Here is a 72,089-nt window from a genome sequence, read left to right as displayed (position 1 = left end):
ACTTTAATAATAGTTTTAAACTGTCATGCACCATGAGGGATGAAGTAGTGAAGGCAGCAGAGGATCAAGTAGGTAAAAAGACGAGGGCTAGTAGAAATCCTTGGGTAACAGAAGAAATATTGAATTTAATTGATGAAAGGAGAAAATATAAAAATGCAGTAAATGAAGCAGGCAAAAAGGAATACAAACGTCTGAAAAATGAGATCGACAGGAAGTGCAAAATGGCTAAGCAGGGATGGCTAGAGGACAAATGTAAGGATGTAGAGGCATATCTCACTAGGGGTAAGATAGATACTGCCTACAGGAAAATTAAAGAGACCTTTGGAGAGAAGAGAACCACTTGTATGAACATCAAGAGCTCAGATGGAAACCCAGTTCTAAGCAAAGAAGGGAAAGCAGAAAGGTGGAAGGAGTATATAGAGGGTCTATACAAGGGCGATGTACTTGAGGACAATATTATGGAAATGGAAGAAGATGTAGATGAAGATGAAATGGGAGATACGATACTGCGTGAAGAGTTTGACAGAGCACTGAAAGACCTGAGTCGAAACAAGGCCCCCGGAGTAGACAACATTCCATTGGAACTACTGACTGCCTTGGGAGAGCCAGTCCTGACAAAACTCTACCATCTGGTGAGCAAGATGTATGAAACAGGCGAAATACCCTCAGACTTCAAGAAGAATATAATAATTCCAATCCCAAAAAAAGCAGGTGTTGACAGATGTGAAAATTACCGAACAATCAGTTTAATAAGCCACAGCTGCAAAATACTAACACGAATTCTTTACAGACGAATGGAAAAACTAGTAGAAGCCGACCTCGGGGAGATCAGTTTGGATTCCGTAGAAATACTGGAACACGTGAGGCAATACTGACCTTACGACTTATCTTAGAAGAAAGATTAAGGAAAGGCAAACCTACGTTTCTAGCATTTGTAGACTTAGAGAAAGCTTTTGACAATGTTGACTGGAATACTCTCTTTCAAATTCTAAAGGTGGCAGGGGTAAAATACAGGGAGCGAAAGGCTATTTACAATTTGTACAGAAACCAGATGGCAGTTATAAGAGTCGAGGGGCATGAGAGGGAAGCAGCGGTTGGGAAGGGAGTGAGACAGGGTTGTAGCCTCTCCCCAATGTTATTCAATCTGTATATTGAGCAAGCAGTAAAGGAAACAAAAGAAAAATTTGGAGTAGGTATTAAAATCCATGGAGAAGAATAAAAACGTTGAGGTTCGCCGATGACATTGTAATTCTTTCAGAGACAGCAAAGGACTTGGAAGAGCAGTTGAACGGAATGGATGGTTTCTTGAAGGGAGGATATAAGATGAACATCAACAAAAACAAAACGAGAATAATGGAATGTAGTCGAATTAAGTCAGGTGATGTTGAGCGTATTAGATTAGGAAATGAGACACTTAAAGTAGTAAAGGAGTTTTGCTATTTGGGGAGCAAAATAACTGATGATGGTCGAAGTAGAGAGGATATAAAATGTAGACTGGCAATGGCAAGGAAAGCGTTTCTGAAGAAGAGAAATTTGTTAACATCGAGTATAGATTTAAGTGTCAGGAAGTCATTTCTGAAAGTATTTGTATGGAGTGTAGCCATGTATGGAAGTGAAACATGGACGGTAAATAGTTTGGACAAGAAGAGAATAGAAGCTTTCGAAATGTGGTGCTACAGAAGAATGCTGAAGATTAGATGGGTGGATCACATAACTAATGAGGAAGTATCGAATAGGATTGGGGAGAAGAGAAGTTTGTGGCACAACTTGACCAGAAGAAGGGATTGGTTGGTAGGACATGTTCTGAGGCTTCAAGGGATCACCAATTTAGTATTGGAGGGCAGCGTGGAGGGTAAAAATCGTAGGGGGAGACCAAGAGATGAATACACTAAGCATATTCAGAAGGATGTAGGTTGCAGTAGGTACTGGGAGATGAAGCTTGCACAGGATAGAGTAGCATGGAGAGCTGCATCAAACCAGTCTCAGGACTGAAGACCACAACAACAACAACAACAACAACAACAACAACAATGCACCATACTTTATGTCTGTTCATTGTAAAGATACATTTTCAACTACATCCTAGTTTTTCCAACAGCAAATAGTTTTCTTCCTCATATGATTACAGCACAGGCAATGTGTCGAGGTCTTGCAAACTAATTTGAACAAAAGTTGGTAGGTATTTTGTTATGTTATGACACAGGCTTTGTTTCTTACACCAAAACAGTTAGAACATAATAAAGATGATAAATAACTTTTGAACAGTATATTCTCAGTTGTACTCCATGGGAAAAAGGAGGCAAAGACTTGGGGAAAAGATTAGTTACTCAGAAGAACTATGAAGGGATACACCTCATCCATAATAACCATCCTAGCTGATAGCCATCTTCCACAGAGGTTAGGCAGACCACTACTCTGTCTCGAAATGGCTCATCACAGCAACACATTGGGAATGTGCTTGTGTGACAGAGGATGGTAGGGAGGTGCTGCAAAGACAATGGGACAAAGGCCTTACAATACAATACAATACAATGCAATGTGACCACACTATGGGAGGTTCAAGCTATTGGGTGGCAGGCAATCCGAGACTGACAGTAACAGCACAGTTCTAGCCAACTGCAATGCTGCTGCTACTGGTCAAGAGGTATCAGGGCAAACAGTTTAAAAATGATTGCGGGAAACACATATTCACCTGTATACATCAATGAAGATGCCTAATTTTACATGTGCACATTGTGTTGCCAGTTTGTATTTGTTAGCACAGTGGGATGTCATTTCCCCACAGTCCGCATTCAGGAGCTAATGTGCAACGATTTGAATGGGCATTAGATTAAACAGGCAAACACCTCTCATCATAGTGACGCCTCCACAATTAAACGGCCAATGCTACTGGGACAAGATAGTGGAGCTGTGCGTCATTCTGGAGGCTGCAGTGTTTCGACCATGCTTAACACTGATGCAGGGCAATGTTCAGGCTCACATCACATGGCCCATCCACGATTGTCTCAATACACCGGATATCTCAGTTGTGGAATGGCCTGCCAACAGCTCTGACTTAAAGCCAACTGAAATGAAAGTGTGTGAGATTTCGTGGGTCGAAATTGAGAAACTGCCCGATTCATTACAAAACCTCTGGAACAACATCACTCAGGCCTACATCAATTTCGTATCTGTAGCTTTAGTCATTGATACCACGATGTCATTAATTTTGGAGCGTGAATCATCTGTTATTAAGAATTCATTTAAATCAATAAGAATATTCTTAAAATTTGAACTTTTTTCCTTTCTTTGTCCTGAAATTGATTTGTGCAACAAAAAGTAGCAGTGTGACGCCAAAACGCTGCTGCAGCAGCATTGCTGAACAGTTGCTTATCCCGGTGGCTCTTATGGAGCAGTGAATGGCCAGTTTCTGTACAAGGAAATGTTTAAGGTGTCCAAAGAAGATGCATGGGTGCCACGGAGGGTTTTGCCGAATGAATATCCCGTGCTCACACCACAGGAGGGCGGAGAAAGGAGGATTGCAAAAGCATTAACACCTTTTTCTGCTTTGGATTTATATTTTGAACAGTCTCCAGCTGGCTGGTTGGTTTGATGTTTAAAGGGACCAAACTATGTAGTCATCGGTCTCTTGTTCCATTGAACTAAATCCATGGGATGAAACGGAAAACAAACAGGACACACCACAGGAGTTCTAGATGGACAAACAAAAAACACAAAGCTGAACACACTAGGGACAACAGAACACAAGAAAAGCACAGATATACAAGAAACAGGCAGAAGAGCTTAAAACTGTAGAGCAGATGTTCTGGGATGGCTGATCACGAGGATAAGAAAGGATGAGCCAGCCTCTCTGCAACACTTTAAATTCTCTAACCTAAAAGTACTAGGGTAGAGAGCACAGGGAGACAAAGGACAGGAACTACAACTTAAACCAAAGAATAAGAACCAGTGTCACGTCGAAAATGTAAACCAAGTTAGCCGCGGAGGCATCGTCTCCTAAAATCGAAGGAAGGGAGTCGGGGAGATTAAAATTTCGTCTTAGAGTGGCTAGATGTGGACAGTCCACCAAAAGGTGGACCACTGTCAAACGGGAGCCGCAGTGACAACATGGTGGGGCCTCATGCCAGAAAAGATAGCCATGCATCAGTCAAGTGCGGCGGATGCAAAGGCAGCAGAGGACCACAGAGTCTCTGCGAGAAGCCTGCAGAGAAGACTTCCACTGAGTTGTGCTCTCCTTGATGGCGTGGTGTTTACTGAGCATAACTAATCGACACCATTCAGCATCCCAAATCCCGCGACCCTTGTGGCGTAACACCGATCGGAGGTCAGGTTTGGGTATTCCAATCATCAGAAGCAGCTTACGTGTGGCCTGTTTGGCCAGCCTGTCAACGAGCTCATTTCCTGGGATTCCGACATGCCCCGGGGTCCATACAAAGACTACTGATTGATCAGATCGTTCAAGGGCATAAACCGACTCCTGGATAGTTGCTACCAGAGGATGGCATGGGTAGCACTGATCAATGGCCTGTAAACCACTGAGCAAATCACTGCAGACCAGGTAGGACACATCAGGGCTCAAGGGCATCAGAGATGGCCACCAGCTCCGCAGTGAAGACACTGCAGCCATCCAGCAAGGAGCACTGTTCGATATGCACCGAGTGAGCACAGGCATAGCCTATGCAACCATCATCAACCAGTGAACAATTGGTGTAGACGACTTCAGACCCCTGGGATGCGTCACGCATCTATAAAAATTGACTGCGGAGTGCCTCAGGAGGAATGGAGTCCTTATGGAATTGCGAAAGGTCCAGCCGTAGTATCGGCCAAGGCATACACCACAGAGGCATGTGTGTATGGACCCGCACGAAATGCTGTAAAGAAAATGACTTGAGTTCAAACAACAGGGAACGGACACGAACAGCGATCATTATCCCTGACTGACGCCGCCATTCCAGGAGATGAACCACTGTGTTTGGGAACAAAAGACAGCAATTCGGATGCCGAGGCAAGCTATGGACATGCGCTGCATAGTGGGCAAGCAGTTGGTGGCGCCTGATATACGAGGTGCATTCAAGTTCTAAGGCATCCGATTTTTTTTTTTTCTAATTAACTACTCACCCGAAATCGATGAAACTGGCTTTACTTCTCCACGTAATCGCCCTGCAGACGTACACATTTTTCACAACGCTGACGCCATGATTCCATGGCAGCGGCGAAGGCTTCTTTAGGAGTCTGTTTTGACCACTGGAAAATCGCGAGGCAACAGCAGCACGGCTGGTGAATGTGCGGCCACGGAGTGTGTCTTTCATTGTTGGAAAAAGCCAAAAGTCACTAGGAGCCAGGTCAGGTGAGTAGGGAGCATGAGGAATCACTTCAAAGTTGTTATCACGAAGAAACTGTTGCGTAACGTTAGCTCGATGTGCGGGTGCGTTGTCTTGGTGAAACAGCACATGCGCAGCCCTTCCCGGAATTTTTGTTGCAGTGCAGGAAGGAATTTGTTCTTCAAAACATTTTCGTAGGATACACCTGTTACCGTAGTGCCCTTTGGAACTCAATGGGTAAGGATTACGCTCTCGCTGTCCCAGAACATGGACACCATCATTTTTCAGCACTGGCGGTTACCCGAAAATTTTTTGGTGGCGGTGAATCTGTGTGCTTCCATTGAGCTGACTGGCGCTTTGTTTCTGGATTGAAAAATGGCATCCACGTCTCATCCATTGTCACAACTGACGAAAAGAAAGTCCCATTCATGCTGTCGTTGTGCATCAACATTGCTTGGCAACATGCCACACGGGCAGCCATGTGGTCGTCCGTCAGCATTCGTGGCACCCACCTGGATGACACTGTTCGCATTTTCAGGTCATCATGCAGGATTGTGTGCACAGAACCCACAGAAATGCCAACTCTGGAGGCGATCTGTTCAACAGTCATTCGGCGATCCCCCAAAACAATTCTCTCCACTTTCCCGATCATGTCGTCAGACCGGCTTGTGTGAGCCCGAGGTTGTTTCGGTTTGTTGTCATACGATGTCCTGCATTCATTAAACTGTCGCACCCACGAACGCACTTTCGACACATCCAATACTCCATCACCACACGTCTCCTTCAACTGTCAATGAATTTCAATTGGTTTCACACCACGCAAATTCAGAAAACGAATGATTGCAAGCTGTTCAAGTAAGGAAAACGTCGCCATTTTAAGTATTTAAAACAGTTCTCATTCTCGCCGCTGGCAGTAAAATTCCATCTGCCGTATGGTGCTGCCATCTCTGGGATGTATTGAAAATGAACACGGCCTCATTTTAAAACAATTCGCATGTTTATATCTCTTTCCAGTCCGGAGAAAAAAAATCGGAGGCCTTAGAACTTGAATGCACCTTGTACAATGGAGGGACTCCAGCCTCCTGGACTCGTTCGAAAAGTGCCCGTCGCTAGGCAGACTCCGCAGTGGTGCACAGGATCAAGCAACTTGAATGCTGAGGGCGCTGACGAACCATACGCTACACTCCCATAGGCAAATTGTGACTGAAGTAGGGCTTTGTAGAGCCGCAGCAATGTAGAGCGATCTGCCCCCAAGGTGGTGAAGCTGGGGCAGCAGAGGGCATTAAGATGCTGCCAGCACTTTCACTTAAACTGACGAATGTGGGGGAGCCATGTTAGCCGGGCGTCAAAAACCAGTCCTAAAAAGCGATACGTTTCGACTACCTGTAGTGGATGGCCATCGAGAAAAAGTGCAGGGTCAGGATGGACTGTCCGTCGCCGATAGAAATACAAAACGCAGGTCTTGTCAGCAGAGAAATGAAACATGTGGGAGAGAGCCCATGACTGCGCATTCCGAATGGCTCCCTGCAGTCGGTATTCAGCAACACCAATGGTGGAGGAACTGAAGCAAATGCAGAAATCTTCAGCATATAAGGAGAGCAACACTGACGGCCCTACAGCTGCTGCTAGGCCACTTATAGCGACTAAAAAAAGTCGAACACTCAATACAGAGCCCTATGGGACCGCACAGACACAGGCAGATGGGAAGACAAAGAGGTTGGGCAGAGATGTCAGTCGAGGTGGAAGAACAGAGGCAAAGATGTTGTTGAATGACAAGTGATGTACGAGGAGCAGCAACTTGAAATTAGCGGAGGTTGAGGCCTCCGCAAATTTCAAGTTGCCACCCCTCGTACATCACTTGTCATTCAACAACATCTTTGCCTCTGTACTTCCACCTCGACTGACACCTCTGCCCAACCTCTTTGTCTTTACGTATGTCTGCCTGTGTCTGTATATGTGCGGATGGATGTGTGTGTGTGTGTGTGTGTGTGTGTGTGTGCACGTGAGTGTATACTTGTCCTTTTTTTCCCCCTAAGGTAAGTCTTTCCACTCCCGGGATTTGAATGACTCCTTACTCTCTCCCTTAAAACCCACATCCTTTCTTCTTTCCCTCTCCTTCCATCTTTCCTGATGAAGCAACCGTGGGTTGCAAAAGTTTGTAATTTGTGTGTGTGTTTTTTGCCTCTATCAACATACCAATACCAACACTTTCGTTTGGTAAGTTACAACATCTTTGTTTTTAGATATATTTTCCCGTCTTGGAATGTTTCCCTCTATTATATTCATAAGTATTATAGTAGTTGTATTACAAATTTACTACCTTAAAAATAAATAAAAAGAATTTTTTTTTTATTTTAAATTCAATGCATTAGTATTTGTAAAATGATTCTTTCATATAGTGTTCATTAAAAAATGATGTTTGAGTTGTAAATATTTGTCATGTATTGTTTTTCCGACACGTTCTACATCCTGGAGGATCTCCTCACTACGAATCAATTGGAATGAAAGTTAATCTAATCTAATCTATAGTGGACAGGCAAAAGACTACTAAACCTGTAAGATTTCAGCCAAAAGGCCTTCTGAATTAGACAAAACACACACACACACACACACACACACACACACACACGATGTAGTGCAGAGGCGAGGTGCATACCATGTCTAAGTGAAGTACTGCCATGTTATTAGATAAATTGCATTCGGGAGGGGGGGAGGGGGCGGACAGACTGGAGGGCAGGGAGCATAGAGGTAAGAGGGAGCCCCCCCCCCCCTCCTTCACCGCACCCACTGCTACACTCTTACCTCCACGGTCAGGATTTTCTGTATGCTGCTCACGGCAGTTTCACCAAAAATTGTTATTGTTTATAAGAATGAATTTTACATAAAACATCACTTAACATCTGCTATTAAGTACTCAAACTAAAAATAACGCCACTATATAAACTCAAATTGAGTCAAATTATTTTGTCTATTCACATAAAAGTACTGGAAACGAGGCAGAGTCAGCCTGTAAACTGAAAAGTGACAGTGCCTTTCCTGGAAAAATGCTTCAATTGCATACAGTATGGCTAAGAATCAGTTTTCCCTCAGGGTGCAAACACACACATCAGTTCCATTCATGTGTGTTTGTTTCCTTAGTATTATTAGCAATTCGTACCTGTATTGCGCATACTGTTAAAGCAGTTTGGCAAAATAAACACAGCATGACTGCGCACTGCATTGCCAGTAACTCACAATGCGTGCTGTGGAAGAGTTGGTACAACTTCATGAAATACCCTATTGCTGCTTCTTGTGACGCAGTGGGGTAGGGTGAGTGAGGAACAACCTGCTCACTCCTCAGTTTGCAGACCTACAACAGAGGGAAGTGGGAAGTGCATGACCACAATCCAGCAACAGACCTACAATCGTACATTTACACTCCATCTCTCCGCCTCCCCCTCCACTATGCAAAAATTGGCGACTACACAGATTTCTTCCCCTACTCTACCTCTCGTGGTCATAACTGAGTAGCTAAAAGGGGAACCTACAGTTTACGATGTACTTGGAACTATAGCAATAAACTATGCCCGGTGCTAATCTACCCCTATGGTAATTATTGGAGTTACTTCCAAAACACTATTTACGGTTATGTATGTAAGAGTAAAATGTATTTTGAGAAGGAGGAGTATCTGCTGCTCCTCTTCTACTGTTCAGCTGCTATTTCTATCAAACATTAGAATCATGAAATTAATAACTAATGCTTTTTGTGATATTTCTAATAGATGATTTAGCAAACTGATGTCTGGTGATATGCATTACCTAAGTGTTATGCACCTGCTTTCAATAGTTTATATTTTAACTTTTGCTTTCAGGTATTATTAGGAAAAATTAAATGAATTCAATTATTTGAATGTAATGTTACCTAGTTTATTCTGTCCATGGTTAAAAATACTCCAAATTACGAAACTTTCTGGCAGATTAAAACTGTGTGCCCGACCGAGACTCGAACTCGGGACCTTTGCATTTCGCGGGCAAGTGCTCTACCATCTGAGCTACCGAAGCACGACTCACACCCGGTACTCACAGCTTTACTTCTGCCAGTATCTCGTCTCCTACCTTCCAAACTTTATAGAAGCTCTCCTGCGAAACTTGCAGAACTAGCGCTCCTGAAAGAAAGGTAGCTGTGAGTACCAGGCGTGAGTTGTGCTTTGGTAGCTCAGATGGTAGAGCACTTGCCCGCAAAAGGCAAAGGTCCCGAATTCGAGTCTTGGTCAGGCACACAGTTTTAATCTGTGAGGAAGTTTCATATCAGCGCACACTCCGCTGCAGAGTGAAAATCTCATTCTACTCCAAATTACCTTTAAACAAAATATTCCAAACTTCAAAAACATAGTTGATAAATCATTTTGGCCATTCAGATAAAAATGGAAAGATTTTTGCAACAGCACTTTTAGTTGCAAAAGAATGAAACTGCTGTTTATTGTGTGTTCTTGATAAGCTTCTTCCCATTTCATTCTGTAAATTCTTTGAATAATGTAACCGAGTCAGTCTTTACAATTCTCTCCCACTCTGTGTCTTCCTTTGTAGTAAAACGCAATTGACGGCAACACTTTATTGCTGTCATATGACAGTCACAGTCAGATAAACCATTTATTACGAAACTTGCATGTATTTCATGAAAGGGGGCTTGATTTAGAAATGAATTACGTTCTAGTTGGGAACATAAGTGTGGGATCAAATGAAACTTGAACATCAGCAACACTAAGTGCCCTTTATCAAAGCTATGTGAGATGAAATCAATATGGACATCTCCACATATAGTTATTTTCCAATTATTTCTACTAGGTCTTATTATTACCCTCTGTAACTGGCTGAAGAGTTTTAAATATTTCCTGTTAGGGCCCTGCAAACTGTCAGAACTGCTATATTTTATGTTTCCACGTCTACTAATAAAGAAGATGACTAAGAACTGTTCACTGTAAAGTGCATTGGGGTGTATGGCCTGGGACTTTATTCCTCTTTTCTCATACTACATCCACAGTATTGTGATAGTAAGATTTAACTACATACTTGCATCTGTTCAATTTATGTGACTCTATAATGACTACTACTATCTGTGCTACCCAAGCTATTGTTTCTCCATGGATTGTTGCAACTGTGTTTGTAGTTAATTTGCACCTTTTCAGTTTACCTTATTTTCAATATTTGTCTGTAGCACCACATCTCAAATGCTTCCATTCTCTTCTGATCCGGTATTGTCACAGACCATGTTTCACTACCCTACAATGCTGTTCTCCAAATGTATATTATCAGAAATTTTCCCATGTGGGGCAAGTGTAACCCCCCTGTATTCTGAATGTGGCTCTCCAGCAGGGATATGACTTCCTCAAATGCTGCCCTGAAATGAGATCCATCCTTCATGAAATCCTCCCCACTCCACCAAGAGTGTCTTTACGCCGGCCATCTAACCTTCGTAACCTGTCGGTTCATCCCTATGAAATCCCCAAACCAACTTCCCTACCCTCTGGCTCCTACCCTTGTAACTGCCCCCGGTGTAAAACCTGTCCCGTGCACCCTACCACCAACACTTACTCCAGTCCTGTAACCCGGAAGGTGTACACGATCAAAGGCAGAGCCACGTGTGAAAGCACCCACGTGATTTACCAACTGACATGCCTACACTGTGAAGCCTTTTATGTGGGAATGACCAGCAACAAACTGTCCATTCACATGAACGGACACAGGCAGACAGTGTTTGTTGGTAATGAGGATCACCCTGTGGCTAAACATGCTTTGGTGCACAGCCTGCACATCTTGGCACAGTGTTACACTGTCCGGGTTATTTGGATACTTCCCACTGACACCAACCTATCAGAACTCCAGAGATGGGAACTTGCCCTTTAATATATTCTCTCTTCCTGTTACCCACCAGGCCTCAAACTCCGCTAATTTCAAGTTGCCACCCCTTGTACATCACTTGTCATTCAACAACATCTTTGCCTCCGTACTTCCGCCTCGACTGACATCTCTGCCCAACCTCTTTGCCTTTACATATGTCTGCCTGTGTCTGTATATGTCTGCCTGGATATGTGTGTGTGTGTGTGTGTGTGTGTGTGTGTGTGTGTGTGTGTGTGTGTCCTTTTTTCCACCTAAGGTAAGTCTTTCCGCCCCTGGGATTGGAATGACTCCTTACCCTCTCCCTTAAAACCCACATCCTTTCATCTTTCCCTCCCCTTCCCTCTTTCCTGATGAAGCAACCTTGGGTTGCGAAAGCTTGAAATTTGTGTGTGTTTGTGTGTTTTTTATTGTGTCTATCTACCAGCGCTTTCTCGTTTGATGTATATATATATATATATATAAAGAAACTGTGCAATGACTGCAGCAGAGCTGATATATGACATGGTTGCTTCTTCAGGTAATTTCACTCTGATGGGATAGGATAAACCTGAGACAGGAATATAGTGGAACAGGAAATGCAGAGTGGGTGAATTGGGCAGGTTTTTCACCTGGATCTTTCACTGGGATATGATTCCTGTGACAAGCAGTTAAGATTGAGAGTGGCACAGGGATGACTAGGATGTTGTGGAGCTTGAGTGGGCAGTGGAACACCACTTTGGGTAGAGTCGGAAGCATCTGGGATGCATATCCCTCATTTCAGAGCATGATGATATTTAATCAATGCTCTGATGAAGAATTTAGTTCAGTTATCCCAGTCCAGGATGGTACTGAGATGAATGGGGTGCTCCTTTGTAGTTGGTTTTCAGAGCAGGTGGGAAGATTAAGGGTGTGTGGGAATATGGCATGGGAAATCTGTTTGTAGACTATGTCTGGCGGATGAAGCCTGTGTGAAGGCCTTTGCGATACTTTCAGCTTACTGGGCAAGGTATTCCTGGTCACTGCAGACACACTGCTGTTCAAATGCCCCCCTCCGCACCCCTCCTCTCCCTCACAGACTTGTCCTACCTCATAATACCCAGCAGCACGGACTCCTCTCCCTCCCACCCGTACCCTGCTATCCCTCCCCTCATTTCCCTGCCCCGCTCCAGATTCATGCTTCTGCTTGATGCTATATTGTTGCACTCTGACCAGATTTATGCCAAAGAAATTGGTGGTGTGTATGAAGTATGTTTGCTTCTGTGTGTGTGTGTGTGTGTGTGTGTGTGTGTGTGTGTGTGTGTGTGTGTGTGTGTGTGTGTGTTTGTTCCTGTTCCTTTCTGAAGAAGGCTTCGGCTAAATGTGTAACAGTCTTTTTGTTGTGCCTGCCTGCAACTCAACATGCCATCTTTACAGTGTTATCTGTCCGAGGTTTGGATCCTACAATTTGATCTCGGTAATTAAATTTATAACATAGGTCGCTGCTCTGTGTGTGTGTGTGTGTGTGTGTGTCGCATGCCCATACTTACTAGGAAGAGCCAGAGCTTACAAGTTAGTGAACACTTTTCTGTTTGTGTCTTTGCTCAAACATCAGTCCACTATAGGTGAGTGGTTGCCTTTCCCTATTTTACATATTACTATATTTTAATGTTAGCAGAGGAGGTGGTCTCATCTTTATCCTGGTTGTCATAAAATTGCTCTCTGAATCTCTTGGAAAAGCTTTGAAATAAATAAATTCACTACTCAATCAATATACAGTATAATACAAAAGTTGCTTTTAGGTTGTTCTTGTCACTATCCCATCTTCTGGTTGTTTTTGGCAATGGGTACCATTCTATGTCATATAGTGGGAGGTAGTACCACTGTCCAATATACTTGAGCTTCTGTTACAAAGAAAACTGGTAACTTTACACCACTGCATCGAAGCTGTAGTGACCCTTATCTAGAGGCATCATTTGTGATACCAATATTTAGTATGTGATCTGGAAACTTTAATTTCTGCAGTAATGGAACCAGGAATTTGCATTTTACCAAGTATTTGATCTTTGGGAATTGATATGGAGGCCATGCTGTTGGAGTCTACCGCAAAACTTTTCAGTTTGTTGCAGATTTTTCTGTAGCGGTGGTACCAAGCATATTATGTTCATAGTATACCAGAGCCCATGGGAATTCTTTCCTAAAATCCTCTGTGATGGTGTCTATGATAAGTATTTACAAAAGAACTAGCAAAGTAGATCACTGATACTCTTGATGATAACAGCTTTATGACAGTCCTGCTGTAGATTTCACTAGGCTGCTAATGCCTTCACCCAGCTAAGAAGTATCTCTGGAATATCACAACCCCATCAACTGCTGGGACACACAATCAAAGGGTTTTCTCAAATCAATGAAAGGCAGGTAGAGGGGCTTATTTTCTCTGTGTTTTTTGTGTAAGCTGGTAAACTGAAGAAAATGGCATCAGATGCAATATGTATCATTTTATTATTCTTAAAATAATAATAACCAAATTTGTATACTATCTATATTGTTGTTGCCGTTGTCTTCAGTCCTGAGACTGGTTTAATGCAGCTCTCCATGCTACTCTGTCCTGTGCAAGCTTCTTCATCTCCCAGTACCTTCTGCAACCTACATCCTTCTGAATCTGCTTAGTGTATTCATCTCTTGGTCTCCCTCTAAGATTATTACCCTCCACACTGCCCTCCAATACTAAATTGGTGATCACTTGATGCCTCAGAACATGTCCTACCAACCGATCCCTTCTTCTAGTCAAGTTGTGCCACAAACTCCTCTTCTCTCCAATCCTATTCAATACCTCCTCATTAGTTATGTGATCTACCCATCTAATCTTCAGCATTCTTTTGTAGCACCACATTCGAAAGCTTCTATTCTCCTCTTGTCCAAACTATTTATCATCCACAATTCACTTCCACGCATGGCTACACTCCATACAAATACTTTCAGAAACGAATTCCTGACACTTAAATCTATATTCAATCTTAACAAATTCCTCTTCTTCAGAAACGCTTTCCTTTCCATTGCCAGTCTACATTTTATATCCTCTCTACTTCGACCACCATCAGTTATTTTGCTCCCCAAATAGCAAAACTCCTTTACTACTTTAAGTGTCTCATTTCCTAATCTAATTCCCTCAGCATCACCTGATGTAATTCGACTGCATTCCATTATCCTCGTTTTGCTTTTGTTGATGTTCATCTTATATCCTCCTTTCAAGACACTGTCCATTCCATTCAACTGCTCTTCCAAGTCCTTTGCTGTCTCTGACAGAATTACAATGTCATCAGTGAACCTCAAAGTTTTTATTTCTTCTCCATGGATTTTAATACCTACTCCGAACTTTTCTTTTGTGTCCTTTACTGCTTGCTCAATATAAAGATTGAATAACATCGGGCAGAGGATACAATCCTGTCTCACTCCCTTCCCAACCACTGCTTCCCTTTCATGCCCCTCGACTCTTGTAACTTTTCTTTTCAGCTGCCGATCATAATTACCAGAGTAAAACTGAATTTTTCAACTTTGGACTTTACTTTCAATTTTATACATCGTAAAAATGACACTGCATCTGATTTCACCACAGCTGTCCTCATCCTCATTTTAACAATGCCTCTGTCACTTAACATTGTGAGATTGTAGGTGAATAATTTTGGTGGCCAAAATAAAACTAGATGAGAAAGTAACAGATCACACAACAACATTAACATTGAGAGACATCTGTTCAATGTGACAATGAAGTTTTTCTGATGTACAATTGCATGTGTTTTGTGAATTTACTGGGATAGGCTAAATAAATTATAATCTGAGGAAATGATCAAAATCTAGGACCCAACTGTTCGGTATCACTTCATTCAGAGACCAGTGAGACCTGAATACATGCTGGTTTCCCCGGAATCTTTAACTCAAACACAACAGAATTTTCTGAGAATAAAGATGCAGGTTCTTTTTGATAATGTGCTTCCAGCTGTAATGCTCACAAGCACAACTAACCAGTCTTAGAATTTGTTGGACTTTTCTGGAGACCATCTTTCAAATGAAAACTATTACTGGTGTTTGGACTTATTTTTGAAAGTTTCTAATGATCTCTGTTGTTTGGATTCCACAGTCATAACATGCTGATAACCTGCTTTATTTTGACCATTCTTTAATGATAAACAAATATAATGCTACTTAGTCTGGGAAAGTTGGTTTACTGGCCATAGGAACAAATAAATTCCCATGCGTCAGAATCTGTCTGTCTGTGTCAGTTAGTCAGTCATTTACTGATAACTAGCTTAGCACCTGCTCCTTTGCTCATGTAGACTGTATGACCTGCACAGATGTTTTTCTCCCTTTAATTTGTATGTTGTTCACAAATTCCAACACCTAAATTTTTCACACTATAAAGCATAGTACCCTCCAAATGTACGTCTGATCAATAAACGATTCTTGTAGTGGGACAGCAAGATTTTTGTTAATCATGCATTTTGCTACCTTGTGGTGATATTTCCATAGCAACACTCATCCCTAGCACATATTTCTTTGTGAATAATTGAGAAGTGAAATACAAATTTTCATAGATTTAACTTTAAACAGTTTTTAACATAATAAAATATCACCTTAAAAATTTTCATCCCCTATTTCACCCTTTTAGGGACTGAATATCGAAAATCACTGAAACACATAATTTTTTTTATTTCTAACAGAGAAGAATAATGCAAAATTTCATGGATTTAGGTTTGAAAATGCTTTCATAATAAAATAGTTTCATAAATCTTTTATCCCCTATTACACTCCCTTATGGGAGTCATATTTTTTAATTTGTAACTGGAAAGGCAAATACCAATTTTCATAGATGTAGCTTTAAAAACCCTTTAGTAGTTCTTTAATAATGATTTTATTTTCAAAAATGTTGAAAAACACACTTTTTTATTTCTGACGGAAACCAAATACAAGTTTTGTTGTTATAGTTTCAAAATTGTCTTAATAGTGACATATTTTCAAAAAGCCTTTCATCACCTATTTCACCTCCTTATGAGTGGAATTTCGAACAATCCCTTCTTAAACGATGCCTAAAATATGAGATCCACAACCTCTCCAAATTTCAATTTTATATCCTCTGCAGTTTGCACTGGACAATGAATCAGTCACTCTGTCAGGACATTGCCATATTACTTACATTCCTGCACTTTTTCTTTAATCTGATTTTCCATAGACTGCTTAATTTGCTCTGGTCTTGTTTAGGTACACAGAAAATCTGTTGAACTCTTCACAAAGTTTCAGCAACTCTCATCTTGCCTATTGTCTTCCTTCTGGCTTGCAATTACTGGTGGACCTCTTGTACATCTGAACTATTTTCTGTTGTCCTCTGACGTGTCCATGACTTATGAGAACCTTTAATAATAAGACAATATTCTTTGGATAGAGTTTATGACAATTTGTGGATGTTATCTATTGCAGCGGCACCACCATTTAGGATAGGGAAAGTTAGTTTTGTGCAATATTCTGAGTACAAGTTACAGCCAGGTGTGGGCCAGATTGCAGTGAGTTACTCATACCAACAGTTGCGAATTAGAATAGAGGCCACAGGGCCGTCAAATTGCTGAAAGAGTATATGTAACGGTTTTGCGTGTCGCAAATCACAGGCAGAAGGGGCTCACTGGCCAACCTAGCGTGTTACGACTATGTGACGCGAAGCAGCGCGTATGGCAAAACAGAGGCGCAGAGCCGCGTATAAACAGGTGCGGGTTTCTAACGAGAGTCATTCCAGTGTTTTTTTTTTTGTTGGGTTTAAGGGCGCTCAACTGCTGAGGTCATTAGCGCCCAGTCACTGTTGTTAGAGTACATGGAATCTGGTAAAACTCAAGGGGATGGGGGGGACACCAGAAGGACCTGACAAAGATGCAGATAAAATAAGTAAAAAGGTTAAATGTCTTTGGACAAGCCAGTCAAAGTTATAAAACGCAGAACACGAGCAGCTGCTCGAGCGTCATCAGCTAAAACATCCGGTAAAGTAGAAGGCAGGGACAGGACAACACGAAATTGACTAAAACGGGGACACGATAATAAAACGTGGTGCACTGTTAATGCCTGACCACAAGGGCACTGCGGGGCTGGGTCACCGGAGAGCAGGTAGCGGTGGCTAAACCGGCAATGCCCAATCCGCAACCTGGTCAGAAGGACCTCCTCGCGCCGAGATGGTCGGGAGGATGTTGTCCAAGCAGTTGGGAGCGGTTTTACTGCCCGGAGCTTGTTTCCTTGGAGGGATGACCAAGCATCCCACCACAACGACACAAGCCTCTTACATACATCCCCACGAACGTCGGAGGACGGGACACAATGGGAGGCTGGCCGAGGCAGGAGGACTGCAGCCTTGGCTGCAGCATCCGCAGCCTCATTCCCAGGCACTCCTACATGTCCGGGAACCCACAGAAAGCTGACAGAACCACCATTATCAGCAAAAGAATGGAGGGACTGCTGTATCCGTTGAATCAAGGGATGGACCGGATAGGGAGCTCCAAGGCTCTGAAAAGCACTGAGTGAGTCAGAGCAGAGTACATATGATGAATGGCGGTGGCGGCGGGCATACTGAACGGCCTGATGAAGAGCAAAAAGCTCGGCCGTAAAGCTGGAACATTGGTCGAGGAGCCGGTATTTAAAGGTAGCGGCCCCGACGACAAAGGCACAGCCGACACCATCGTCAGTTTTGGAGCCATCGGTGTAAATAAAGGCGTGACCGGCAAGTCGAGCACGAAGTTCGACAAACCATGAGCAATACACTGCAGCCGGAGTACCCTCCTTCGGGAGTGAGCTGAGGTCGAGATAAATATGAACCGGAGCCTGGAGCCAAGGTGGTGTCGGGCTCTCACCCTCTCTGAAGATGGTAGGGAGGGCAAAATCCAATTGTCGAAGCAGGCGACGGAAGCGGACTCCGGGGGGCAGCAGGGCAGACACATACAACCCGTACTGACGGTCGAGAGAATTAGTAAGTAGCCGTCGAGATTCAAGAATCCAGACTAACTGAGCATTAACCATGCGCTCCATCACCTTACAGACACAGCTTGTAAGAGAAATGGGGCGGTAACTAGAAGGAAGGTGTCTATCCTTCCCGGGTTTGGTATAGGAACAACAACGGCATCACGCCAACGCATGGGGACTCGACCTTCGGTCCAGAAGCGATTGTAGGTACGAAGAAGGAAGCTTTTGCCCGCCGGAGAAAGGTGTGCCAGCATCTGAACGTGAATGGCATCTGGCCCCGGAGCAGAGGACTGGGACAGTGCAAGCGCATGTTCGAGTTCCCGCATAGTAAAGGGGGCATTATAGGTTTCCAGATTCAGCGAGTGGAAGGAAGGTCGCCGAGCCTCTTCTGCCTCTTTCCTGGGAAGGAAGGCAGGATGGTAATGGGCGGAGCTTGAAACCTCCGCGAAAAAGCGGCCAAAGGCGTTGGAGACAGCCACAGGATCAACAAGGACCGCATTACCTGAGGTCAGGCCAGGTACCGAGGAGTGGGCCTTAATGCCAGACAGCCGGCGCAGGCTACCCCAAACGACGGAAGAGGTAGTAAAACTGTAAAAGGAGCTAGTGAAAGAGGCCCAACAAGTTTTTTGCTGTCTTTGATGACTCTACGGCATTGCGCTCGGAGTCGTTTGTATTCAATACAATTCGCCAACGTAGGATGGCGGCGAAAGGTGCGTAAAGCACGTCGTCAAGCACGGATAGCGTCCCTACAAGCCTCGTTCCACCAGGGGACGGAAACGCGACGTGAAGAAGAAGTAGTACGAGGAATGGAACGTTCGGCAGCATTGATGATAACAGCCGTGAGGTATTCGACCTGACTGTCACAACTTTGAAAATCGTGGTCCGGAAAGGTCGCCAGGGATGAGTAAAGTCCCCAGTCAGCTTTCAGTATGTTCCAGCTCGAAGGACGTGGGGATGGGGTGTGGTGCAGGAGACGAACGACACAGGGGAAGTGGTCGCTCGAATAGGTGTCAGAAAGGACATACCACTCGAACCGACGGGCAAGAGTGGTAGAACAGATCGAGAGGTCCAAGTGGGAGTAGGTATGAGTAGAGTCCGAGAGGAAAGTCGGGGCGCCGGTATTGAGGCAGACAAGATTGAGATGGTTGAAGACATCTGCCAAGAGTGAGCCTCTTGGACAGGATGCAGGAGAGCCCCAAAGGGGATGATGGGCATTGAAGTCGCCAAACAATAAAAACGGCGGGGGAAGCTGAACGATCAGGTGCATCATGTCAGCCCGACTAACAGCAGACGACGGTGGAGTGTAGATGGTACAAACTGAAAAAGTAAAAGCAGAAAGAGTAATGCGGACAGCTATTGCTTGGAGTGGGGTGGTCAACGGCATGGGATGGTAATAGACATCGTCCCGAACAAGCAACATGACCCCACCATGAGCTGGGATACCGTTCACAGGGGTGAGGTCATACCGCTCCGAGGTATAGTGGGTAAAGGCAATACGGTCAGTGGGCGCAACTTGGTTTCCTGGAGTCCAAGGACAAGCGGACAGTGCAGGTGGAGGAGCAGTTTGTAATTCCTCCCGATGAGATCGAATACCTCTTATGTTCCAATGAAACAACGCCATCGCTAGTCAAAAAGTCGGGGGAACGAGACAGGGGAAGAGCTGGTCACCTCGACAGCCGCGGAGGGCCAGGTTGCGAGGGAACAACGCTACAACCGACGGGAGGCGGATCCGGTTCCATCGACTCGTCACCAGCTGTGGCCGCTGTCCCTGGTTGTGTAGGAGGGGCAGCATCATTTGCCGACGAAAGGCCAGCTGAGCGCCTGGCAGCAGAGCGTCCCGGTGAAACTGAGGACGGCCAAGAGCAGCGACTCACGGATGGAGCGTCAGACGAAACGCGCCGGGGTGGAGAGGGGGATAGAGACTTCTTCTTGGAGGCCTTCTTGGAAGGCCGAGGAGGCACAGGGATGGTGGGCTGGACCCGAAGAAGGTCCTCACGCGCGGGGTCTGTTTTGGAACGCCGGACCTCGGAAGCTGGGGTCCGGAACGTTTCCCCGATGGACACCTGAGAAGAGGATCGCTTCTCAGGTGGCGTGGGGGGAGAAGGAGGAGGAAGGGTGACCCCTGGGGCAGAGGGGGTGGGGGCCACGGGGGAGGAGGATTTGGAAGGGAGGGATTTGGGAGGCGGAGGCAGAGCCCCCTGATGGGTGGAGGAGGCGGAGGGGGGACAGGATAGGGGTGAGGATACCGCGGAAGGAGTGGACACAACTGAGGCAAACGAAGTGGTCAATGGCACGGGATGGAGGCGGTCATACTTCTTCCTGGCCTCAGAATAAGAGAGCCGATCCAAAGTTTTGATTTCTTGTATCTTCTTCTCCTTCTGATATGAGGGGCAGTCTGAGGATCTAGGCGAGTGGACGCCAGGACAATTAACGCACCAAGGTGGTGGGGTGCATGTATGTTCCTTATGAAGAGGACGTCCACAATCGCCACAAAGGGGCTCAGCCTCACACCGTGACGACATGTGCCCAAAGCGCAAACACCTAAAACAGCGCATAGGAGGCAGGACGTAGGGTCGCACGTCACACCGGTAGCACATCACCTTTACCTTCTCTGGGAGAACGTCCCCCTCGAAGGCGAGGATAAAGGCCCCGGTGTCGATGCGACTGTCTTTGGGGCCGCGCTGGACTCGCTGGACGAAATGCACGCCTCGGCGCTCCAGGTTGGCCCTGAGCTCCTCATCAGATTGTAGCAGGAGGTCACGATGAAAAATAACCCCCTGCGTCCTATTTAGTGCCAGATGTGGGACAATGGAGACTGGGATGTCCCCTAGGCGGTCGCACGCCTGGAGCGCCGTCGACTGTGGACTGTGTGGCGGAGGTGGTCTTGATAAGAACGGACCCTGAATGCATCTTGCTGAGAGCCTCGATTTCCCCGAAGATGTCCTCAATGTGCTGAACAAAGAACATGGGCTTGGAGGTGGCGAATGTCCCCCCATCGGTTCGAGAACAGACCAAATAGCGGGGGAAGTACTTCGCCCCAAGCCGGCGGGCCTGTCCCTCCTCCCATGGAGTGGCCAAGGGGGAAAGGCCAGGAGAACCAGAACTAGAAACGGTACCCTTTCTTTAGAAAGACTCGGCCGCAGAGCGACCTGATATGTGGTGACGTTTCATCTGCGAAACGTCCGCTCCGATACCACCCACTCCCACCAGGGGCTCTCCCCCCTGGCGCCACCCAGCCGCAGCAAGGGCCACGTGGCAGGATGACCATTGCCGGGAGTCCTGATGCCCCAAGGAGACGGGCATCTACTCCTTGGCCGACGTGGGGAGGGTGCAGCTCAGGTATCGGCAGTACGATCCCTGTGTTGTCAGGGGCCTACAACCTAGAGGGTACATGACGACCCCACCACAACGGGCTGGCTACCGTGCTGGATTTCTGGTGCCATGGAAAGTCCACCATGATCGCTGGTGCAGATGGAGATGCACTATGGGCGTAACTTGGACAACCCATCAGGCGTTTAGGCCCAATTTGAGGAATAGTGGGTATGGTTACAACGCCGGTGCAATGCTGAGTGCCAAGGTCTTAGTGCACTTAGGACCAGTGGTACACCACACAAGGTGTCCTTCCCCAAAAGGCTCGTACTTCTGTAGACTTTTGAAAAATGGAGGTCAAACCCCAAGGGGGACCATCACATGGAAGGCCGAAACGGTTGAAACTCCTTTTAGTCGCCTCGTACGACAGACAGGAATACCTCGGGCCTATTCTTACCCCGGACCCGCAGGGGGTTCATTCCAGTGTGGCAGCTCTCCTGTACGGTGGGGCATGTCACACCAACAGCTAAAAGCAGCAGCAGATGGGGCGCCAGCGTCCAGTCCACGGCGCGTAGCCCGTTCGACCCTATGAGGCCAATACAGTGTCCATAGCCAGCCAGCGCCAGGCCACTCTATGGCTTGCTACCGCGGGTACTCATCCTGGCTTCCAACACACGGCAGAGGCATCCTGAGGCGAGAGCCACATATTCAGATGCCAGATCGCAGGCGCTTGTTGCTGCCACATCCTAAGCCATGCCGATGAGGGAACACAGCACGGACAATCTTGCAGTTGTCAGCGGGCCACTTGGCGGCTCCTCGGAACGGCGCTTATGCAACGAGGATGGGGACAGCTAAGTCAGCAGCCGCCACATCCTGACACCGTAGGAACTCTGCGGATGGGAGGCCGGCTTGACACAGCATTGCACTGCACGGGCCACTGGGGTGCTTCCTCAGCATTGCGGGGGCCCTGTGACGCAGACCGAGGTGTACGAGGGCACTGCAGTTGGAAACGATAAATCGTTTGGAAAGCTCGGACGAGTCTTAATACAGTGCCTTCTACCTCTTCTTGCTACATTTGGGCATCCTAATACATTCAAAACAAATCTCAATGCCTTATCTTTCCACTCACCCATCTCCCACAACCTCCCAAAGTCTCACCGTCCAGCCACAGAGTAGCATTCCCCTTGTGAATCAGTACCACCCAGGACTGGAGCAATTTAATTACATTCTCCACCAGGGTTTCGACTACCTCTTGTTGTGCCCTGAAATGAGAAATGTCCTGCCCCCTACTCTTCCCACCCCTCCTATAGTAGTATTCCGCCATCCACTGAACCTACACAATATACTCGTCCATCCCTACACAACTCCTGCTCCCAACCCCTTACCTTATGGATTATATACCTGTGATTGACACGGATGAAAGACCTATCCCATACATCCTCCCACCACCACCTACTCCAGTCCGATCACAAACATCACCTATCCCATCAAATGCAGAGCTACCTGTGAAACCAGTCATGTAATCTACAAGTTAGGCTGCAGCCAATGTGCTGCATTCTATGTGGGCATGACAACCAACAAGCTGTCTGTCTGCACGAACGGCCACCAACAAACTGTGACCGAGAAACAAGTGGACTGCCCTGTTGCAGAGCACACTGCCCAAACGACACCCTTCATTTCAATGACTGCTTCTCAGCCTGTGCCATCTGGATCCTTCCCACCACATCAGCTTTTCTGAATTGCTCAGGTAGGTACTGCCCCTGCAAGTGAGTTGCATCCGTGTGTGTGGGAAGGGGGGGGGGCTATTTTTACTAAGACCTTGCTGGCCGAAAGTGTATTTGTGACAGTCAGGGTGAGTGGCAACTTTCCTTTCAATAATATTGTTTCTGGTTCTCTCTCTCTGCATTTCGCACTTGATCTCCAACACTTGTCTATTAATCAATCTGTTGCCTAAACTTTACCTTAATATCTTACATTCTCTCTGGACTAATATGACTAGTCCTCATCTATTTATAGTCAAAGTCTCCAAAGCCTACAATCTTTCTGGTCTGAACCATACTGAAGTGTCTTCACTTGGCATCAATGTTCAGCAACTTCTTATTATAGAAATTTTTGTCAGGTTACACACTAGGTATAATTTGCAGATCGTAAGATTGTCCATTTCCTCTTCTGAAACATTAGGTTGAATTATCCCATCTAGGTATATTAATTTTCCTTCACAAAACAATCATTCCTTGGTTCCATTCTGGTCCATTGCTGTTTGTCATGTATTTTGTCTTCTCAAAGAAGATATGTAATCTAACTTTCTCAGCTATAGATACACATTAATACACCAATCTGTCAGACTGCCGTGTTAATATTGTTGGCAAAAATGGTTAGGTCATCCGCAAAGGCCAAGCAATCAACATACATCCATTTCAGTTTGGGCCCTAGTCTGAGCCATTTTTCTTTCAGAATTTTTCCGGGTTGTATGGCCGTGGTCCATGGGACTCTTCAATCCCGATGTTTCGTCCAAGGCTACATTGGACATCTTCACAGGTGCTCCTGGTTGTGCTGAGTTATGATGATCAGTTATACAGAATGGACTTGTCAAGAGGTTGTATGAAGAACATAAATAAAATGAATATAAAACGTAGAATGCCAACAGCAAAAAAAGCTGAGCTAAACTGTGAAATATGTTAACATCTAACATACATTTAAGTGTATGGAAGTCTTTTCTGAAACTATTTGTCAGCAGTGTTGCTCTGTACAAGGATCACTTTTTAAATTTTTACAACCAACCACTAGATGACACTACTGAGACACGACACTAACATTGTTTTAAAATTTATTATTTTTAAAACAAATGAAGGTCAGACATCACCTGACTAGTTTCTTTACAGGGAATATTTAAAGAAACAGCACTATGTAAAAATGGAAATTTGATATGCAGGTTTCCACAAACAAAATTTTTGAAAATTATTTTAAGAGACCAACTTAACAACCACGTTGAATTGCTTCATTCAACTTTTAGTAAACAGCCACCTCCAGAAAGTTAGCTAGTTTCAAGATCCATGGATAATTTTGTACAAAAATAGTAATGATATGGAACAAGCCAAAGAGAATCTTAACATGGAATAATGTATGTCATTACCATCTGGTACTGTAATTATGTACATCATTATTCCTTTTGAACCTTAGTGTATTATTTATAATAAACTACATGAGGGAATAAATAACTGTGAGGCAGTAGTCAGAGTGCCCGACTCCTTACACAGATGTCTACAAGATGATTATGGGTGAGCTCTATTTATTATTCTTACGGCACACTTTTGAGCAATGAAGACTTTCTTAAAGATGGATTATCGCAGCACATTATTTATATGACACTGAATGAAAATACGCAAAAAATGTCAACTTACTGATCTGTATCTTCCCCAAGATCAGTAATGATTCTAAATGCATTTATTATTTCCTCACCATGTGTTACATGTATCATTGGCACACTACCCCTGGATGTGCAGAACTGAATATATTGTAAGCAAATGAAATTATATGGTTCCGGAGACTTTTTCAAGTTTGAAATATCTTTGCTGTATATATACCGACTGAAGTAATGAATGAAAATTTGTACGGGATTTAAAACTGGGTCTTCTGCTCACTAGGCATATGTGCTAACCACTACACTGCCCTGACACAAAGCCTATGAAATTTAGATTAAAATTAGGTGCCATATGAGTTCCAATAGCTTTCTTTACAATTTTTCACCCTGTGGAATGACAGACAACAAAGAGGAGCCTTCAGGTGCAAGGGTAATATATGGCCTAACCCACACGATTCCAGAATCAGAGTACCTGAATCACATGTTTTTCTTTGACAATTGTTTCACCAGTGTTGACACACACATCATATCGGAAAATAAAAGCTATTGGATTGATAACAGAGATGAGAACTAATGCATACCTCCTTTGTTGATTATTTCAAATTAATAATAATAATAATAATAATAATAATAATAATAATAATAATAATTGGGGGAAGAAGAAAAAGACGAAAAAGAATGGGGAGGAGGATACACTGGATAGGAAAATTGTTAAGTAATAAGCACCACAAGTCCACATAATCATTTTAAATGTCAGACTGAGTTCTACTAGACTCTCACAAAATACTATGTTACATTCTGTACTGAAAGATGGGAAATATGGAAGCGTCTGATCCCGCCCATCTGCTTTGACCCATGACGTCACAAATATGGCAGAAACGACCATAAACCACGATTCCAATATGGCGCATATCAAGTCGGTACGTACACATTATGAGAACAAAAATACATCGAAAAACAAACAAACAAACACAAACACACACACACACACACACACACACACACACACACACACACACACACACACACACACACTTTCCACAAAAAGCCTAATGACACTAATGGGACAAGCGTGGGAAATGGGGTGTTTTTGGGTGGGGGCAAACTAAATATAAACAAATTTATACACCCACCCCCATACAAACCACACAAAACGACAAAAAAACCATCACAAAACTCCACAAATACCACAAAACACAATATCATCTGGAATCAGACACTTCCCTTGACCTATATAGCTCAACAGTAGCTCCCGATCCCATAAGTTAGGATCAAACACTTCCCTTGGCCTATATAGCTCAAAAACATCTCTCGATACCAATATCAACACACACAGCCACACACTGGGATCTAACACTTCCCTTGACCTGCGCACTGTTAATTTTATCCGTCATATCCATTCGTGAACATAAACAACACCACATTAATTTTACTAAAATTACCACACTATGTACAGCGAACAACACTACATTAACCTTCACACAAAATCGTTAACTCACTGAAATTAATTACACTACAAACACAGCCGACACTAACAATTCTGGACAATGAGCAAAAGCAAGCCGAACCCATTACACCACACAAACGAAAACCCTGAACATACCACCAGAGAGCACAACAAACCACAACACGATGACATCTACAAACACGCCACACTCACAAACCTAACTCCGCGCCGTCATGACGTCACACACGACAACACCCTTACGTCACGGGTCAAAGCAGACGCATGGGATCGGACGCTTCTGTCGACCGGAAAGATGTTAGTGGAACAGAACATTTTCTTTTACTAATGCGTAAAAAGAAATGTGTTTGTTGTTAAGTACTTGCAGTCAAAGGAAATGCCTGCTGATAACTACACCACTTGTTAGAGAGCAACACATGTACCTTATGAATAAGGTGAAATTGTCACCAGCTAACGTGGTAATGTTGGTATGTTGGTAAACTGGCTCCTTAGTCTGTTTTTGTCATTGCGCCTGCTTGGTGTGGTCATTGCTCCTCCTTCCTGTATATGCAATGTCATATGTTTCTGTAAATTAACGAATTATGAACATTGTAATTATTTGCATCATAAATCACAGTCTGCTAACAATACCAATACTATCTCATGACTGATTGTGACGATGTAAAACGGGTAGTAACCACCATGAACCAAGGACCTTGAGACTGGTGGAAAGGCTTGCATGCCTCAGTGATACTGATAGCCATACCGTAGTTACAACCACAATGGAGGGGTATCTGTCGAGAGACCAAACTTGTGGTTAATGAACACTGCCAGCAGCCTTTCAATAGTTCCAGGGGCAACAGTCTGAATGATTGAGTGATCTGGCCTTGTAACATCAACAAAAACTGCCTAGCTGTACTGGTACTGTGAATAAGCAAGCGGAAACTACAGCTGTAATATTTAACGAAGACACACAGCTTTACTCTATGGTAAAATGATGATGGCATTCTCTTGGGTGGGCAAAATATTCCAGATGTAAAACAGCAACCTATTCGGATCTCCACGTGGGAACTATTCAGGAGGTCGTCATTGTCAGCAGAAACAAAACTGGCATTCTACGAATCGGAGCGTGGAATATCTGACAGAAAATTTAAAAAGGGAAACAGATAGGTTAAAGTTAGATATAGAGGAAATTCGTGAAATTCAGTGGCAGGAGGAAAAAGACTTCTGGTCAGGTGAATACAGGGTTATAAATACAAAATCAAATAAGAGAATGCAGGAGTTGGTTTAATAATGAATAAAAAAACAGGAATGCAGATAAGCTACTAAAAACAGGATAGAGAATGCATTATTGTAGCCAAGATAGATAAAGCCCACGCCTACCACAGCAATAGAAGTTTGTGTCAACTAGCTCCACAGATGAAGAGATTGAAGAAATGTATGATGCAATAAAAGAAATTATTCAAATAGTTATGGTAGATGAAAATTTAATATTCATGGGGGACTGGAATTCGATAGTAGGAAAAGGAAAAGTAGTAGGTGAACATGGACTAGGGATAAGGAATGAAGAGGAAGTAATCTGGTAAAATTTTGTGCAAAGCATAACTTAATTATAGCTAACACTTGGTTTAAGAATCATGAAAGAAGGCTATATACAAGGAAGAGGCCTGGAGACACTGGAAGGTTTCAGATACATCATATAATGGTACGACAGATGTAGGAACCATGTTTTAAATTGTAATACATTTCTAGGGGCAGATGTGGACTCTGACCACAATCTATTGGTTATGAACTGTAGATTAAAACTAAAGAAACTGCAAAATGGTGGGAATTTAAGAAGATGGGATCTGGATAAACTGAAAGAACCAGAGGTTGTAGAGAGCTTCAGAGAGACCATTACAGAGCGATTGACAAGAATGGAGGAAAGAAATACAGTAGAAGAAGAATGGGTAGCTTTGAGAGATGAAATAGTGAAGGCAGCAGAGGATCAACTAGACTAAATAAAAAAAAATGAAGGCTAGTAGAAATCCTTGGGTAACAGAAGAGATATTGATTTTAATTGATGAATGGAGAAAATATAAAAATGCAGTAAATGAAGCAGGCAAAAAGGAATACAAAAGTCTCAAAAATGAGATTGTCAGGAACAGCAAAATGACTAAGCAGGGATGTCTAGGGGATAAACATAAGGATGTAGAGGCATATACCACTAGGGGGTGAGATAGATACTGCCTACATGAAAATTAGACAGACCTTTGGAGAGAAGAGAATCACTTGTATGAATATAAAGAGCTCAAATGGAAAACCAGTTCTAAGCAAAGAAGGGAAGGTAGAAAGGTGGTAGGAGTGTATACAGGGTCTATACAAGGGTGATGTAGTTGACATTTCTTATGGAAATGGAAGACGACGTAGATGAAGATGAAATGGGAGATATGACATTGCGTGAAGAATTTGACATAGCACTGACAGCCTTGGGGGAGCCAGCCATGACAAAACTATCATTTGGTGAGCAAGATGTATAGAGGGGTGAAATACCCTCAGACTTCAAGAAGAATATAATAGGCTAATTCCAATCCCAAAGAAAGCAAGTGTTGACAGGTGCAAAAATTATCGAACTATCAGTTAAATAAGTCACGGTTGCAAAATACTAACAAATTCTTTACAGACGAATGGAAAAACTGGTAGAAGCTGACCTCGTGGTAGATCAGTTTGGATTCCGTAGAAATGTTGGGACACCGAGACAATACTGACCCTACGACTTAGCTTGGAAGATAGGTTAACGAAAGGCAAAATTCCTGCCTCTCCTTGCAGCAAATCACGTTCGTTAAAATTCCAAGTTCGGACAGTGTCGTCGTAGCAACAGTAATTGTAACAGGATTTTTTACTCAACGAAGAGCGTCATGGAAAATCCGCAAAATCTGAGCTGGACTAAGATGGACTTTTTGGGTCCAGCAGAATTTTCGGTACCACATATCCGCTAACAGTGTACCTAGCTCAACAAACACAATTACGCATTGAATGCGGTTTCTTGTCATTGCGAAAAACATAAACAAATATCATATCTCCAAAGGCATATTACAAAACGATAAAAGTTTAATAAGCAAACTAGTACATCGAAATTACGCTTCGCATTTTCAGACTACGGAAGACATACCATCACACATACCTTGTCAATTCATAAAATATTCCCTGGTACTTCCGGTCTAGTGCAGCAGGTGGTACAAACCGTCGGCTTTGAACAATGACGTCATTCCTTAGTTATAGATCGTAATGTCTTCACTTCGAGGCATAGATAATAGCGATTGCTTGATATTCGGTACATCATTAAACGTGTGATTTAATTAACTTAATTGTTTGTTTTTTATTCGGCCGGTACTTAATATTTTTCGTAATGATATTGAGGTAATGTGGATTGTGTTTTTTGGCTTTAAAAAAAATCTCACGAGATAGAATAAACTGATCCTACTTTATTAAGCAATCAATAAAAAAACTAAACTAAAACATAACAGCTTTTCTGTTATGTTTCAATTTCGTTTTTTTACTGATTGCTTAATAAAGTAGGATCAGTTTATTCTATCTCGTGAGATTTAAAAAAAAAAAAAAAGCCAAAAAACACTTTATCACCTACTGAAGGCAGCTACTACACTACGAAGAATCGTTTCTCGGCTTTTGACAAGATATTGCTTAATAAAGTAGGATCAGTTTATTCTATCTCGTGAGATTTTCTTTAAAAAAGCCAAAAACACACTTATTAGCTACTGAAGGGAGCTACAACACTAAGAAGAATCCTTTCTCGGCTTTTGACAAGATCAATGTTTATCTCTCTCGCATTCCTTTGTTTCTCAACATTCTCCTCAGCTCTTTCATCTTTGTAATACATGCCCTCTGGTGACTTGTGACACAGGCGTCTGTTGCGACTTGTCACGGAAATCGCAGTTGGACTCCATAGCGTACCGCAGAGATGGACGTAGTACGAACTTTGGCCAACAGATGCCACTGTTAACCGCGCTTTTTAGTTGCTACTTGCGACTCTTGGTTGCGAATTGTCACTGAAATCGCAGAAAGCAGTGCTAAATTCGACCGATAGATGGCTCACGTCTTTGAATATGAAATACTACTTGCGACTGCTAACTGTCACTGAAATCGCAGTTAGATTCTGTAAAGTTGCTACTGTGATATCTGTGACTTCTCAGTCACTGTGATTTCTAACAGATACGCGATTTCCTGCCCACCACTACTTTGTATAGTGAAAATATGGCCCTGGCGATAAAGTTACTTCTGCAGCACATGTAGCCATGTACACTCCTGGAAATTGAAATAAGGACACTGTGAATTCATTGTCCCAGGAAGGGGAAACTTTATTGACACATTCCTGGGGTCAGATACATCACATGATCACACTGACAGAACCACAGGCACATAGACACAGGCAACAGAGCATGCACAATGTCGGCACTAGTACAGTGTATATCCACCTTTCGCAGCAATGCAGGCTGCTATTCTCCCATAGAGACGATCATAGAGATGCTGGATGTAGTCCTGTGGAACGGCTTGCCATGCCATTTCCACCTGGCGCCTCAGTTGGACCAGCGTTTGTGCTGGACGTGCAGACCGCGTGAGACGACGCTTCATCCAGTCCCAAACATGATCAATGGGGGACGGATCCGGAGATCTTGCTGGCCAGGGTAGTTGACTTACACCTTCTAGGACACGTTGGGTGGCACGGGATACATGCGGACGTGCATTGTCCTGTTGGAACAGCAAGTTCCCTTGCCAGTCTAGGAATGGTAGAACGATGGGTTCGATGACGGTTTGGATGTACCGTGCACTATTCAGTGTCCCCTCGACGATCACCAGTGGTGTACGACCAGTGTAGGAGATCGCTCCCCACACCATGATGCCGGGTGTTGGCCCTGTGTGCCTCGGTCGTATGCAGTCCTGATTGTGGCGCTCACCTGCACGGCGCCAAATACGCATACGACCATCATTGGCACCAAGGCAGAAGCGACTCTCATCGCTGAAGACGACACGTCTCCATTCGTCCCTCCATTCACGCCTGTCGCGACACCACTGGAGGCGGGCTGCACGATGTTGGGGCGTGAGCGGAAGACGGCCTAACGGTGTGCGGGACCGTAGCCCAGCGTCATGGAGACGGTTGCGAATCGTCCTCGCCGATACCCCAGGAGCAACAGTGTCCCTAATTTGCTGGGAAGTGGCGGTGCGGTCCCCTATGGCACTGCGTAGGATCCTACGGTCTTGGCATGCATCCGTGCGTCGTTGCGGTCCGGTCCCAGGTCGACGGGCACGTGCACCTTCCGCCGACCACTGGCGACAACATCGATGTACTGTGGAGACCTCACGCCCCACGTGTTGAGCAATTCGGCGGTACGTCCACCCGGCCTCCCGCATGCCCACTATACGCCCTCGCTCAAAGTCCGTCAACTGCACATACGGTTCACGTCCACGCTGTCGCGGCATGCTACCAGTGTTAAAGACTGCGATGGAGCTCCGTATGCCACGGCAAACTGGCTGACACTGACGGCGGCGGTGCACAAATGCTGCGTAGCTAGCGCCATTCGACGGCCAACACCGCGGTTCCTGGGGTGTCCGCTGTGCCGTGCGTGTGATCATTGCTTGTACAGCCCTCTCGCAGTGTCCAGAGCAAGTATGGTGGGTCTGACACACCGGTGTCAATGTGTTCTTTTTTCCATTTCCAGGAGTGTATATTAAACAAGTGCACTCAGCCGTCTAATGCACTGCTAAAACTGATTAGTAGCTTCAAATGAAGCATGTCAGATATTTAGCGACAAATTCAAGGTAAATGAGTCGATATGTGTTTGTTGTGGCGAGCATGAAACAGTTTTCCCCCTGCTATCCTTTATTAATATCGAAAGCAGAGTTCTAAGTTCTAGTTGTGGTATCGAGTTTCAACACCTCTTTTCGTAATTAACATTAAATTAGGCCACCGAAAACCGTGACGACGACGACAACACGCCGAATCTATATAGTGACAAGCACCTGAGCAGAAACTTCCGCAACAAACGTGAAGACAAACACAAAGTGAAAATATTCTGATAGCTATGGACCTGAAATTGCAAAAATACGTTACAGTCATTGTATACAAACAACTAGTATTGTCAAAACAGGTGCACCCATCCAAGAACTCAATAGAAAGTGAAAATGATCGTAATATTGACGTTATAGCTGGAGCCAATAGTGTACACTCCTGGAAATGGAAAAAAGAACACATTGACACCGGTGTGTCAGACCCACCATACTTGCTCCGGACACTGCGAGAGGGCTGTACAAGCAATGATCACACGCACGGCACAGCGGACACCCCAGGAACCGCGGTGTTGGCCGTCGAATGGCGCTAGCTGCGCAGCATTTGTGCACCGCCGCCGTCAGTGTCAGCCAGTTTGCCGTGGCATACGGAGCTCCATCGCAGTCTTTAACACTGGTAGCATGCCGCGACAGCGTGGACGTGAACCGTATGTGCAGTTGACGGACTTTGAGCGAGGGCGTATAGTGGGCATGCGGGAGGCCGGGTGGACATACCGCCGAATTGCTCAACACGTGGGGCGTGAGGTCTCCACAGTACATCGATGTTGTCGCCAGTGGTCGGCGGAAGGTGCACGTGCCCGTCGACGTGGGTCCGGACCGCAGCGACGCACGGATGCACGCCAAGACCGTAGGATCCTACGCAGTGCCATAGGGGACCGCACCGCCACTTCCCAGCAAATTAGGGACACTGTTGCTCCTGGGGTATCGGCGAGGACGATTCGCAACCGTCTCCATGAAGCTGGGATACGGTCCCACACACCGTTAGGCCGTCTTCCGCTCACGCCCCAACATCGTGCAGCCCGCCTCCAGTGGTGTCGCGACAGGCGTGAATGGAGGGACGAATGGAGACGTGTCATCTTCAGCGATGAGAGTCGCTTCTGCCTTGGTGCCAATGATGGTCGTATGCGTGTTTGGCGCCGTGCAGGTGAGCGCCACAATCAGGACAGCATACGACCGAGGCACACAGGGCCAACACCCGGCTTCATGGTGTGGGGAGCGATCTCATACACTGGCCGTACACCACTGGTGATCGTCGAGGGGACACTGAACAGTGCACGGAACATCCAAACCGTCATCAAACCCATCGTTCTACCATTCCTAGACCGGCAAGGGAACTTGCTGTTCCAACAGGACAATGCATGTGCGCATGTATCCCGTGCCACCCAACGTGCTCTAGAAGGTGTAAGTCAACTACCCTGGCCAGCAAGATCTCCGGATCTGTCCCCCATTGATCATGTTTGGGACTGGATGAAGCGTCGTCTCACGCGGTCTGCACGTCCAGCACAAACGCTGGTCCAACTGAGGCGCCAGGTGGAAATGGCATGGCAAGCCGTTCCACAGGACTACATCCAGCATCTCTATGATCGTCTCCATGGGAGAATAGCAGCCTGCATTGCTGCGAAAGGTGGATATACACTGTACTAGTGCCGACATTGTGCATGCTCTGTTGCCTGTGTCTATGTGCCTGTGGTTCTGTCAGTGTGATCATGTGATGTATCTGACCCCAGGAATGTGTCAATAAAGTTTCCCCTTCCTGGGACAATGAATTCACGGTGTTCTTATTTCAATTTCCAGGAGTGTATATAAAAACGGTCTCCACAGTGCAACACGAAACCTTAAGGCAATACTAAAATCAACAGAAGAGAAATCAGTTTTTGTAGTCGGAATTCCACATGGGCATGACCTTTCGGAATGGTCATGTGTGATCGTGGAAATCATAAACGCAAACAGGCAATACTCAAAGATTTGCGGGGCCTACCAAAATGCGTATTTTATAAATACGGACTCCTTGCAAAGAGACTGTTACACGAGACGTGGCATGCACCTTATTAACAGAGGCAAGAAGATTCTGTGCCAAAACACCAGAATGATACTGAAAGCTTCTGACAACCAAGAAGTAATTGCTGCTCTTCCAGTTACTTGCGTGACGCAAGCAGAGCCTGAAGATATGGTTACTCCTATAGCAGCAGTAGAGGCAGAAGCAGCAATTGTACCTACACACATAACAAACGCTGCTGCAGCAGTACCTACCACACTTCATCAGCAAAGATTCAACAGCAGCAGCAGAAGAAGAAGCAACAACCTTATCTCCTCAGTCACCAGATGCCACAACAGTTCCTCCACACACCATAACAGCAGTTCCATCCATTCCTATAGTAGCAGCCTCATCTACAATATCACCACAAGGAGGGAAGAGTAGGCATACAACAGTAGATGTGCTACCACTCCAAGTGAAGAAAATTTTTTAGTAAAAGGCAACAAGAGGCAGAAATCCAAAAGATAAGCCTTGTAAAAGGTTTGAAAACCAATCACCATAGTGTTCAGTGTGTAAGCAATAGGAGTGTGGATCTTAAAATAGGTTATCTTAACATTCAAGGACTGAAAGATAAAGAACTTATCATAAATGAGTTTGGTCTTGATAACCAGTTTGATATGTTTTGTCTGAGTGAACACTAGACTAATGAGAACGAACTTGCAGTTACCAAATTTGACAATTTTAGTATAGTAAATAGCTACTGTAGGATAGAGCACATTAGAGGTGGTGTGGCAATTTATTCCAACCAGTCACTCAATTGTACAATAACCAAACTAGACCTAAATTCCTTGTGTGATGAACAGCACTTTGAAGTTACGGGTATAATCATTAATAGTCGTAAGCTAATAGTAGTATCCATGCACAGATCACCAAAGGGAAGCATTAACATATTTTTTAGAAAAAATGGACATGCTACTGAGTGAATTAAGTAATATTAAATGGCTACACTATGATATTGCAATAGGAGGTGATTTGAAAGCTGATTTTGATGTTACTAAATGGAAGGGTAGTGTTGCAGATCTGGAAAACTTACGAAGACAATACAATTTACATCACATCAATAACAGGCCCACAAGAAACAAAGCATGTTTAAACTCCTTTGTAAACTTCAAGATCACTGAAAACACATGCGAAGTTGAAGTGTTCCTATTCTCTGACCATGACTCCGTATATCTAAATTATGCAAGTAAAATTCCCCTCAATAGGAGCAATGCAAACAGACCTGTCCAAACAGCTGTGATTACCAGACCCGTAACTGAGGATAAAATTAACACATTTCGTAATTCCATTGCTGACAGAGACTGGTTTGGCCATTGTAGTGTCGATGGAAATTACACACCAAGTAATGACCCGCCAGCCAAAATAATATTTGATAGATTGTTTAATGCATTCTTGACCCTATTTAACCATAGTATTCCCATAAAGAAAATCAAAATAATGGACGGCAGCCATAAATCCAGATCTCAAAACAGACAAAATATATGTGGTACACTAAACAGCTGACAGATCTAAAGAAACAAGTTTTGTTACTGTGCAACATATACAATAGTATGAAGTCTGGCTATGCCAAATCAGCCTATGTGGAATGTAGGAATGAATACAAAAAAGCCAGTCTGCAAGCCAAAAAAACCTAAAATGCCAACAGCATACATAATTCCACCAATAAATGCAAAACCACTTGGAAAGTAATTAACAGTGCTGCCACATATACTAAAAAAGACAAAATTAATATCCCACCTCAAACACTCAATGAGTTTTTCATTAATTCAGTGAAAGAAATAGGAGACACATTTATCAAACCAGACATTAGTCCATCAGAGGTACTCTCCCAAAATTGGGGTGGACAGTCACTAAGTACAAGCACACTAACCTACTCCGAAGTTTCGCCGAGATTCGTACAAGGGGTCATAAAACAACTGAAATCATCTGATAGCTTAGATATATATGGCATATCATGCAACCTGCTAAAAAAAAGTGTGTGATTGCATTCTGTACCCTTTAACAGATGCGAAAATTACGGAACTATCAGTTTAATAAGTCACAGCTGCAAAATACTAACGCGAATTCTTTACAGACGAATGGAAAAACTGATAGAAACCGACCTTGGGGAAAATCAGTTTGCATTCCATAGAAATGTTGGAACACGTGAGGCAATACTGACCCTACGACTTATCTTAGAAGAAAGATTAAGGTAAGGCAAACCTATGTTTCTAGCATTTGTAGACTTAGAGAAAGCTTTTGACAATATAGATTGGAATACTCTCTTTCAAATTCTGAAAGTGGCAGGGGTAAAATACAGAGAGCGAAAGGCTATTTACAATTTGTACAGAAAGCAGATGGCAGTTATAAGAGTTGAGCGGCATGAAAGGGAAGCAGCGGTTTGGAAGGAAGTGAGACAGGGTTGTAGCCTGTCCCCGATGTTATTCAATCTGTATATTGAGCAAGCAATAAAGGAAACAAAAGAAAAGTTCGGAGTAGGTATTAAAATCCATGGAGAAGAAATAAAAACTTTGAGGTTCACCGATGACATTGTAATTCTGTCAGAGACAGCAAAGGACTTGGAAGAGCAGTTGAATGGAATGGACAGTGTCTTGAAAGGAGGGTATAAAATGAACATCAACAAAAGCAAAATGAGGATAATGGAATGTAGACGAATTAAGTCGGGTGATGCTGAGGGAATTAGATTAGGAAATGAGACGCTTAAAGTAGTAAAGGAGTTTTGCTATTTGGGGAGCAAAATAACTGATGATGGTCGAAGTAGGGAAGATATAAAATGTAGACTGGCAATGGCAAGGAAAGCGTTTCTGAAGAAGAAAAATTTGTTAACATCGAGTATAGATTTAAATGTCAGGAAGTCGTTTCTGAAAGTATTTGTAAGGAGTGTGGCCATGTATGGAAATGAAACATGGACAATAAATAGCTTAGACAAGAAGAGAATAGAAGCTTTCGAAATGTTGTGCTACAGAAAAATGCTGAAGATTAGATGGGTTGATCACATAACTAATGAGGAGGTATTGAATATAATTGGGGAGAAGAGGAGCTTGTGGCACAACTTGACTAGAAGCAGGGGTCGGTTGGTAGGACATGTTCTGAGGCATCAAGGGATCAATTTAGAATTGGAGGGCAGTGTGGAGAGTAAAAATCGTAGGGGGAGACCAAGAGATGAATACACTAAGCAGATTCAGAAGGATGTAGGCTGCAGTAGGTACTGGGAGATGAAGAAGCTTGCACAGGATAGAGTAGCATGGAGAGCTGCATCAAACCAGTCTCAGGACTGAATACCACAACAACAACAACCCTTTAACCCATTGCATAAACAAGTGCTTACTTGAGGGATATTTCCTGATGAGTTAAAACTGTCTAGGATCGTCCCAGTATACAAAAAGGGAGATAAAGTCTCTCCATCTAGTTACAGGCCAATTTCAATAGTACATGCATCATCCTGGGTAACAGAATGCATCACGTACCAACAATTATCATCTCACTTTGAGAATCTGGGAATAATTAATGCCACACAATACGGGTTTAGGAAGAATCTGTCGACCATCCACGCAATCGACACGGTAGTCAGTTACATTCTCAAAGATTTTGAGAACAAAGGCTTTGCTCAGGTCTCATTCTGTGACCTGAGCGATGCCTTCGACTGTGTCGAGCACACGCCCCTACTACAGAAACTAGATTTCTACGGCATCAAAGGAAACTGTCTCAGACTATTAAAAGCTTATCTCAACAACTGTAAACAGGTAGTTTGTGTTGGTAAGGAAATGTCAAACATAGAAAATGTTAAAAGTAGGTGTGCCCTAGGGATCTGTACTGGGCCCCTTCCTTTTTCTGATAATGCTCAATGACTTCCCCTCATTTATTAGATCCACCACTGTATTGTATGCAGATGATACCACTTTTCTTCATATCAGTAACAATCTTAACGATCTTAAAACCTGTGTTGAAAATACACTCACTCACGCAGCATATTGGTTCAGAGCAAATGGTTTCCTGCTAAATGAAAATAAAATGCAGCAGATAATCTTCACTCTAAGAGACGAGACACTATCTGATGACCCTAGTTCTGTTAAATTCCTGGGAGTTTATTTAGATGAAAAGTTATCCTGGGGCCAACATGTAAATTATATTAGTAGTAAGCTATCTAGAGTAATTTATTTATTAAGACAACTCAGAAATTGTGTACCTGAAACATACATCAGATCATCTTATTTTGCATTTTTCCAAAGTATAATATCCTATAGCATTATCTTGTAAGGTAACTGTAGTCATATACATGACATCTTATTATTGCAGAAGAAAGCCATTAGGATAATTATAGATTCTTCACATAGGGCTCACTGCAAACCCTTATTTACTAACCAAAAAATTATGACAGTAATAAACCTATATATATACAACGTCTTAATCTTTACAAAGAACAACCTAAAAGATGTGAAACGTAGAGAAAATGTATATTGTTACAACACAATAAGCATCAAACACATATACACGCCTCACCACAGATTATCAAAATCAATAAATAGCTATGAAGTCACAGGGCACAAACTATTTAATAAGCTGCCACATGTTATACAGGATCTTCCTAAACATACATTCAAAGAAAGACTGCATGAATGGTTTATTGCCCACCCATTCTATGATATCAATGAATTCTTCAACTGTAAAATGCAGTAATCCAACAGATGACCCACTGTACATTTATTGTAATATAAGCTAAAATATTTCAGTAGTCAATACCTTATCACACTGTATTATAAATTGTACCTTCATTGGACATCAATTGCTGTAATGGCCTAAAGACAATAAAATCTTTATTATTATTATTATTATTATTATCATCAAATACTCACAGGGGTCAGAGGAACCAATATTTTGTAAGTGCAAGGAAAAATCTATCGCTAATTTAAAGCTCTGTATCGACTTGTTATTCTTCCTACTTGGTACTACGAAAATACGACCAATGTCTTTTTTTAATACAAAATAAAGCATTGGATTCCAATATATATGCACGCTACCTTAGTAAATAGAAACGATAAACGTGCCTATATGAATACGCATGCCTTTTATTTTTGTCAGATGTATGCTATAAAATTTTGTCTGCAATTGTTCTATGGCATTATAAGAATCATTAAGAAAGCACAAGAGAATACAATATTTTTGAAATGTGATCAAACAAAACTACATCTACGATCAAAATCAGTATGTAGGAAACAGTAACAACTGTAGTTGTCTTAATACAACTCATTTTAGCAACCAGGTTGCAATTGTAATAATAGTCTCCAGGTAACAATGGTTACTAAATAAAAGATCATAGATTCGATACTTGCATAGCATGAAATTTACTTTTTGTACAATATATTGTGTTGTACAAAGTACAATTTATTATCATGAGCCTACTAAATATGAGTTTAAACCCTACTTTACAGTCATAAGGTCAATTTTTTTACCAGTCATGATAACTTTCTATGGTACCACTCACTATTTCTCATTTTATGCCCTTACAGTGTCAGTTTTATCTCCAAAATTTCTATTTTGTAATTAAATTACCATCAAACCATCCTATTAGCTCTTCTGACTTTTTTTTGCTCTTCGAATGGATTGGAAACTAAGTAACAGAAATGTAGAAAGACAAAAGGCCATAAATGAATAAATTTAACTGAATCATTAAGTCAAGTTCCTGCAACCTTTCCCATTGAGACCAAGATAAACAAGAAAATGTATAAGGACTTTTGCTGCAGTGGTCAGGCACTGAAATTAAAATAATGAGCCTAGAGATGCTCCTGATGGTAGCCTGAAATTAGCTGAATTAGGTGTAAACAGCAGTTGCGTGGTCACGATCATGGGGAACTTGTGAACATCATTTCTGCACTACCAATAATGAACATGGTTCTAGGTTTGCTGGGGGATTTGGTCACCAAATTTAAATTAGTTTTTGAATATGACTTTCAAATACATGGTTGTCATTACACTACACGAAGGTAAACCATATGCTGGAAAAGTCACTGCAGCAGATATATAAGACAAGTTTTTTAAATAAGTTGCATTTCCAGGTCCAAGAAAGGAAAAAAGAAATAGGTTTTGGACCTGAATGCTAAGATGGAGTTTTGTACTGTAAAGACAGTTTATCAATAGAAAAGATAAATCTCACCCAATACCTGTTAACAGAAAGGGGAATGGTCCATAACAGAAGTGAACATCTGCACTTAGTATCTGAAAATGTTTGAGGGAATGTATTTACTATATAGTATTGCTGAAAGTGTTGTTCTACTTTGAAGACAATCTGTGCACTATTATTTGTAATACATGTTGTTAAAAATATCCTGTAGAAATCTTGTTTTTGCATTTATATCCACTTAAATTAAAACTGTTTTTAACAGGTCTATACAAATATCTTTAAATTTCAAAGTAAAACTGCATTACTGAACTAGAGCAATTTGTTTAAACTACTTATTAACCACTGATTTACTTTTTCGATGGCTAAAAAGTTACCCACGGAATTCCACGTATGTAAAATAAGTGTTGTATAAGACTAACCTAAACTTAGTCAGAATGGCAGTGTAACTTTATCAGTATAAATATTAAAATATTACAGCAATAGGTTAACTTGTCTATATTTTCACTATCAGGAGCATTCAGTAACTTTAACTACAGCATGTACCACAGTTGACTGCATTTCCGCTCACACATTCGTGATTTCAACATAAATTGTCAGATTATGAAGAGAAATAAAAATAGCAATTACAATACAAAATGTGCATGCCATTTACATGAAATAACCTTCAAATTTCACCATGTTTTGAAACAAGTATTCTTCAAAAGGGTGGCCTACCTGTGAACCATCACCAGATTTTGCACGTGCTATTTCATTCTGGGGTAGGAAAGAGTATGGAGTACAAGCTAATTTCTTCCTGGAAGTATTTATACTTTTTCCCTCTCTACATTACTACGTAAAATGTAGATACACCGTATGTATAAAAGATGACTAACTGAAACCCTCAGCTGCCGACAGGTGGTGTTGATATACCTCGATGTGGACAGCTGAAAATGTGTGCCCCGACCGGGACTCGAACCTGGAATCTCCTGCTTACGTGGCAGACACACTATCCATCTGAGCCACCGAGGACACAGATGAATAGCGCGACTGCAGGGACTTATCTCTTGCACGCTTCCCGTGAGACTCACATTCCCAACTGTCCACAATTCTACATATGTAATGTACCTTATTGACATTTGCCCATTCACTCACTACTGGCACATGCTTTGGCGATTCCCGTATGAGTTTGGGCAACCTGTGTGCATTCACACAGACGAAGGTCAATGGGTGGGTAGCCTTTAACTATATATATGAAGACAGTAACTGTGCTGGTTGGGGCACACATTTTCAGCTGTCCACATCGAGGTATATCAACAAGGGTTTCAGTTAGTCATCATTTAATCCAGGGAAAAGCTGCACGGTCATCAACAGTATTCTGTTCTTTCGAGAACAGTTACTGTCTTCATATGTGTGTATAAAAGCCTATTAAAACCAAGAGAAACAAATTAAAGAAAGCAAATGAAGCACAAGGAAGAAACAAAGGTGATGGTAAAGCACAAATGTCAAATATGTACACATGTTGAAGGATGAAGTTTTTATTTATCTATGTATCATTCTTAACCCTTGACAGGGACAGAGTCTGCTTGCAAAATGTAACGAATATTACATGAGATAATAATAACATCCCACATTCAGACAGAAACATGGAACAAAAATTTTATTAAAATCTCTGTAAGTCAAACAAAAATGAGAAACCTAAAGAAGTTTGAATGTCAATTTTCCAAATCATTTACTAAAACTTGATTTTGGAAGTCACAGATTCTGCAATAATTTTCTCATGGCCAAGCTTCTACTGCCCTGTGTCACTACACCCTGGTATCTTTTATTTGCCTCATTTAGAAGCATATGTACTCTTGTTGCCAACAAAGTGAATTATTTTCTTCTGTATAAAGTGGCTGGCTGGGAAAACTACTTTCTCCTCCACTGATGCAAACACAGAAGTGGCTATATCAGAGACCAAAAATTCACTTGTGAGTAACTTCTTCTTGTTGCTTCTCAAATGAAACTTTGCCATTTGCAATACACTGAAAACCTCACTTGGTGGCTGAATAAGTGAGGTATCTTTAAAGGACTTCAGATGTAAAAGCATGTTCACAGACGTACAGGGATTTTCTTTAGATGCGATTAAGCTCTCCTCGCAAAATTTCCAAAGTGCAAGGCGCTTCATAGCTTGCCTAACATTGTGACAACATAAATAGTAGAGAGACTGGTGCTCACCATCACACACCATGATACAAGTGGCTCGTCAACTTCCTCAGCACACTTATCCCCATCTTCACTTACAAATTACCCCACTAATTCTACCAGGAATCTACTATCTTTATTTTCATTATCAGTGGTAGAAGTAAAGAATTAAGAAGGAGTAATAACCATCAGTGCTGTTTTCAGTTCTGATGGTGCTGATACTGGATTTTTGAAGATGACCATTGAAAACAAATTTTCTAAAGCATCTTGTGCAAATCTACTTGTTAGCAGAAATTTAAAATTCTTCTCATTCACGAATGTGTCCTGCAATTCCAAAATACCTACAGTTGACAAAACTACAAAGACTGAACTGGTTTCCAGGCACCCTTCAGGCCAATTTTCAAGTTTTAAAATAAACACACAGTGTCCTCCAGATGACAGAGAGCCTCACTGTATGTTTGTTCATCAGAGCAACTCAGAGCCATAACTGGAACTCTACATGTCATGAGGCGAAACCACTTACGAATGTGCTTTAGAAACCGTGCTGTGGTTAAAGCATTTTTCTGCGGTTTCTCTGTCGTGACACCATACTCAATGGCTGCTGCAGTCTGGCTGTTAATTAGGGCAGTAGCCACGCCAACTTTCATTTTATCATAAAGGTTTGGCATCAAACACCTCTCACGCAGTTGTGGTGCCAGTTTAAGAGTTAAACCATTGTCTATCTCAAGCGACTGTTTTACACGATTTATATGTACCTCATTACAAGGTAAATATCATTCCTCGACAACATTTTGTGAAAGGAAGACTTATTGCCCGGTGGCTAAGTGGTTCCTCATATTTTCAAAATGTGTGGTGTATCTCTGAGGAAAATTAGCTTCCTGTTATCACAAGGATACTGGCAAAAATTGACTAATTTTGAGAACCTGCCAACAACAATTCAAAATTCTCACCATATAGCTCAATTTTGCCCTCCTGTATCTGATGCGATGCAGTGAACATTGATACCGAGTGCCTCAGATTCACTAAATGCTTATAGTGATGCATTTGACATGAGAACTGGAAAAGGATGGCCTGTGTAATGCTAACCTATTGTTTGTTTCCATTTTCAGGTAACACCACCCAACATAACAACTAATGCTCCAATCATATTCCAATGATGGAATGATACGACCCTCATACATGAGGAGAGGAGCACATTTTTCATCTGGCACCATGAGGTCAAACTTAACTTTCAGGAAAACTCATTAGCTCTCTCAGCACACCAGGTCTAAATTGTACATTCTGTAGCAAACATCTCGGGGTTCTGTCTGAAGGAAACGGAAATTTATTTTCTACCACGTACTACCACAAGCTAGTCTAATTCTCAGCCCTTTCCACAGACCATTTGCTACCTTAACATGTCCCCTTTGTTAATACTGCAAACCGATCTGCAGCAAATAAACCATGCTGGCTGGCAAGAAAGTTGTCTTATTCTAAACACACTCTTGTCTCCCCCCTTTCTGAGAGAAGTTGGGTTTTCTCTTCAAAGCTAAAATTTCAGCCCGAAGCTGTTGTACTAGCTTCTTCAGAGTGGTGACTTCATCTCCTGCTGCGTCCAGGTTCTCTGGAGGACTGATGTCACTGGTCACATTCGAAGGCTCTCCATTCTGGAACACAAATTTGCAATATTACAATCCTCAAAAATGAAAAAGTATTTAATACTATAATATGCTTTCAAGCAGCCAGGAATTGTTTCTCAGTAGGATGTGGTATGTGATTTAAGGATTCATAAGATGCCAAAATCTTAGTTTCAAAGGACAGAAGCAAATCTGTGACAATATGAGTGGTAAAATTCCAGGTGGGCTCTTTTTGTTGTTGTTGTTGTTGTTGTTGTTGTTGTTGTTGTCTTCAGTCCTGAGACTGGTTTGATGCAGATCTCCATGCTACTCTATCCTGTGCAAGCTTCTTCATCTCCCAGTACCTACTGCAACCTACATCCTTCTGAATCTGTTTAGTGTATTCATTCTTGGTCTCCGTCTACGATTTTTACTCTCGACACTGCCCTCCAATACTAAATTGGTGATCCCTTCGATTAGATTAGATTAGATTAGATTAATACTAGTTCCACGGATCACGAATACGATATTTCGTAATGATGTGGAACGAGTCAAATTTTCCAATACATGACATAATTAATTTAACAACATAATTAAGTTAATATAACAACTTTTTTGTTTGGTTTTTTTTTTTCTTTTTCTTTTTGTTCTTAATCTATGTCTAAAAATTCCTCTATGGGGTAGAAGGAGTTGTCATTCAGAAATTCTTTTAATTTCTTCTTAAATACTTGTTGGTTATCTGTCAGACTTTTGATATTATTTGGTAAGTGACCAAAGACTTTAGTGGCAGTATAATTCACCCCTTTCTGAGCCAAAGTTAGATTTAATCTTGAATAGTGAAGATCATCCTTTCTCCTAGTATTGTACTTATGCACACTGCTATTACTTTTGAATTGGGTTTGATTGTTAATAACAAATTTTGTAAGAGAGTATATATACTGCGAAGCTACTGTGAATATCCCTAGATCCTTAAATAAATGTCTGCAGGATGATCTTGGGTGGACTCCAGCTATTATTCTGATTACACACTTTTGTGCAATAAATACTTTATTCCTCAGTGATGAATTACCCCAAAATATGATGCCATATGCAAGCAATGAGTGAAAATAGGCATAATAAGCTAATTTACTAAGATGTTTATCACCAAAATTTGCAATGACCCTTATTGCATAAGTAGCTGAACTCAAACGTTTCAGCAGATCATCAATGTGTTTCTTCCAATTTAATCTCTCATCAATGGACACACCTAAAATTTTTGAATATTCTACCTTAGCTATATGCTTCTGATTAAGGTCTATATTTATTAATGGTGTCATACCATTTACTGTACAGAACTGTATGTACTGTGTCTTATCAAAATTCAGTGAGAGTCCGTTTACAAGAAACCACTTAGTAATTTTCTGAAAGACATTATTGACAATTTCATCAGTTAATTCTTGTTTGTCAGGTGTGATTACTATACTTGTATCATCAGCAAAGAGAACTAACTTTGCTTCCAAGTCATTAATATATATTAAGAACAACAAAGGACCCAAGACCGACCCTTGTGGAACCCCATTCTTGATAGTTCCCCAGTTTGAGGAATGTGCTGATCTTTGCATATTATGAGAACTGCTTATTTCAACTTTCTGCACTCATCTGGTTAGGTACGAATTAAACCATTTGTGCACTGTCCCACTCATGCCACAATACTTGAGCTTGTCTAGCAGAATTTCATGATTTACACAATCAAAAGCCTTTGAGAGATCACAAAAAATCCCAATGGGTGGTGTTCGGTTATTCAGGTAATTCAAAATTTGATTGATGAAAGCATATATGGCATTTTCTGTTGAAAAGCCTTTCTGGAAACCAAACTGACATTTTGTTAGTACTTCATTTTTACAGATATGTGAAGCTACTCTTGAATACCTTACTTTCTCAAAAATTTTGGATAAAGCTGTTAGAAGGGAGATTGGATGGTAATTGTTGACATCAGATCTATCCCCTTTTTTATGCAGAGGTATAACAATAGCATATTTCAGTCTAGCAGGGAAAATGCCATGTTCCAGACAGCTATTACACAGGTGGCTGAGAATCTTACTTATCTGTTGAGAACAAGCTTTTAGTATTTTGCTGGAAATGCCATCAATTCCATGTGAGTTTTTGCTTTTAAGCAAGTATATTATTAACCTAATTTCAGAGGGAGAAGTGGGTGAGATTTCAATTGTATCAAATTGCAGAGGTATGGGCTCTTCCATTAACAGCCTAGCATCTTCTAATAAAGATGCCTCAGAACATGTCCTACCAACTGATCCCTTCTTCTACTCAAGTTGTGCCATCACCCAACTTAATTCAACTACATTCCATTATCCTCGTTTTGCTTTTGTCGATGTTCATCTTATATCCTCCTTTCAAGACACTATCCATTTCATTCAACTGCTCTTCCAAGTCCTTTGCTGTCTCTGACAGAATTACAATGTCATCGGCGAACCTCAAAGTATTTATTTCTTCTTCATGTCATTATTTTTCCATTTCATAGTATTAAGAGCCCAAAATATTCCGGAGGTGGGTTCTTAATACTCTGAAATGGAAAAGTAATGCCATATACTAAAGTGAAATTGTAGGCGACCAATTATATTTAATTCCCAATAAACACTACCACAGTATTTACAAAAATAATTAGCTCTTTGCTAAGGCACCAAAGAAATCTGACAGCACTATAATTTAACAGACCTTCACTATACAACAGTTCAATAATAACAGAGCATGTGAGGCCTGAATACTTAAAATTACAAGAGTTGTGAGGCCAGTTATACTTCCTGATGTGGGTTGTAGTGCAGAATACAATTAAGTGCAAGTAACTATTATTTACAATAAAAGATTAAATAATGACCAAACTCAACCACAACATTAGACATCTTAGCACCTGTTGTGCCATGTATTGCCAACAAATGTAAAGCTCTGTATACAGAGTTAAAAAAAAAAAACGGTAAAAACGGTAAAGCCACAGGCTAAAACGTAGGAGAAAAGTCTTATTTCATCAGATACCAATAGAAGTGGACTGTGTATGTAAGAGATGTGGTCGTGCTCGCTAAATTAACTTGTGACAAAGTATTTTGTTCCCACCACCAACAGACCCTGGACGTGCCAGTTTGAAAAATGTACAGCTGTTGTAAATTAAATGTTTGTGTCTGTTTCTGTACACAACTGAGTGTTTAAATGAGAGTATTAAATATAACTTCAAAAGAAGAAACTCTATTATATTATTTTGCGCTTTTCCTCATTACAAAGGCTTACCTCCAACATAATAATTTACTTGGAAATTACAATACAAACAATCACTGTTCTTAAACTATATTCTCAAAATATTCCTCCAGGTGTTTCGATCTTGTGTGTCTTCTTCCTCTGCACCCATTCTCCTCATTGTGTGCTGTACATTTTGGAGCCAGGTGGTCATAGGTCGTCTTCTTCTCCTCCCCTCCGGTTCCCACTCCAGCATCAATTTTGGTATTCTGGTTTTCTCCATTTGTCATACATGCCCGCACCACTGTAATTTCTTTGTGTCCATTACATCACATATTCTTTCTTTTATTTCCATTCTCCTTATTACTTCGGTGTTCCTTATCTTTTCTTTCCTGGAGATTCTTGCTGATCTTCTCCAAAAGTCCATCTCTGGAGCTTGTAATTTTTTAATGTGCTTCATGTTAATTGTCCAGGTCTCCATTCCATACAGAACCACACTCTCCAACATGGATTTGTATATTAATTTTTTAGTTCTGCACATTACATTCCTGCTCCATAAGACTGAGTTAAGCATCCCAATGACCCTCCATCCGCTACTAATTCTTTTATTGATTTCTGACCCTGATTTTCCCTCCATTTCTAAAATGGATCCCAAATAACAGAAAGTGTTCATCTTTTTGCTTTTCTTTCCTTCAATGTATAGCTTATCTGAATCATTAGTCAAGTATTCTGTTTTTTGGTAATTAATCTTCAAACCCCAAGTTTTGTATGCTACTGTTAGTTGATTGCACATATAGTTAGCATCCTCCCCATCTTGTGCTATGACTACTTCATCATTAGCAAATAATAAATGATGTAGATAAACTCCATCTCTTATTTCTAAAGAAGAAACTCTAAGCTATGTATTTAATTTACAACAACTATTAAAAAGTAAATGCTTATTGTACTCAATTGACAAAGTATTTACTACAACAACTTCTACGATACAAGTAAGCCCACTGTTTGCAAGCATAATGCTGTGAAGGGAAATTCTGTGTGTCCTACTGATCAAAACAACAAATGTGAACCGTTAGCAGTTACACAAGATATTCACAGTACTGCAATTCAGCAGCGTGTGACAGCATGACACATATAAAAAGCTACTGAAGTAGTGAATGTTATTTTCCAGTTACCAGTATCCTCAGTTCGTTTCTCTAGTGGGCCAACAGGTTTCTCTCAGAAGGAGCTTTACATCCCACTGGTGGCTTATGATGACAAAAAATGGTTGTCACAGGATTTGGTTTAAGTTTTACCACTCCACAAGCTCTGTTGGTTTCAAACTGGTCTGGAGTGAAATGATTCTGGTAAACAGAAACAGTACTATCAGCCAATTTAATTACCAACTTCATTATTTAAGCGATATAAAAATTTCAAAACTGTACATTATAACTATATTTTATAATATAAAATATATGAATCTGCAATATCAATAGAACTGAGCACACATTACTAAAACTACATGCAGTGCAAGGTGGTCAGAGGCCTATGAATTAGGTACAGCAGCTATACACAAACACTGTCGTTCTTATCAATCTCTCAGCTTCTACCTGCAAAATAATTGAAAAAAGATTTTATTTTACATGAGATAACTAACATCTTTTAGGTAATGTATCTTTGTTCAAGTTTAATTTTCATGAGATTTAGGTTTCCTGTGTAACAACATATATTGTATCTAACACACACACACACACACACACACACACACACACACACACACACACACACACACACACAGTGTATGTTTGTGTTTGTTTGTGTGTCTATCGACGCGCCAGTGCTTTCATTTGGTAAGTCACATCATCTTTGTTTTTAGATATATTTTTCCCACATGGAATGTTTCCCTCTATTATATTCATAACATATATTGTATGATGCACATAGTCTAAGTCTACCTATAGTCTATTCAAAATTACTTTAGTATATACAGCTGCGACGGAAAGGGCAGGGAGGGGGGAGGGAGGGATGATGATGATGATGATGATGATGATGATGGATTTGTCGGGTACTTAACTGCGCGGTTATCAGCACCCGTACAAATTCCCAACTTTTGCTCACTTCAAACTCTCCACTTTCATGAATGATGATGAAATGTTCAGGACAACACAAACACCCAGTCATCTCGAGACAGGTGAAAATCCCTGACCCTGCCAGGAATCGAACCCGGGACCTCACACTCGGGAAGCGAGAACGCGACCGCAAGACCACGAGCTGTGGATAGGGGGAGGGAACAAGGTCAGGTTACAGTTGGAAGGAAGGGTAGATGTCAGGGCGAAGTTCAACATCCGAAAGGGGGCGGTGCCGGAAATTGCCCTGATGAAGGAGATGGAGGGTGTGGAGGTGCAGAGAGGGAGGATTCTTTTTGTGGTTTCAGGGTGCATAACTACAGTGGTCATTAGGGCCCAGACTAAGTTATGAATGCACTGTGAGGCACAAGGTTAAAACAGCAACTAAAAAGGACAACACTATAAAAGGCAAGGTATGAAAAGAAAACAGCACGATCAAATGTCCTCAGACAGGTTTGTCAAGTGGATAAAACGAAGAACGCGAGCAGCTGCTCCTGGGTCATCTGCTACAATTTCACCCAGAGTAAGTGGCAGGCCGAGATCAATGCACAGTGTATTAAAATTCCGACAGGACGTTAAAATGTGGCGCGCCGCCAGAAATTGCCCACATGGGCAGAACAGCACTGACACAGCCGTCAGCAGATGGCGGTGGCTGAACCGGCAGTGTCCAATCCGTAACCGGATCAAAACGACCTCCTCCCACCGAGAAGGGCGTGAAGATGTCGTCCGAGCCGTGGGGAGAGGTTTCGAGGCCCGAAGCTCGTTTCCAGTAAGTGGAGACTAACCAGCATGCCACAGTGATAAAATGTGCTGAGAAATGACCCTGCTACAATCGGATGAAGGCACACGACGAGAAGCTGTCCGAGGCTGGAGGACCGCAGCCTCGACCGCAGCATCTGCAGCTTCGTTCCCAGGGATACCGGCACGGCCAGGAACCCACATGAAGGTTAAACGGAGAACCGTCATCTGCCAGGTGCCGAAGAGAGCGTCGGATCTGGCGCACGAAAGGGTGAACCGGATGGCACTCAGGGAATCGGAGCAGATGACATAATCAGAATGTCGGTGGTGGCGGATGTAAAGAACGGCCTGGTAGAGGGCAAATAGCTCAGCTGTGAAGGCCGAACAATGCCCACGGAGCTGGTATTTGAAACTGTGCGTCCCAACAATAAAAGAACACTCAACACCGTCATTGGGCTTAGAGCCATCTGTATAAATGAAGATCGTATTAATGAACTTCGGACGAAGTTCGACAAACTGCGAGTGGTATTCCGAAGCTAGGGTAACCTGCTTTGGGAGCGAGCCGAGGTCAAGGTGAGCGCGAACCTGAGCCTGGAGCCAAGGTAGCGTTTGTCTCTTGCCCACTCTAAAGGTTGCAGGGAGTGGAAAATCAAGTTGCTGAAGGAGGCAACGAAAGCGAACTCCAGGGGGTAGCAGGGCAGATACATACAACCCGTATTGACGGTCGAGAGAGTCGTCAAAAAAGGAACGATAAGACGGGTGGTCGGGCATTGACAGTAGCCGACAGGGCTACCGACAAAGCAGTATAACGCGCAGCTAGCATGAAGACTCTCGACAGGACTAGTATAGAATGCTCCGATCGCAAGACGTAACCCCTGATGTTGTATAGAGTTGTATAGAGTTGAGGCCGCGTAAGATGGACGGACGTGCAGAGGACTACACAAAGCTCCCATAATCCAGCTTTGAGCGGACGATCGACCAATATAGGTGAAGTAGGACAGTTCGATCCGCTCCCCACGATGTACCACTGAGAACACGGAAGACATTTAGGGAACGGGTACACCGGGCAGCCAAATATGACACATGTGGAGACCAGCTAAGTTTCCTGTCAAATGTAAGACCTAAAAATTTTGTTGTCTCCACGAATGGAGCACAACAGGACCAAGATGTAAGGACGGTGGGAGAAACTCTTTGTAGTGCCAGAAGTTGATACAGACCATCTTCTCGACAGAAAAACAGAAGCCGCTGGCGACACTCCAGGAGTAAAGGCGGTCAAGACAACGCTGAAGACAGCGCTCCAGGAAACATGTACGCTGCGCACTGCAATAGATGGTAAAATCGTCCACGAAAAGGGAGCCTGATACATCAGCTGGGGGGCAATCCATTATTGGATCGATCGCTATGGCGAAGAGAGCGACGCTCGAAACGGAGCCCTGTGGCACCCCATTCTCCTGGCGAAAGCTGTCTGACAGGACAGAACCCACACGTACCCTGAACTGTCGATCCATTAGAAGGCACGAATAAAAAGAGGGAGGCGACCGCAAAATGGCACAGGTTGCAGGGTTTGTTGTTGCTGGAGCAGGTAGGGATGCTGGGAAGCTGCTTCTGGACCCAGATGTAGTGATGGTGATGTGGAAATGGAGCAACAGTGAGGGTGAAGGCACAGCTGACTGGTGCAAGTGTCACAGCTGGCACGACTGGCAGTGTTGGCGGCACTGGCAATGGAGCTGTAGTCCATGCTGGACAGATGTCATATGCAAATGAGCAGACGGTTACATGTGGAAAGGCAGAAAGATAGAGATAGAGCGAACATGCGCATGCGCATTTGCATTTGTGGGAAGACGGATGGAGTCATTTGAGTAGTACGATAGGAGAGAAGATCAGTTCAGGGCCGAAACATGTTTTGGAATAAATAACAACAACAAATTTCACTTTTATCCCAATTGAGTTCCATGGCAGTATTGCAATGGCCTCCCGTCTTGTTCACAGCACTACCGTATGTTACAAAGGTACTTCTCACTGTCTTTCCTTGTTTTGAGTTCAACTCGAAGTCTGTACCATCGTATGTTATGGGACCACTGCTTTTCACAATACATATAAATGACATAGTAGATAATGTCGGAAGTTCCATGCGGCTTTTCGCGGATGATGCTGTAGTATACAGAGAAGCTGCAGCATTAGAAAATTGCAGCGAAATGCAGGAAGATCTGCAGCGGATAGGCACTTGGTGCAGGGAGTGGCAAATGACACTTAACATAGACAAATGTAATGTATTGCAAACACATAGAAAGAAGGATCCTTTACTGTATGATTATATGGTAGCGGGACAAACACTGGTAGCAGTTACTTCTGTAAAATATCTGGGAGTATACGTGCAGAACGATTTGAAGTGGAATGATCATATAAAATTAATTGTTTGTAAGGCGGGTGTCAGGTTGAGATTCATTGGGAGAGTCCTTAAAAAATGTAGTCCATCAACAAAGGAGGTGGCTTACAAAACACTCGTTCGACCTATACTTGAGTATTGCTCATCAGTGTGGGATCCGTACCAGGTCGGGTTGACAGAGGAGATAGTGAAGATCCAAAGAAGAGCGGCGCATTTCATCACAGGGTTATTTGGTAAGCGTGACAGCATTACGGAGATCTTCAGCAAACTCGAGTGGCAGACTCTGCAAGAGAGGCGCTCTGCATCGCGGTGTAGCTCGCTGTCCAGGTTTCGAGAGGATGCGTTTCTGGCTGAGGTATCTAATATATTGCTTCCCCCTACTTATACCTCAAGAGGAGATCATGAATGTAAAATTAGAGAAGATTTGAGTGTGCACGGATTCTTTCCGGCAGTTGTTCTTCCCGCAAACCGTACACGACTGGAACAGAAAAGGGAGGTAATTACAGTGGCACGCAAAGTACCCTCCGCCACACACAGTTGCGTGGCTTGCGGAATATAAATGTAGATGTAGATTACTCATAAGTCTGGTTTCTGTCACTGGAAATCATTCGTAGTGAAATCAAACTAGCCTATTCTATCATCATCATCATCATCATCATCATCATCATTTAAGACTGATTATGCCTTTCAGCGTTCAGTCTGGAGCATAGCCCCCCTTATACAGTTCCTCCATGATCCCCTATTCAGTGCTAACATTGGTGCCTCTTCTGATGTTAAACCTATTACTTCAAAATCATTCTTAACCGAATCCAGGTACCTTCTCCTCGGTCTGCCCCGACTCCTCCTACCCTCTACTGCTGAATCTATGAGTCTCTTGGGTAACCTTGCTTCTCCCATGCGTGTAACATGACCCCACCATCTAAGCCTGTTCGCCCTGACTGCTACATCTATAGAGTTCATTCCCAGTTTTTCTTTGATTTCCTCATTGTGGACACCCTCCTGCCATTGTTCCCATCTACTAGTACCTGCAATCATCCTAGCTACTTTCATATCAGTAACCTCAACCTTGTTGATAAGGTAACCTGAATCCACCCAGCTTTCGCTCCCATACAACAAAGTTGGTCGAAAGATTGAACGGTGCACAGATAACTTAGTCTTGGTACTGACTTCCTTCTTGCAGAAGAGAGTAGATCGTAGCTGAGCACTCACTGCATTAGCTTTGCTACGCCTCGCTTCCAGTTCTTTCACTATGTTGCCATCCTGTGAGAATATGCATCCTAAGTACTTGAAACCGTCCACCTGTTCTAACTTTGTTCCTCCTATTTGGCACTCAATCCGTTTATATCTCTTTCCCACTGACATTACTTTCGTTTTGGAGATGCTAATCTTCATACCATAGTCCTTACATTTCTGATCTAGCTCTGAAATATTACTTTGAAAACTTTCAATCGAATCTGCCACCACAACTAAGTCATCCGCATATGCAAAACTGCTTATTTTGTGTTCACATATCTTAATCTCACCCAGCCAGTCTATTGTTTTCAACATATGATCCATAAATAATATGAACAACAGTGGAGACAGGTTGCAGCCTTGTCTTACCCCTGAAACTACTCTGAACCATGAACTCAATTTACCGTCAACTCTAACTGCTGCCTGACTATCCATGTAAAGACCTTTAATTGCTTGCGAAAGTTTGCCTCCTATTCCATAATCTTTTAGAACAGACAATAACTTCCTCCTAGGAACCCGGTCATATGCCTTTTCTAGATCTATAAAGCATAGATACAATTCCCTGTTCCACTCATAACACTTCTCCATTATTTGCCGTAAGCTAAAGATCTGGTCCTGACAACATCTAAGAGGCCTAAACCTACACTGATTTTCATCCAATTGGTCCTCAACTAATACTCGCTCTTTCCTTTCAACAATACCTGAGAAGATTTTACCCACAACACTGATTAAAGAGATACCTCTGTAGTTGTTACAATCTTTTCTGTTTCCATGTTTAAAGATTGGTGTGATTACTGCTTTTGTCCAGTCTGATGGAACCTGTCCCAACTCCCAGGCCATTTCAATTATCCTGTGTAGCCATTTAAGACCTGACATTCCACTGTATTTGATGAGTTCCGACTTAATTTCATCCACCCAGCCGCTTTATTGCACTGCAATCTATTGACCATGTTTGCCACTTCCTCAAATGTGATCCTATTTCCATCATCATTCCTATCCCATTCTACCTCGAATTCTGAAACATTACTGATCGTATTTTCACCTACATTGAGCAACTCTTCAAAATATTCCCTCCATCTGCCCAAGGCATCCACAGGATTCACCAGTAGTTTTCCTGACCTGTCCAAAATACTTGTCATTTCCTTCTTACCTCCCTTTCGAAGACTGCTGATTACACTCCAGAATGGTTTTCCAGCAGCTTGACCCACAGTCTCCAACCTGTTTCCAAAGTCTTCCCACGATTTCTTCTTGGATGCTGCAATTATCTGTTTGGCTATGTTTCTTTCTTCAACATAACTTTCTCTGTCTACCTGGGTTCTGGTATGTAGCCATTTTTGATACGCCTTCTTTTTCCTTTTACAGGCTGCCTTGACTGTATCATTCCACCAAGCTGTTTGCTTCATCCTACTTTTACACACTACTGTTCCAAGACATTCTTTAGCCACTTCTAGTACTGTGTCCCTGTACCTTGTCCATTCCTTTTCCAATGACTATAATTGACTACATTCAACTAACTGGTACCTTTCTGAGATCGCTGTTATGTACTTGTGCCTGATTTCCTTATCCTGAAGTTTCTCCACTCTTATCCTCCTACATATGGACCTGACCTCCTGCACTTTCGGCCTCACAATCCCAATTTCACTGCAGATTAAATAATGATCAGTGTCATCAAAGAATCCCCTGAATACACGTGTGTCCCTCACAGCCTTCCTGAATTCCTGATCTGTTATTATATAGTCAATGACAGATCTGGTTCCCCTGCCTTCCCAAGTATACCGGTGAATGTTCTTATGTTTAAAAAACGAGTTTGTGATTACTAAGCCCATACTGGCACAGAAATCCAAGAGTTGTTTCCCGTTCCTGTTGGCCTCCATATCCTCTCCAAATTTACCCATATCCTCTTCATACCCTTCTGTTCGATTTCCAATCCTGGCGTTAAAATCACCCATGAGCAGAACACTGTCCTTGTCCTTTACTCTAACAACTACATCACTGAGTGCCTCATAAAAACTATCCATCTTATCTTGATCTGTCCCTTCACAATGTGAATATACTGACATAATCCTAATTTTCTTGCTAGACACTGTCAAATCTATCCACATCAGTCGTTCGTTTACATACCTTATTGCAACTACGCTGGGTTCCATTTCTTTCCTGATGTAAAGCCCTACACCCCATTGTGCTATTCCTGCTTTGACTCCTGACAGGTAGACCTTGTATTCTCCCACTTCCTCTTCTTTCTCACCCCTTACCCGAATGTCACTAACAGCTAAAACGTCCAGCCCCATCTTACTTGCAGCCTCTGCCAGCTCTACCTTCTTCCCAGAGTAGCCCCCATTGATATTAATAGCTCCCCATCTCATTACCATTTGTTTGCCAAGTCGTATCTTAGGAGTCCCTGGTCTGTCAGTTAGAGGTGGGACTCCGTCACCTCCAAAGGTCCAAGGCATTTTGCGCTGATTGTTGCCAGCATCGTGTTTAAAGTACCAGGGAAGCAGGTTGCTAGCCTTACTTGCCCCAAGTCCCATTGGGTTTTACCCCTATGGCTGAGGGACTAACCGGTGGATTTGGTAGTCTTTGCCGTATGAGCACAAAGGTGACCACAACTCAGGATATGTCCGAGATGCCCAGCCTTATTCCAAAGTAACTGGTACCCCGACTGTCGGGACCACTTACTTGGCCACTCATACGTTGCCCGTGGTTCATGAACTAGGACATGACTACAGGAACCCACACCATGAACCACTACCTATACTATTTGACACGAAAAAAGAAAACAGTTTATAGATATTGTAGCATCGTTTATATGAAGCATTACACATTCACCCACCATGTTCCCCCCCATGAACCATGGACCTTGCCATTGGTGGGGAGGGTTGCGTGCCTTAGCGATACAGATGGCCGTACCGTAGGTGCAACCACAGTGGAGGGGTATCTGTTGAGAGGCCAGACAAACGTGTGGTTCCTGAAGAGGGGCAACAGCCTTTTCAGTAGTTGCAGGAACAACAGTCTGGATGACTGACTGATCTGGCCTTGTAACATTAACCAAAACGGCCTTGCTGTGCTGGTACTGCGAACGGCTGAAAGCAAGGTGAAACTACGGCCGTAATTTTTCCTGAGGGCATGCAGCTTTACTGTATGGCGTGGAGAGCTGCATCAAACCAGTCTCAGCACTGAAGACCACAATAACAACAAAAACAAAAACAACACCATTTTCTAGTAAGAGTGAGAGGAAAACTATGATCTGTGATGTAAAACGCAAAACTTTCCAATGAGAGTTTAGAAGTGCAAACTTTTTCTTGCACTGGTGTCAAATGTTGCATGCCCCGTGCTCATGAAGATTATACACCAACTTTGTATCTTATTTATTAATTGAGTAGAACCTGCCAGTCAAGAGGACAATAGCAACATAGATTTTGTTATTTTTAATTTTTTCTTTTTTATATAAAGCTAAGACAACTCTAGGTTTTGAACTGTAACCTCCAAATTTGCTGCAAAGAGTTGGCATTCTTAATGATATGTTTGTGATTCAGATATATTAGCATGTGATATCTGTAGTTATAGGTACAATGATAAATTTATGGTTAATATAAATAGCAATTTCGAAAGATTTCATGTATCATCATCTATTTCATTGTATACGTGATTGATGAGTTGTCACGTGTGATGTGAAGTGTGGAGACACAGAAAGACCAAGTTTACAATTTGTAGCTACAAATATTTATAACAATATAAACATTTCAGTGAATCATTTATAAGTTACAGTCATATTAAACAAAATTTCTTCCCACACAGTTAAAGAAACAAATTTTTGCCTCTCCTGATATATTTGTACAGATAAGTAAGGTCTTTCTTTATACTAGCTGTAAGCATCCTATGGTTGAGCAGATGCAGTTTTGAGCAGCATGAGAAGAATCTAACTTAAATAATAGTGAAACAAGCATTGTGTGTGTGTTGCTAATTAACATGTCATTCAGTTCTGTAGGCACTTCATATAAACGTCGTTTCTTCTGAATTCTTTTAAGTTAAGTGATCATAAAAGATATGTTCTATCTCTGATATGGAGAGCTTTTGTGTGTATTTTTTCTGGACTACTGGACTTAAAGACTACAGCCTAATTATATAGAAGAGTAAAAATGGGCTAGGGAGCAGACTGGAGGGGTGGACGTAATTATGGCTGTAATGCGAATATATTGCAAGTGGACAGGACAGGTAGCCAAGTGAGTTAATGGTTGGTTGAACAAGGAAGGTTTCCTCGCATTCAAAGAGACACGGTGAAAATATGGACATGAGGACTTCCTGTGGGATTTCAATTGAGAAACAAATACCTCTTCATAGGTTGTCCAATCTACACATCTAATTCAACACCCTTCTGTAGCACCACATTTACACAACTACTGTTTTCATCCTATGTATGCTATTTGTTGTCCATGGTTCACTTCCACATCCGGTTACACTCCAGACAAATACATTCAAAAAAAGACTTTCCAGTAGTCAAAATTATAATTACGTGATGTAAATATACCTCATTCTTTTTCAGAGAAGCTTTTTTATAAACTGCCGCACTCCATTTTAATCCTCTCTTGTTTGGCCGGTGTCAGGTATGTTGCTGCCAAAACAGCAAAATTTGTCCAATACTAGTAGTGTGTCATTTCCCCCTCTTAATTCCTTGTGCATTACCTGCTGTAATTCGACTACATCCCTTTACCTTGTTTTACATTTTCCAGTGGTTTCTGTTTACTTGCATCCAGACTCATGCAGGGCATGCTGAGTGATTTGGCTAAGCCCTTAACTTCAGTACTTCTGAAGCCACTATACGGAAGTATATTAATTCACATGAAACAATGTGTTTACAGTTACCAGTCACTGTTTAATTTATTTCCTCAATGTGCTTCAAAGATTTAAACCTCAATATCAGGTGGATTATTTGTATTAATATGAGTGTGTATTGGGTTATGATTTTTTGCTAACCTGCGGCACTGCCTGTAGGGAAACAAATCACTATTTGGAACATGACTCTGTGGGGATCTTTGACTAAAACCTAAATGTAAATCTAAATGTACACACAAAACTGTTGTTTTAGAATACCCGTTTACCAGGCTAGCTTCTGTGTCACTATATATCCCAATAAACTGACACACTTCGTTGACAAAGATGATGTTTAAAAACTGATAGACACAAAGACTGTACAGCAGAAACACTATTTCAAAATACTAAGAGCATACAGTAAAAACGCCCAGAATTTCTGAGTATGCGTTGAAGTATTGTGCATATCTGTGATTGAGTACATGAATAGATATTTTAGATCTAGTATTTAAAATGGTACATGAATCTTTTCTTTTAAATTTACATAACTTAAACTTTGTACTCATTTGTGTGTTCAGGTGACCTGTTAAAAACATGAAATGTGATAATTATATTGCTAAAATGGTATAATTATACATAAATAACAATTTGGTTTGGGATTCAGGGACAGAGGACAAATGGAGTGGCAGAAGAAGAGAGAAATACTGGTTATCCTAGAGCTATGGGTTTGCTAGGATTCCATCTGTTGCATGCTATAACCAACTAGAATGACAAGGGATCCAAACTGTTTTGTCATTTTAAGTAGATCTAGTGAGTACTGGAAGTATGCTAGTCAAATGTTCACATGGAAAATATTAATGAAACATGAAAATTACTAAATTCATGGTAAATATGAAATGGAAGATAAAGGCACTGTATATGTGTAAGAGAGAGAGATAGATAGATAGAGAGAGAGAGAGAGAGAGAGAGAGAGAGAGAGCTTGTGCAAGTGCATCGCAAATCTAATGGTGTAGGGTGCTGTTAAAACCAGAGATGACAGACACTATTGTATATGTTGGCAATTAGGATGGACTCAGTCTGTTTTCTTTGATACACTACTGGCCATTAAAATTGCTACACCAAGAAGAAATGCAGATGATAAACAGGTATTCATTGGACATATATATGATACTAGAACAGACATGTGATTACATTTTCACACAATTTGGGAGCATAGATCCTGAGAAGTCAGTACCCAGAACAACCACCTCTGGCCGTAATAACGGTCTCGATACGCCTGGGCATTGAGTCAAACAGAGCTTGGATGGCGTGTACAGGTACAGCTGCCCATGCAGTTTCAACATGATACCACAGTTCATCGAGAGTAGTGACTGGCGTATTGTGACGAGCCAGTTGCTTGGCCACCATTGACCAGACGTTTTCAGTTGGTGAGAGATCTGGTGAATGTGCTGGCCAGGGCAGCAGTCGAACATTTTCTGTATCCAGAAAGACCCGTACAGGACCAGCAATATGCGGTCGTGCATTATCCTGCTGAAATTTAGGGTTTCGCAGGGATTGAATGAAGGGTAGAGCCACGGGTCGTAACACATCTGAAATGTAACGTCCACTGTTCAAAGTGCCCTCAATGTGAACGAGAGGTGACTGAGATGTGTAACCAATGGCACTCCATACCATCATGCCGGGTGATACGCCAGTATGGCAATGACGAATACACGCTTCCAATGAGTGTTCACCGTGATGTCGCCAAACACGGATGCAACCATCGTGATGCTGTAAACAGAACCTGGATTCATCCGAAAAAATGACGTTTTGCCATTCGTGCACCCAGGTTCATCGTCAAGTACACCATTGCAGGCGCTCCTGTCTGTGATGCAGCGTCAAGGGTAATCGCAGCCATGGTCCCCAAGCTGATAGTCCATGCTGCTGCAAACGTCGTCGAAGTGTTCGTGCAGATGGTTGTTGTCTTGCAAACATCCTCATCTGTTGACTCGGGGATCGAGACATGGCTGCACAATCTGTTACAGCCGTGTGGATAAGATGCCTGTCATCTCGACTGCTAGTGAAACGAGGCCATTGGGAACCAGCACAGCATTCTGTATTACCCTCCTGAACCCACCGATTCCATATTCTGCTAACAGTCATTGGATCTCGACCAAAGCTAGCAGCAATGTCGCGATACGATAAACCGCAATCGCGATAGGCTACAATTCGACCTTTATCAAAGTCGGGAACGTGATGGTATGCATTTCTCCTCCTTACACGGGGCATCACAACAATGTTTCACCAGGAAACGCCGGTCAACTGCTGTTTTGTATGAGTAATCGGTTGGAAACGTTCCTCATGTCAGCACGTTGTAGGTGCCGCCACCGGCGCCAATCTTGTGTGAATGCTCTGAATAGCTAATCATTTGCATATCACAGCATCTTCTTCCTGTCGGTAAAATTTCGCAATTGTTGCATGTCATCTTCGTGGTGTAGCAATTTTAATGGCCAGTAGTGTATTTGTATATCTGCAGTGTTTCAAGGATGCCTAATTATCTGCCCAATCATGTTGCGCATGACGAAAGATATGTTTATGCCTTTACATATCGGGATATAAATAATCAAATATGAAATACTAACCACAAATGGTACTGTGTGGAAGATCTCATTTTATGTTTGTTTTATGTGCTGTGATTCTTCTGCAATTATTTGAGTTTTGCAGGGAGTATACTATGGAGGTGGTGTTTTATCATTTCAATTTATTGTTTACATTTATCTTCAGAGTGTTGTAGTTGGGTTGCTGTTCCTGTTGACAACCCACCAGAATGCTACCATTTTGTGGCCGTGGGATGACAGGAGGAATTGTGGGTGGCAGAGCATTGTTGAAGATTTCCAATAAATTTCAATTTCATGTCTATTACTCATTATTCTAATGGTCCCATCTAATAAGTTTACAGTGTCACTTACTTGGTTCTCAGCTGTGATCTTCATACCCTCATCGGAGGTGCTGGATGATTAGTTAACTCATTGCTAGTTTATTGTGATGCATGTGACCCAGAAAGGAGCCTGTGGCCACTGGAGGTATTACATTTTAGTTATTTCATTTACATATTTAGATTTATGTTCAGGTTTTAGTCAGTGACCTTCACACAGCCATGTTCTAAAATAGGGATCTGTTTCCTTACACGCAGTGCCTCAGGTTACCCTAAAAGCCTAACATAATACACACCTTGCATTAACACAAATAAATCCACCTGTTGACTGAAATATTTGTCTGGACTGTAGCCTTATATGGAAGTGAAACTTGGACAATAAACAGTATAGACAAGAGGAGATTAGAAGCTGTTTCAATGTAGTGCTGCAGAAGAATGCTAAAGATGTGGTGGGCAGTCTGAATCACCAACGAAGAGGTATTTGTTTTTGAACAACTCCATCGCTTTATTTTACCAATTTCATGTTTGAGACTGGTTTTGACCACTGCGACCAGCAATGATGCCTCATTCCAGATCGACATGAGGCAGATCCCAAAATGAATCGCAATGACTGGAATATAAACACACAAAATAAAAACAATATAGTATGGCCACAGCACTTCTATACTACCACAAACAGTTTAGCACTTGCCGACCCACAAATAAAATTCTCCAATGAAAATAATGGAGAAGATCATGATCGATAAAGAGATATATTATCTGAGAGGACACAAATTTATGGCACCACGTGCCTAAATGTACAGTCACTTTAACAGGAAACATCAAGAAGTAAAAAGTAACAGTTAATTGGGTACTTGAGGAATGTGTTGGCAGTAGAGATTTTAGATAGAGTCAAACTCTTGAATACTGTAGGTAGGTTCAAATGGATGTAGGTTGCAGTAGTTATTCAGAGATGAAGAGGACTGCACATGACAGGCTAGATTGGAGATATGTACGAAATCCGTCTTAGGATTGATGACCACAACAATATCCAAGCAGCAGTAATTTAGGTACGAAAAGCCATCAGACTGAGCAAAGGCAAGAATACCTGCATGCTGGCTGACCCTCTTTGAATTCCAAGCAGGTGCTTGTTCCTCTCCTGTTTATCTCTTACTTTCCGTTTATCATCGTAAGTGAAGAATCCAACTACAACCTTTGGGTCCACCAAATTTGTATGTGTCTATTCTGCCTGAAAATTTCAATAACTGTTACATTCCTTCAAATAACGAAACTTATACAGAAGTCACAAATGCACAAAGCCACAGACAAAGGAACACAAAGTCTAAAGGAGTTTTGGACTTGTTTCACTTAAATAGTTCTGTCAACATAGAGCAGAGTATGGAAGCCAGTCTGGAGAAAATACAAGAAGTAACAGAACATATGTTTAAGTATTGCAGCACCACAACCAGCCATGATTTAAGTGAGCAGAGAGAATAAGGTGGGAGGAGGAGTTGCCATATATGTCAAAAGTTATCACTGTGTAGAAAGCTTAGATACTAAAAAGTTTTGTCTAGAGCAACGTATAGAAGCATGTGCCTGTCAACTTAAACTGAAGGAGGGCTCTTGTAACAGTATATAGGTCCCCTTCAGGAAACTTTCATTTATTCCTGGAAAACTTGGATGCCTTGTTGTGCTATCTGTCAGGTAGGGGAAAGCAAATTATTATTTGTGGGGACTTCACTGTTGATTCACTACTCGGGTAGTAAAGGACAGCAGCACATTGATAGGTACCACTTTTATAGACCAAGATAGTTTTAATAACATAAATTATTGTCCTGTTGAGAATGGCCTTTCTGATCATGGTGCTCAGCTAGTTACAGTATATGACATAGCTCCATTCAGTAATTAAGAACTACCCTCCAAAGTTGTGCATTCAATTAATGATACAACAATTAGAAATTTCAGAGAAAATCTTCAACAGTTAGACTGAGATGAGGTGTACAAGGAACCCGATGCTAATTTAAAATATAACTTATTTCATGATACACTTGTAAGAGAATTTGAAAACTGTTTACCCAAGAAAGTAGTTAAATCTAATTATAAGAAACCATGCAAAAAACCTTGGCTTATTAAAGGAATACAAACATCTTGTAACCACAAAAGGGAACTGTATCTAACAACAAGAAAGAGTAATGACCCAGAAACTGCCAAATATTATAAAAACTACTGTGCTACATTAAGAAAGGTTATTAAAAAGTCCAGAAGCATGTGCATCATGTCTGAGATTAATACCTCTGGTAACAAAATCAAAACAATTTGGAGTATTATTACAAGGGAGACAGGGCAACCAAGAGTACAGGACGACGGCATCACCATCGAAGTGTATGGAAACTTGATAAACAACAAGCCGGAAGTCAAAAACATTTTGAATAATCATTTTTTAAATGTTGTAGAGAAAATAGGATCTAAATGTTGATTAGAAGAAGGAAGGCAGTTAATGGAAGAGGCCTTACCCACACCATTTGAGACAACTGAAATTCCACCCACTTCTCCTTCCGAAATTAGGAAGATAATAAACACTCTCAAGAATAAAAGCTCACATGGAATTGATGGCATTTCCAGCAGGATAATAAAAGCTTGTTCCCAAGAAGTAAGTGGGATTCTTGGCCACATATGTAATAGCTCTCTGAAGCAGGGTATTTTCCCAGATAGACTGAAGTATGCCACTGTTAAACCACTGCATAAAATAGGGAATACGTCTGATGTCAACAACTACTGCCCAATCTCTCTTCTGACTGCCTTATCCAAAATTCTTGAAAACGTAATGTATCATAGAGTAGCTTCACACCTTTGTAAAAATAAAGTTTTAACAAAATGTCAGTTTGGTTTCCAGAAGGGATTTCCACGGAAAATGCTATATATACTTTCACTAATTAAATATTAAATGCTCTGAGTAACCGGAAGTCACCCGTTGGGATTTTTTGTGATGTATCAAAGGCTTTTGACTATGTAAATCATGGAATACTTCTAGATAAGCTCAAGTACTGTGGTATGAATGGGACAGTACTCAAATGGTTTAAATCATACCTAACTGGAAGAGTGCAGAAAGTTGAAATAAACAGTTCACATAATATGCAAAAAACTGGTGATTTGTCAAACTGGGGAAAATGAAAAATGGGGTGCCGCATGGTTCGGTCTCTGGTCCTCTGCTGTTCTTATATTAATGACTCGCCATTCTACATTTACAAAGATATAAAGCTGGTACTTTCTGCCTATAATACAAGTATAGCTATCACACCCGACAGACAAGAATTAACTGGTGAAATTGTAAACGATGTTTGTCAGAAAATCATTAAGTGGTTCTCTGCAAATGGGCTCTCATTAAACTTTGACAAAACGCAATATATACAGTTTCACACAGTATTAATAAATATAGACTTTGATCAGAAATCGGTAGCTAAGGTAGAATATTCAAAATTTCTAGGTGTATGCATTAATGAGGGGCTGAACTGGTAAAAACACACTGAGGATCTGCTGAAACGTTTTGAGTTCAGCTACTTATGCTATTAGGGTCATTGCAAATTTTGGCAATATACATCTGAGTAAATTAGCTTACCATGGCTATTTTCATTCTCTGCTTTTGTACGGCATCATATTCTGAGGTAACTCGTCATTGAGTAAAAGAGTGTTCGTTGCACAAAAGCGTGTAATCAGAATAATTGCTGGAGCTCATCCAAGATCATCCTGCACACATTTATTTAAAGAGCTAGAAATCTTCAATGTAGCCTCACAATATATATATACACTTATGAAATTTGTTATTAACGATCCGAACGAATTCAAAACTAATAGCTGTGTACATGGCTACAACACTAGGAGAAAGGATGATCTTCACTACTCAAGGTTAAATCTAACTTTGGCTGAGAAGGGGGTAAATTATGCTGCCACAAAAGTCTTTGGTCACTTACCTAATAGCATCAAAAGTCTGACAGATAGCCATATAGCATACACACACACACACAAACACACACACACACACACACACGTGTGTGTGTGTGTGTGTGTGTGTGTGTGTGTGTGTGTGTATGCGCATGCGCGCGCGCGCGCTCTCCCTTAAAACCCACAACATTTCATCGTCTTTCCCTCTCCTTCCCTCTTTCCTGATGAAGCAACCGTTGGTTGTGTGTATGTTTGTGTGTCTATCGACCTGCCAGCGCTTTCATTTGGTAAGTCACATCATCTTTGTTTTTAGATATATTTTTCCCACGTGCGGGAATATATATATATATATATATATATATATAAAATATTGAGTGTCATGTAGTATTTTGTCTAATGTAATATCTTGTATAGACACCTTTTATTAACCTGACACATACCACATCATTACAAAGTGTCATATTCATGACCTATGGAACAAGTACTAATCTAATCTAAACACAGCTATCAGCCATGTAATCTGGGTGCTGAGTGAACTGATTTCGATTGAATCAATCTCTCGTGTGTGTGCTGTTACTGTCGCTCCAATTGGCAGATATGGATACACTAATTATGGCCTGCATCTGAATAGGGTGGGTAGGGAGAGAAACTGGGTCACCAGAAGGGTCCGATATCACCCATCGGCTTCGACCCGTGACGTAAGTCTGTTGTGGTGTGTGACGTCACGATGGTGTGAAGTTTAGTTTGTGAGTGTTTGTAGATGTCTTCTTGTTCTGTCAGTGGTGCTCTCTGGTGGCGTGTTTGTGGGTTGTGGGTATGGTTTTGTTGTTGGGTTAGTGTGTGCTTGTGATGTGTTTGTAAGTGCCATACGGTTGCGGTTGGTGGTGCTCTCTGCTGGTGTTTGTGGGTTGTGTGTCGAACTGGGTTCATTTGAGTTGTTGACGTTGTCGGGTGTTGTTATGGTGATTAGTGAATTTGTAGTGGAATATTCTGCAGTGAGCTGACAGTTTGGTTTTTGGTTATTTCTAAGTTAATGTAGTGTTCATGTATGGTTTGTCGTGTCTGAATTTTTTGGATTACTATTGTTACGTCACTGTTAGGAATGGCTACGACCGATAAAATCAACAGTTTTCGGTTGTGGGGCATGTTGCGTGACAGTTCAATGTCGCTCAACAAATTCCTGCAGCCGTTTGGTCTTCTGGCTGAGATGGTGAAGTGCACTGCACGTGGTGAACGTATGAAGTTAAAGAAAGTTCCAGCGTCTCGGACCAGGGACGTGCCGGCGTGATAATTTTTGGCGCTCCATTCACTGGGGTACCTGGTTCGAGAAGTCTAGGTTGGGCATGCGTAAAATTGTCTTGACAAGTTATCATTTTTGTTATCAGTCCTCTCAGGTTTTTGCGCGCAAGGGGTGGGTGTGAGTGAGCGAACAGTCCTCGATTGGTATTCTTTTTGTCGTGAGGTTTGTTCAGAAAACATTAAATAGAGAGGTAAGTTGGTTGGGCCTGGAGTAGTGATAGAGACAGATGAGTCACAGTTTGGTAGGAGGAAGTATGGGAGGGGTAAGCCTGTGGTTCGTTTATAGGTGGGGGGGGGGGGGGCTGTGGTATCGGGGTCTGGGTCTTCTGAATGTGTGCTTAGGGTTGTTGAACATCGTACAAAGAGGGAGTTGGTGGGGTTGATTCAGGAGTATGTAGAACAGGGGAGTACTGTAGTTTCTGATGGGTTTGCTTCTTATAGTGGATTGGGTCAGGAGGGTTACAATCGCAATGTTGATCTTAAGAATTATGTGAGTGGGGCCTGTACAAATAATATAGAGGGGTTTTGGGGTTGCTGTTAAATCTGTTATTGGGAGGGGGAAGAGGCGCTCTTCCAACCTTCAGGCTCATTTACGTGAGTAATGTTGGTGGAAGAGTATCCCTGAGGGGGATTGTATTTTTAGGGTTTTCTTAAGGGCTGTTAGTAAGATCTACAGGCCGAAGGTTAGTTTTTTTTTTTTTTTTTTTTTTTTTTGGGTGTCAGCTCTGGCTCTTGGGCGGGGGGGGGGGGGGTGAGGTAGTTGGGTGGGGATGGTTGTAGATTTTGGTATTTGTTTTGTTGTGTTCTTTTTTAGTTCTAGGGTGAGTATGGCTTTTTTTTTGTTTTTGGTTAGTATTTGTTTCTTTAGTTTTGATTTTCAGGGGTGGGAATTTTATTTGGTTGTGGTTTATTATGTTTATGAGGTTGTTAGTATTTGTTTCTTTAGTTTTGATTTTCAGGGGTGGGAATTTTATTTGGTTGTGGTTTATTATGTTTATGAGGTTGTGTGTGTGTGTGTGTGTGTGTGTGTGTGTGTGTGTGTGTGGGGTGAGTTGTCTGTTCATGTTTTTATCTTGCTAGATAATTTGTGGATCTTGTGTGGGGGTGGTGGTGCTGCTGGTATTGGTGAGTAGGTTTTGTGTGTTTTTGATGACCTGTAAAGTCAAGGGAAGTGTTTAGTTCCAAATTTGATGTTTTCTTGTGGTTTTTGAGGCAGTGATGATTGTTGAGGTGGTTGTAGGTTTGGGTTGTATGAATTGGTATCGGTAGTTTCTGTTGAGCTATATAGATCAAGGGAAATGTTCGATTCCAGTGGATATTGTTTCTAGTTGATTTTGGGAAGGTTGTCGTTGTTTTATTTTATCGTTTGGTTTAGTGGCTTGTGATTATTTTTAGTTTCTCCCTACCCAAAAAACACCCATCCCCCCCACCCTTGTCCCGTTAGTTTCATTATATTATCGGAGAAATATGTGTTTGATGGTTTTTCGATCTATTTTCGTGTTTGTTGTCATGATTATGTAATGACGTTTTAGTAGCGATATGGGAGTTGCTGTGAATGGTCGTTTCCGCCATATTTGTGATGGCATTGGTCAAAGCACACGGGTGGAATCGGTCGTTTCCGTTAACCCGAGAAATTAGGTGAGCGTCTTGCAGGAAGCGTAAGGCAACACATCTTTTGATCAGAGTCAGATTACAGACAGACAGCTTTGAGAGAAATTAGAACTGCTTAGCTTCGTAAAATATGGAATAGTTTCCAGGAAAGTTAAATGTTTGGTCCGTCAAAACATTAGGATGCTGAATAAAGAGTTACATGAGCTTCCTTTCTGTTAGAAAGGTGTGTGAAATTTGGATGTGTGTTTTGTGCCACTCTCAACACCATGTACTTACGGTGATGGAGAAATAAGATATAAGGGATTACAGGCTAGCATCACGTATGTGTACACTTAACATGGAAAAAAGAGGAGTTTTAACACAAAAGCAAAAATATGGAAACAAGGAGTTTCTTTGTAAATCGCAATGTAAAAGCGTGTGCTTGTCAGTTGTTACTAGAGAATAATACACTTCTAATTATAACACTCCTCAGAGGTCTATGAGACTTTCAGTGATTTAAGAGAAATCTACATGAATTACTGAGCTATCTGTGAAACAAGCTGAACCAGTCATTAGTTTGTGACGATTTTAATACACTTCTTGAAGGATTCCGAGAGGTAAAAAGTACTATAACCATTATTTGGGTGTTTGAATCTGATTTTCGTAGTTAATTTTGCAACTTGTGAGCAGGACGATAGTAGGATCCCGAATCAAAGCATATTTATTGACAGCTCAGGCTGAAACAACTGATGTGCAACAAATTGTTAATTGAAGAGGGAAGTTTATTTAAAGTCCATAATAGTTTAAGGTCATATTCAACAAAACTACTACATTTTAATGGCAGTCTAAAATATTTCCAGGAACACGCATGTTCCGACTAATAATGCAGACATCTTTAGCACATTTCTGCACAGTAATGTATTATGGAATAATTGCATGCCTAAGTTAATACAAAGAGGTGAACTATTCATGCATCGATTATCTACTGAATGTACACCACATTTCTTATTTTAAGTCTTCAAAGCATTTATATACCTACTACAGTTTTACAATCACTCATTTTCATGGCTATCTGTATGGGGATGGATGAAATTATTTTTACTTTTTGTCCCATTTAAAAAATACAGTAGCTACAATAAAAATTAATTTTTTTTAATAGTTACTGAACCTAGTTTTCATTTCACAGCATACACCAGGTAATTCCTTTCATTTCTTTTATTGGAATACTTAAGTATCTTGTAGTGGTAAATTTATGATCATCAAGCTGGTGGGTCGGAATGTTTAACATCATATTAATTTAACCATAAAATTATAAGTATTCCTATAGTATTTCAGGCTGTTATGATTCAGCAGCAAACGATAGTATCCATAAGATGTGCAAGTTACTGAAGCTATAAATTTAATTTTTCCCTTTTCCTGTCTCCTAGGGGCATATTTCAAAAACATCTTCCTCTCAGCAACGGCCTTGGGTACAAGTATTGGTTTACAATAACAAAAGCTGGTTTAAGTATCACAAACTCATTAGTTCCTTTGGTTTAGAATTCGATTAATCAGTGAAACTATAATTGGCTGACCCCATTACGTCTGCTGTGTATTAAAGGTGAATAAATTTCGTAACTGTTCATTACAATTACATTTGGAAATGAAAATGATGTTCATTTGCAAAACAACACAACTTTAGAAATATTACTGTTAATCGCAACACACAAAGTGCACATGCTGGAGTAGAGTAATACACACGACACCTTCTCATCTGTGGCATTCCACTTCTTGAATTGCTCGAAAGCAATTTTATTTTTAATTTAAAATCTTAACATCTCCTCTTATGTTACGGTCATTACTTGGCATGTGTTCCGGTACCGCAATGTATTACACATGTTGAAGGTCTATTTGCACTTGAGACAGTTTACTACAACAGTCTCTTACACAACAACTGTAAAATAACGAAAAATCAACTATACTGTTCTCATTGTATTTGTTTATCTTTCACGTTTGTCTCGTTTCGTTTTAATTCGTCACTTCCCGTGATGTTACACTGAACAGAAATAAACAAATAAGAAAAGCATGCTTCAGGAACTGCACGCTACAAGTTGAAACGAGATTTTGTTTTGCTGGCTCAGTTACTGGTGACATTATTTTGTGTTTTACCAACACGTGTTCACCAGTAAAAGCACCAATACTGTACCTTACGAATTTAACCTCAACATTCTGCAACTAGTTACGTGACGAGCTGTACAAGTAAAATACTGCACGTCTTTGCTATGTGACATACTAGGCGGGGAATCTTACATTTTCCAATCTACGTTAATGCGTGAAAATTGCTCTTACTCCACGTAATGCAGTTGCTTTTGTGTTCTGCCAGTTTGCTCTGCAGAAGTTCATCAGGCATATTCTTCTTCTTGCTGCTTCCCTCTCTTCTTGGCTTCGAAAGTTCAGCTAAAAGCACAGCATTGTTTGACTTATTCAAGACAAAAATACACAGTACTTGCTATTTTAAACGAACAACGTGGCTACAAATGCCACGAAGTCCAGTCAGCTGTACGCTATGCATTATGCAATGACGGCCATACTTTCGTGGGCAGTGACACTTCGTGCTGCCGCCCGCTGCTGCTGCCCTCTCGCGCCGCTTTTCTACACTACGTGCAGCCGGCCAGGTGTGGATTCTCCGTCATTAAACGTCGTGCACCTTTCTCCATGGAGGTATAAGGAGAATGCTTTTCTCCATTGGTCCACCGTAGCAGCAACACAACAGTAACGCAAAAGCAACAAACAGATAAAAGCTAAGGATGCGTTTTTACATTAACGGAAATTGAAGATAGTGATAGTCGACTGGATGGGCAGGCTAGGACATAATTAGGAGAGTAAAAATGACGTGGGCGAATCGGTAGTGTTTCCAACACTATACGATCGTACCAAACCTCCGCTTTGTCCGAAAGGGAAGCACTACGATTGTCTGTTCAGACTTACAGCAGTGCAAGAACTGTTCAGAAGCTGTGTCACCGAGCGGGGTGGCGCAGTGGTTAGACACTGGACTCGCATTCGGGAGGACGACGGTTCAATCCCGTCTCCGGCCATCCTGATTTAGGTTTTCCGTGATTTCCCTAAATCGCTTCAGGCAAATGCCGGGATGGTTCCTTTGAAAGGGCACGGCCGATTTCCTTCCCCATCCATCCCTCACCCGGGCTTGCGCTCCGTCTCTGGTGACCTCGTTGTCGACGGGACGTTAAACACTAATCTCCTCCTCCTCGAAGCTGTGTCCACGTGCACACTATGAGTTGCTGTGGTGAGACAGGCATATGCACGAATGAGTCTGAGAACTAAGTTAAGTGGTGGTCTTCTTACCCCATTACCACTGTGCTTATCGCTTGCATCTGTAGTTCATTCAACCCATAGACATTTAGACACGAATATACGTTACGATATCCCGCAAAAATTGGTATACTGTTAATATACCGTAATTTATAAACGTTTCTCGTAATTTATAAACGTTTCTCTGTTCTTCCAAAATTTATTGCTTACTGAAATTCTGTGCTTCAATCAGATTTGTAGACACAGACTGAAACTTCCGTGTCTTGCAAAAATTGACTAGATAATTGAGATGTAAAACTCATACCAATCTCATTGGCGGCAGTTGGTAAATATGTAGAATGTGTTACCACAAACATTGGTGAGTATGAAATATTTTCGCCCGAAATAATGAGGAGGTATTGGCGCTTCTAGCAATCCCATTAATAAAATATGTTCAAACAGTTGATATCGCGCAGGAGATGTTTGTTATTTCTGAGATGTTCTTGTGAAACTTCCAAATGCGAAATGGGTCAAGTAATATGCGAGAGGCTCTCAATCACACTTGTTTCTTGACGTTGCCGACA

The 72,089-nt window shown here is 42.0% G+C and overlaps 1 long non-coding RNA gene across 1 annotated transcript; it reads right to left on the bottom strand.

Annotated features, from left to right (window-relative positions):
* Positions 1 to 41,744: 41,744 nt before the first annotated feature.
* LOC126108132 (uncharacterized) lies at positions 41,745 to 70,793 on the bottom strand. Its single transcript, XR_007523509.1, has 3 exons — positions 70,546 to 70,793; positions 48,404 to 48,571; positions 41,745 to 44,060 (listed from the first exon to the last, which is right to left on the bottom strand). It is a non-coding gene; the product is annotated as an uncharacterized LOC126108132 (long non-coding RNA).
* Between the last annotated feature and the right edge of the window lie 1,296 nt (positions 70,794 to 72,089).

The sequence above is a fragment of the Schistocerca cancellata genome, chromosome 11 (genome assembly GCF_023864275.1).
Source record: "Schistocerca cancellata isolate TAMUIC-IGC-003103 chromosome 11, iqSchCanc2.1, whole genome shotgun sequence".
Taxonomy (NCBI): domain Eukaryota; kingdom Metazoa; phylum Arthropoda; class Insecta; order Orthoptera; family Acrididae; genus Schistocerca; species Schistocerca cancellata.
Note: the sequence above shows the minus strand (reverse complement) of the source record. Positions and strands in the feature narration are given on the sequence as shown.